Source organism: Puntigrus tetrazona, chromosome 23 (genome assembly GCF_018831695.1).
Source record: "Puntigrus tetrazona isolate hp1 chromosome 23, ASM1883169v1, whole genome shotgun sequence".
Classification (NCBI taxonomy): Eukaryota; Metazoa; Chordata; class Actinopteri; order Cypriniformes; family Cyprinidae; genus Puntigrus; species Puntigrus tetrazona.
This window is the reverse complement of record NC_056721.1, coordinates 8015741-8086404: the sequence shown is the minus strand read 5'-3', so window position 1 is coordinate 8086404 and position 70664 is coordinate 8015741. Positions and strand designations below refer to the sequence as shown.

General features: G+C 37.7%; 1 long non-coding RNA gene across 1 annotated transcript; it reads right to left on the bottom strand.

Moving 5' to 3' along the window:
• Positions 1-10084: 10084 nt before the first annotated feature.
• On the bottom strand, positions 10085-32068 carry LOC122328539. Its single transcript, XR_006247805.1, has 2 exons — positions 31342-32068; positions 10085-10687 (listed from the first exon to the last, which is right to left on the bottom strand). It is a non-coding gene; the product is annotated as an uncharacterized LOC122328539 (long non-coding RNA).
• Positions 32069-70664: the final 38596 nt, after the last annotated feature.

Here is a 70664-nt window from a genome sequence, read left to right as displayed (position 1 = left end):
TGCATTTGACTTAATTTCCTTTTTTAACCTCTTTTCTGTTTTTGACATTCAGTCTGAAGTAAATCAAATAATGTATTTTGCCAATCGATTTACTTATTTTTTGATGCTATTTTGTCTATGACGTCTATTTTGTCTTCTTAGCACCTTCAGGTGCAAAAAGGTTTCACTTAAAACATTACACACATCAGCTGTTCTGTACTTGGCGTTGAAATTATGCTACTGTTTAGTGAATTCTTCACTATCGCTGCACAAAGCAGCCTGTAGTCATCTCTCTGTTTTCCAGTAATTCACAAAATATTGACAATTGTTTTTGATTCAGAAGAGTGTAACTGGCACAGAAGAAATGCTCACACTGCTTCCTCTGCTCCGCTTTCAGTCCCTCAGTCCCGCTCCGCAGGCCTTACTACTGTATGCCTAGCTAGAGAATGAATTGGAAAACCTGCTCAACTTGTTCTAGTCGACTCTTTTGCCTTTGAGAAGTAGATTGGATTTACTTCCCAGGCAAAAGCAGCCCAGTGGAGCAATCCTTTTCAAACGACACAGCTGATGCGGCATTCCTCTACTTTATAGCAAAACGTGGCCTTTTTTGTGAAATACTAAACATTTTGTTAAATAAACATGAATGTATTTACATGTTTTAACTGTATTCATAATGTGTTTGCAGCAGTGTCCAAATGAAATATTAATTCTTTCTTTCTCTTTAGTTTTTCTTGTCCCCAGGCTGAACTGATAGGCAGATGGCTACTGTCTCTTCACGATTAGCTTCTGAGATGGATGAGTGGAAGTGGCTTCTTTCAGACATGGTGCAGGGGCAGAATAGGGTAAGATATTGCTTAAGTTGCCCTAAAGGCAAAATTAAGTATCTTAAGCCACAATAAAATAGCACAATCAATGTAGTTACTTGTGGGGTTAAGAATTGATCATACGATTCATGCAAATTTGCCAAATCTTTAAAATGGGTACATTTTTTCAAGAGAGTTGGTTGAATAAATAAAACCAGATTCTACCCACTGTGGAAACAAATAGGCATAAAATGTTTGAAAATAACATTTCCAAATTCATAATTAAATTGTCATTCAAATTTCATTTGATATGCGTAATTAAAAAAACTTTTTGTGTGAAGACAAGAAGGTACAACTTCTTTTAGGGTCATCGGATGCCCTTTGTCATAAGTTGATACAATTCTTTAGGGCCTTCATGAAAAGTCTATAACATACTTTGGTTAAAATTTCTCAATGGTAGTGTAAAAAAACATGTTTTTACTTACCATATCAAAATCATCTCTGTTTCCATCAAGCCATTGTAGTCCATGTTGCTTTAAATGCTAATGAGCTCTGCTGACCCCGCCCCTCTGTAAACTTCAGCTGTGAAACTGGCTAACTAGCACATTATTAGCAAAGGTGATTTGCAAAGATTCATAAAAACCATTATACTCCTTCTGTGATTGAAGCCGGATCACAAATGATTCGTGTGCACTTAGACACGTTTAGGCAGATCGTAATTGTCACGCTTTTCTTCAAGATGATAGTAATGATAATCCTCTGCATCTTCAGCAGCTTAATCTGCGATTTGTATAGTCTTCCTCTGTCGAAAAAATGAAAAAGTCGAAAAAGATGAAAGACTGATGACAGCTCACTCAGGGAGGTCTAAGGTAAGATGTTCTTGTCAATCAACTATCGTGGGAGGGACCTGTGTAAACTATGTCATTCTAACAGAAATCAGAACAGCCTGATTTGAGAAAGGAGATTTTAATATAGGGATTAAAAAAACACTGGATTTTTATCATTATAGGATGACTCTGTACACACCCTTCCAAAATATCTATTGACGCATCTAACCCTGCTCAATCGGTGACAACCTACTACCTTTGTACTGTTTATGTGCACACACTATATTTGAGAATAATGCATCAGTATCATTAGATCCATGTTATAAGCAGAGCCTCTGCATTATCGAGCGCACATAATATATTACATTTGATGCTGAGATCTTTCGCGATTGAAATTGATGAGATTCAGAATTGTTCTGGCTGACTGATGGAGTGGAACTACTGTGGGTGAATGAGTGTGGACAAGCTGAAGTCATAAACCTCTGTGTGAACCACATCATTAAGTGTGGTTTTACAATGGATTCGAACTCAATTGATGTCTGTTGGAGAGACCGAGAGAGTGACGGTAAAAATAAATCATGATGTTATGTCACACAAACCTTAAAAACCTAAATACAATCACAGTACAAGAAAAAGAGACAACATATCAATGCAAACCGCCTGTTTGTGTGTACCCCCTGTCAGCGGGTTTGTGTCTGAAGAGGATGAGCTGGGACCAGAGCGGTATCGGTGATGCAGTGTGTGGAATGGGAAACAGGGAGAGTAATGGGAAGAATTTCTCCAATTTGGCTCCCTATTGATTTCTCCTTCTCTCCTTCCCCTGTCCTCACACCATCGCGTGGAAGGAAAACCACTAACATACAAGACGCCTCCTGGTTATGGGTGTATGTTGACAAGAACCGAAGGGAAGAGACAAAGAGGCCGCGAAGAAGCTGTAAAACAGCCTGACGTGAGCATTAAGGTAATTTATCGTGTTAATTGTCTCAAAAAGAAAAGGTTCAATCATATTGTCTCAGCTGTGAGGTAACCGAGGCCCGCTCCTTGATGGAAGAAAGAAGAGCTTCTTAAAGATCCCTAGTCAGCAGTCTTGTGGTAAAACCGCTAAAATAGCAGGCCAGTTCAAAATCTTGATTAATTTATCATTAGATTAGTGGACGTGATGCGCTTTGGGTGACAAAGTTTAAACACACAATGTGACCTGCTGCGGGTTTGAATCCCTGCCCAGGTCTGGAGAAACTCAATTGGTAATTTTCAGAGTGGGTGAGCCGATCACGGCTAATAAAATCAGCAGTTCTCAAAGCCATTACACTGAAGAATCTGAAGGAAAAAGTGCGGACCCCTTGATCTGGATGTTTCTTCAAGGTAATGATCAGGATTAAGGAAAGAAGGTACAGTATATGGCTGCTTTCATCACTTTTGTTTTTAGTTTGCACTTGTAAGCCTGGGAGTGCCAAGTCTGCTGTCACTGGTGTGTAGTAATATATGGATAATAATTAGAAGTTGCTCAAGGAAATTGGAAGTGAAGGATGAACTGTCAGTTTAAATTTCTTTTATAGCCGTAGGTTGCAATCTATGAGGGGATTAAACATGTTGGTTTTACTTGACTTGAACTTAATTCTTACACACGATCCTTATCTCTAACCTGATAGTCCAAGGTTTCTCATCCTTAGAATTTAGTTCAGACTTGAATTAAAAGCACCCGAGTCAACTAATAAAGGGCTTTAGGTTTACTTCAAAATTACAACCATGTATGTTGGGGTCCAGGAAAGTGGTTGTTCTCAGGAATGAGGAAGCCTGCTATAGAAAGTGCTTGTTTTACAGAGAGAGAAAACATCAAATCTGCTTCATGTCAACTGAAGTCAATGGTAGTGTTGAAGAGTATTTTAAAGGTTTTTAATGGGAATGGGAAAATTCCTGTGTTTTGTTGCAAAATATTACACTTTTGGAAATCAAATGATGACAACATCAACAACATGGTAGCCAACATAATGTTCTTTTTGTTTCAAGCAATACAAATGCCAAGTTAATCTTTTATTGAAGAAATGTATAACATTTTGTATATATTGTTCTGTTATATGCTTTCTATGTAACAAAATGCATAATTTAAAACATACATATATTTTTTAGATATTATGATATATGTTTGTGTATTTCTTATATATATTCTTATCTTATTTCTTTGAAACGTACTATTTGAGAATAATGAGTGGCGCTATAAACAGTATCTGCACTATGACCTTTCAAAGCAAAAAGTGATATGCTATTCACACAAAGATTAAACAGTAATATACTAAATGTCTAAGCAGTGGTAGAGAGAATAAAAATTAATTTTGAGGGGACAGGTGTTAAAAACAGCATTTGCTCACTCTATGTTGTTTGTCCAAAGCACATAACTTAAGAATTGTTTACAACCTCTTATTTTTCTATATACTGTGTGTGTGTTGAGCAAGACTCATAATTCTCCTGGGCAGGTGTAAGAGACTGCTTCATTCTGCATAACTGATATATTTCTACGCTGTTGAAATAGTTTATATGTGTGTGTGTGTGTGCATTGACGTCTTTGTATGGCCTCTGTAGTCTTTTATTTCACTGTCCTTGCTAAATGGGCCTCGGATCATGTGTGTAAGGTCTGTTTCACTTTGAATGCACGGACAGCAGTAAGAGAAGCAGCTCTATTCTTTATACACATACTCTTTCTATAGCCACTATGTATACACAGATAGTTGTGTATGGAAAGTGCCGACTATTGAGATTCAGAGTCAGATTTAAAAAGTGTGTGTTTGCTGTCAGTGTCAGAGAGCAGCTGGTGTGTGAAGGAGGACGGAGACAGAGAGGATAGGCAGCATTAGGGGAGTGGAGCGGCAGAATTTAGTGCTTGGTTACTTCACCAGCTCCCTCTCTCTGCTCCTTGCTCCTTTAGGGTCCGGTTCTCTGACTCAGAGAGGGAGTGAGAGCAGTGATGAATACAGCTTTTTTTTTTTTTTTTACATTGCCCAACCTCCGTAATGCAGTGCTGTGTAACTGCAGTTTAGAAAGCTTAACCATGCACCTCCAACACCTTCAGGAAATTTACCATGCTAAGGCAAATCAGAAACTCCCAGCTGGACTAAATCTACAAGATTATTCTCTAGCAGAAGTGTACAGGTTTTTTTAAGTCTTATGCTGAATTTATTTTATCATCTGTATTACAATTAAAATGATTGTTTTCTATGTGTACTTTATTCATTTGCTGGCAAAGCTGAATTTTCTGCATCTTTACTCCAGTCCTCAGTGTCACACGATGCTTCAAAATCATAAATAATTTTGATGCTCAAAAACAAAGTAAATTTTTTGCTAAAATATTTTTGTGGAAACTAGTGATTTTTTTTTCAGGATTCAGTATATTAAATATGTAATATTATTATTATTTGTTACATTTTTTGCTCGAAGTGACATCTAAATGTAAAACTTGTTTTCCTTTTAATCATTTGCCAAAAGCAGCAACAAAAGTAGTGACAGACGCTGTGTGCGTGTGTGTTTGTTTGTGTGCGTGTGTGATATGTAATATATATTTCTCCTGTCTCTCTCTCACTCACACACACACACACACATACACAAAAAGTGTCCCAAACGTTTTGTTGTATTCTAAACTGTATTTTTTTATTTGCATTATTTTGTTATTCCTACGAATATATCATTTTGCTTTGCTTAAAATGCGTGCTTGTGCTGTATTACATCCAACTTCAAAACTAAATTCCTGCAGATTCTTTCGATTAATTTCTCTCAGTCTCTATCAGTCTTTTTTTTTTAATTCTCATTCTCTGTATCTTTTCTCAGTATTTTCGTTTGGATGCAGCAGAGTTCACTGTGTGTCCCTGCCAATGTCACTGTTCAGTTCTTTAGCTTTCTCTCTCTTCCCCTCTCTCTCTGTCCCACTTGGTCCCAAGGGATGCTTTGTCGGTGGCGGTCGGCTGAAGGACGTAACGTAGTGTTCTGCTCTCTCTCTCCCTCTCCTGGAGTCTGGAGGAGCTGTGTGTGTGTGTGTGTGTGTGTGTGAGACACATGATTCTCTGCTCTGTCAGGACCAGCTGTAGATGTACAACTCGATGATTACATTAGACATAGTCAAGAGGGTTTGTTTTCAGCTGTGTGTGTAGTTGTGATGTGACAGGCAGTAAACACAGGCTCAGCAGCATGTTTGTGTGTGTGCGCGCGCATGTTATAAAGATGTCAGCATTTGAAGAGCCTTGTGATGTCAGGTGCTGTATGTTGTCTCAAAGTTGCACGGAAGTTTGGTGTTGACCTCAATAGTAAGGTTGAATTTTTATTAGGGGGAAAAAAGAGTATTGTTTTTTTTTTTTTAAACACAGGACAGAACACAAAGGAGTGTGGAAGGAGAGAACTATATGGGGGGAAATTAATTACTGCTTAATATTTTTATAGAAACCATGACGGAGTCTTTGAATAGAAAGATCAAAATAACAGCATTTATTCGAAATGCGAAAAATCGTACAAATCACAAACTTGAATAAATTGTGTTTATCCAAAAGAAAGTAGTTCCAAACTTTTTTAGGCCTTCTGAGACTTCTGAGTTACATAAGCTGTGTACAGCCTCCCCTAAATCTCCTCATTTATTTTCACATTACGCTAATGCCTAATTAATTAATATGGACTCCAATTACCATTCAATTACACTAGCATGCAAAAAAGCGTATGTGATGTACTAAATTACACTGCAGCATCATGCCCGCCACACTGAGAGGCTAACAGAGGTTAATCACCGTAATAGAATTGACTCAAGGAAACGTTAATGATGGCAGTTAAAGCAGGGAAAAGAGTAAGTTATTTTTGTATTTTACGTCTGTGGGTTTCAAACACTCTTTTTGTAAGATTTGCATACTAGTAGGCTTTCTTTTGCTAGCATTTAGATGAAATCCCAGCAGGGACTGTGTACTTGAAGTCCTGGCACTGGGACAGTTAACAGTCTCATGGGTACAGTACTTAACCTCAAATAACTGCAGGGTAAAGGAAGAGTCTATAAACCTCTGTAGCACTTGTAAATGTTTGTTTATAGTTTGAGACGCTCGGATTCGTGGAAATCAGAAAGAGACTGTCATGAAGTTCATTAACTATATTTGCATTCACACCATTGGTTCATCATTATAAAATGTGAATGACACTAAAACATTATATCTATCGATCATGTGAACAGGCTTTAAGATGGTAAGAACAAGTGTATGCATATTTATATATTTATATATATTGCACAAAATAGGTATTTCTAGATTTATAGGTTATTTAATTTAATAAATCGAAGAGTTTCACACTCGTGGTCTCAAGCTTTGGACCCCTCTAAGAACTACTGAGTAATGTGGTAGAACTGATGTATTATTTCAATAAACCTCCTCCTACATGACTCTCCATGTATCTACAGTAATGCTGTACATTTTCTGCCGAACAGCAAGAAAACCTGAACTTTGCAGAAATCAGGAAGTTCCCATCCTGAAGTGACATGGAGTTATGAAAGCACTAGGTTCTTACCTTCAAATATCAGAGGACCCAATGCAATCAAACTGCCCATGCTGTTGTGATGATGACTGGAGCATTTGGCCGTTGCCACCTCAGCAGCTTTGCCCCATTTCATTGACCGAGCTCAAAGTTCTTTTCCCCTCATGTTTCCCAGAAGACCCAGCGATGTGATGGCGAATCGGAAAAGTGATTTTGATTGAATAGGAAACACAGCCGAAGATATTTGATCCCTGAGCTAAATGCAAACGTTTATCGGCACCGTCCACTGCTTTGTGAGTCCCAAAAGCATTCATTTCCACTTCTTTTTTTGTTTTTTGTTTGTTTGCACGGTATCCATTTCTAGAGAAATATCTATTCATATGATGTGTGCTTATCTTATTAGATTTTCAAAAGACTTTGTGTTTGTGGGTAAAACAGATGGTAAAGAATGATTTTCTTTTTGTGGTTTTGCTTACAGAGCATCAATGTTGTTCTCTCCCTAATGTTCGTCCGTTCAGCTTGTTAATTGATTTTCTAATGACTTAATTTTTAGGAATAATGTGATTTCTTGCAAAGCTCTTGCTTTCAAAGCAAACAAACAAACAAACAAAAAACAGTGTGCAAAAATGGTATGCATTTGCAGGCAGCTAAACATACAATAGAGTAAAGAATATGTATAGGGAGACATTGTCTGTCTGTGTGTGTAAGAAAGAGAGAAATAGAAGAAACAGGACATATATGGGCTGCCACGGACAGAAGATCTTCTGACAACATTGACTTCATTGATTTCTGTTGCTCTGGTATGCCAGTGCAGCAGTTGATCTGGTCTCTAGCAGGCCTGTTTTTATGACAGTGGAAGCACTGTTTTTTAACTTCGAGCTGTGGGGAGACTTCTAGATAATTGAGTTCTTACATCAGATCCTGCTGACAGTTACATTTTTCGATGAAGATATGTTGCAGCTATTTTATTTTGACAGATACATAGTAAAGAAATGACTGGGGAGAGAAAGGAAGCTGGATCAGACGTGTCAAAGTAAAGCTTAATCAAAAGCATTTAAGCTGTATTGTAATGTTAATGTTGATTTACCCACAAAACATTTAGGCTGTGTTGAAAATGAAGCCAGTTGTTTTAATCAAGCAAACGTGATGCTTAATATTTTTTATAATTTTATCACATAGAATCGCCATGGCATGCATGCAGCTATACACAGAAAAGCTATTTTTGCTTTTTTGTGTTTCTTTGGTGTGTCATGCTATAGCCTACTTTTTAAACTGTGTATGTTAATGTACGGACTGGCCAAGTTTACTGCGATTGCAAGTATCCCACTATTTGTGGCTAATTAAAATAATGACACAAATGCTGTCGATTCAGCTGGCACTAAACCCGAACATTCCTTTATTAGGCATTAAACATTTGTATTTTTACAAACAACCGGTCGTGAAATAGGCAATATGCGAGATGGAGAAAATCTGAGACACCAGAGGGACAGTAAAAGTGTATGTGTGCACGATTGCTCCCATGGTTCACTGGGCCGTGCTGTAATGCAGGTGATGAATGTGTTCAAACATCAGTACGGTGTAAGTAACGAGGCCGGACTCTTCAGTCTGCCATGTTGACGTTTTTGTTTTTCTCCACCATGTCCCGTTCCACCCTTCCCTCCCTCTCAATCTCAATATTAAAATGTCTGCTATTGTTTTATGTCGTTTGGCACTGTGCTCCCGGCTTCTTCAATGTCACCCGCTTCATAAATCCATGTTCTGCAAAGAGCAGCCTTATCATATTATATTATGGCCGAGTTGTTGTGTTTGTGAGCGTGTGTAAGTGTGGTGTCTGGTTGCATGCTGAGGTTAAAGAGAGCCATTCTGATATTTATAGCTACAACCTTAATCATGCAAATAATGAAAAATATGCTGTGCAATGAGAGGATTTTTTTATTGGCTAAAAGAGTATAAATTTGTTATGGCTGTGTGTGCATGCATACAAATACATTTTCACCTGTTGCAGATAGAATGCGTTAAGTCAAATACATTTTGGACAAGGGTATGTTTGTGACTTCTTGTCATTGTTGTGCCCATCGTGGCATTTAAAATGCAATTGCAGTCTTATTTGTTTGAATAGGTTGATAGTGTACATAACTGTGTACATACAATGCAGTTTTTACATAGACTTTAAATCTTGTTTGGTGGTATTAGTGGTTCAGAAATGCTTAGTTAAAGCTGTACTTACAACACGTCTTTATAAGTGAGTTCATTTTCATTTGACTGCACACAGTTATTCTGTATTAACTCTCTTTTATTGTGCCATTTAAAATAAATAAATAAATGAAAAATATATGGGAAAGGAATATTTAAAATCTCAGACCATCCATCAAGGGATCTCGTCCAGCCTCTGACAGGCTGTGATTGTTAACACAATTTCATAGACCATGATAGTGTGTTATACAATGATTTGATACCAGTGAGGATCACATGACTTCAGTTGCACTTATTCTACAAGGCCATAATACTATGCAGACAACAGAAAGACATTTTCATGTTTGTAAATCTTGTAATAAATAAATGCTACTCATGGCGTGAGATGAAAAAATGGCCAAAACATTCATTAAAAATATATATATATATATATATATATATAGATATATATATATATAGATACACACCGACAATTAAAATACTGCAGATGGTATTGTAACATTGACAAATAATACACACTTTACCTTTTAAAGGTGATTTTTTTATGCAACACTAGCAGAACTAAATCAAATTGCAGTCTGTTTGTTTATGTAACAATCATATTTTCCACCTCTGAATCGACTTTGCTGTTGTTTTTTTGACCATGAGTGTGAAAAATAATATTAACCAATAGCATCATAGTGTAGTGTGTTTCAGTCCAATCAAATCCCAATGGATAAAATCACGTCCCCGCCCTACATTATTTCCAGCTGAATAGTCTGTTTCACTTCAAAGCAAAACCACTTCAGCAGTTTATGAACTTCAGGATGAGCGTTTATTGATCAGCCATGTGCATTAAGAATCACGACAAGTGTAGAAGGAAAAGAGAGAGAAAAGGAACGACTGTTTTACTTATTCAACAGCTTGACACGCACCTACTCCCTCATCTTCTACACCCCCACCCTCCCCTCACTCTTTCAGCAGAGAGACAAGAAATCAATGGGCAGCCATAAAGAGCCCAGAGCCCTCTTTCCAATGATAGTGATTTGGCTTGAATACATAATCAACAATTATAGCTCATAAATAATAAGTGACATGGCATATATACTACTCACCTAGGCTTTAAGAGGACAAAGAGTGTTTAATCATGATATTAGTGCTTAAAGGAACATGCATTCAACAGCCGGTCCTGCACTGTGAACTTCACGCACAATCAAATATTGTGCTTTTGAACGCCTCCCTTTCTTCATCACAGCTCTACGGGGTGATCAATGCACAGCTACAGCTGGTTGAAGGGGACCAAATCCATAAAACAGTTGATTTGGTTCCATTTTACCAGCTTTAGCAAAGCATTTTAGGATGAGACTTCTGTGTGTGCCAGAATCCCAAACTCAGGAAAGGAGAAGGACATTGTAGAACCTGTAGAAAAAGAACAGTACAGTTTAAAAAAAATGTATTGCAAATTCTTAATGTTTTAAGAGCACCAACACAGATTTGTACTCCAGAAAAAGAATAGGGCAGATGGGTCAAACACACATGCAGGATGTGGAGGTGTCTAACATGAATGCAAAATGAATGCAAAAATAGCTATTTTAATTAGTGTATTAGAGAGATATTTGAATCATTTATTCGGTGCAGAAACAGCAGGATATAGCTCTTTAATTGGTATATGGCTCTATCTTAAAGCTGTTTGTACGGTATGTGCTTTGGTGCAGAATACGGCACTTGGGCGTATACACAAATCTGCACTTTTCAGCTGAAACTGGATCTGTGGGTGACATAGCTGTCCCAGAGCAATGCAGTTTACTCTCCTCATAGAGCCACACACGGCGGTTACAATATGGGTGCAAAGAAAAGCTTTGTGGATTTTAAAATGAATAAATATAGACATATGGTGTCTGGAGTGCGAGTTCCAGATCGTGGAAACATTCCCATTCTGGAGCTTTACATCTAAATACTGTCCTATCACAACAAAAGGAAAAAAAACTGCAGTAATAAATCTTAAAGTAATACAGTTAGCTTTAAAATTTACATGACTTCAGTTGCACTTATTCTATATGGCTATGATACTGTGCAGACGGCAGAAAGAAATTTTCATGTATGTAAAACTTGATGTTACATTATAGGAAAAAAGTACAGTGGTGCTTATAATGTAAGATCCATTAAAAACATATATCAACCCACAAAGTAGTCGTTACATGCTTGTATAATAATATTTAAATAATGCATATATATAAAAAAAAAAATAAATAATATATATATATATATATATATATATATATATAGAGAGAGAGAGAGAGAGAGAGAAAGTTATTTTATATACAGTGAAAAATATATTCTAGTGAGTAAAATTTGTATCTTAAATCGCTTGTTTTATGACCTTGTTGTTTATTAAAGCAGCAGGAAGTGATTCTAAAACTTTTAGTTCAAAAGTTAATTTTCTGTCTTTAACTTGCATTAGCGTCATGCGAAAATAGATCAGACTGTATTTTCTCTTACTATCCTTACACTGTTTAAATTGCCAGCTGTAACAGGGGTTTTAGTCTAATCCGGCCCGGGACCTAGAATGAGTTTGACACCACAGCTTTAGAGACTCTATTACAGCCAGTATCAGTTTAGACAACAAAAGCAAACAAGAATTAATGCCGTCAGGATCAGGATAACGGTGTTTTGCGATTGTAGAAAGGGCAGGATTCGAACTGAAGAGGTTGGAGAGGAAATCAGCAGTGACCACAGATGACAGAGGAAAGCATGTAAATGATGACTGCAGACAATCTTGAGAAAATGAATTCATCACAGGTCTGTCAATATGGCTAATGAAGCCAGAAGACAACACACTGCTAGAATTAACTCCCATTTACCCCCCCCACTTTCCACTCTTTCTTTGTCTCGCTTTGTCTTTTTTATGTCTCATTCTCCCTCGTTGCCTTTTAAGCTCTCTCTGTCTGTTTTCTCATTCTGTCTGAAGTCTGCTTTTACAAGGCAGCTCTTTACAGTTTAGGCCAACTCATTGTGTTCGGTTCTTTATGTTTTGTCCTTCAGGCTCCTTTCCTGGATCTTTAAATTAGCATGAGCTAATAATTTCGCCATTAGGGAAGTTGGCTGCCATTCTTCCTAGATTGCCTGAAGGAAAAAAAAAGCATGTATTCATAGTGTAAGTGTGTGTATGATCTGGCTCAAGGAAAATGTGGCATTATATTTTTATGATGGGCTATTTGTTAAATCATTCCCGCATCCACTTCGCTTTTGTTTTATACCTCAGAGCAACCCACATACCCATCTCCTCCCTCCCCTCTCTTTCGCTCTTCCTCCACTTCTCTGCAATTCATATTTGAGGACGAGTGACGTATATAAGGTCAGGATGGTCACATGCATATACAGAGGACTTTAGCTGCTTAATTATTTCCCACAGTATTGTAATCGCAATTAGAATCCGCAATAATGTTTTGTGTGCTATTTTTAGTCAAAAGTATTATAAACACTTTTATAGTGTACACCATCTGCACCTAACTATAGAATAAAATTTTTGCTGTCGGTATGGGTTTAAAAAATAGGCCTTGTTGGGACACAGTGTAAGGAAAGAGAGCGACTAGAAAACGGGAAGTAGAACACGGAGTATATACATGACCCTATTGCAAATTTACTGCATAATTGGTATTAAAACTTTGTGTGTAATAGCAAACGTTTGACCTCCTGTATTATGCTGTATCTGAATTCTACATTTGCAAAATACCAGCAAAAAAAATTTTTATATATAAAACATGAAATAAATATATAAAACAATGTCCACTGAGTTAATTTCGGTTGTATCTGTGGATCAGTGCACACAGAGGACAGGGTAAAAGACTATTAGGAAAGAGAAAGAGAGTGCTGAATCAAGATATGTTTCGTCACAGATCCATACACTCAGCACCTTAAATACCTTGATAATCACAATAATAATAAAACATATTCATCATAAAACCATGTATAATAAGTTAGTCTTCCAAACCATGTCGATACACATTGATAAGCCTATAATTACAGCTTTATAGACACATTTACACAACAATCATCCTCTGCTTAATGCACTGTATGCTTTTTTTTAAATCGATAGATTTTGTCCTGTAAGACTTGTTTTTGCTTTTATGCTAACCGAGTTACAAGTTGTGGATCAGATTTAAAGACAGATTTTCTGCATTTATTCTACGAGTATATGTTCCACATATTCGTTTTATTAATAGGGCAGCTGAAAGTGTGTGCATACATGGTATTACATTGTGTTACAAAAAAAAAAACCTGTCAGTTTTTATGACTTTCTCTCTCTTTCCTCCCCTCCTCTTTTCTCTCACTCTCTCCATATCTGGACAAAAGTGCTTCTAGTTGCACACGTAAGTGAAAAAAACCAAAACCAAGTGGTCCTTTGTGTCCTTTTTTACAGAATACAAAAAAAGAAGATATTTTGAAGAATGGTTACCAAACCAAAACCGTTTTAGATGGCCATTGACTTCCACTACGGACAAAAAACTTTCTTAAAATACCTTCCTTGATGTTTTACAGAATAAAAACAACCATATACAGGTTTGTAATGACATGAAAGTCAATGAGAAACCCTTTGAAACGACTTACCATATCTATATCATTGCATCGTTACCAACCTCTTTCATTTGACAGGTGCCAGCGAAGCTAGTTTTTGACAGATATTCACAATAAGGAGGTATTCCGGGTTAATTTGTAGAGGTTTCTTACTCAGGAAGACTCACAAAAAAAGGCAGAGAAAGTTTACTGCACAGTCCACCCTGTGCGAAACTGCCTAGAGTGATCTGAAAAGACAGCAGCAGAGGATTTGTGGTAATGGAGTTGTTTAGGAGACCTGACCCCATCAGATACACACGCCGTGGATGCCACAGCAGAGCCTCTGTGGACACTTTAATTAGCTAGCCTACTAATTGAGTTAATTCACTTTGCAGCAGTGCTCTGAACTGACCGGTGTTTGGCTGTGAACTTTTAACAAGGACCTTTAGCGGTTTGTGTTCATTTTTTTTTCTCTATACATGAACTCTCTGAAAAGAGATGAATCATGCTAGCGCAACTAGCGACCCCAGTGCTGGTGGTTTGGGCCTGGCTTTGCGCAAAGGCCTGGGGCTAGAGTTTTGGAGGTGCCCTCGGATAAGGCAGAGGATGTGGGAAGACGTGCTGAGCGTGCTGCAGTGTGTTTGCAGTGCTGGCTTCTCTCCTTGCCTCTGCATTCGGACGTGAGCGCTAGCGTAGGCCCTTACTCAGCACTATTTCTAGCCCTGATTGGCTGATCCAGGCAGCAGACCGCTACAAATACAGTAGACAGTAGTCAGCTTTTTGACTCTCCTCTACCGGAACAAAGTGTCAGAATTTGGGTTGATTCACCGTTCATTAAACGTTTAATTGGGTTTTGGTTTTGAAGCTGTTTTCTGTTGTATATTGTGGTCTGTGGGCCTATTTAATCACGCAGGGTCTTTTTTCTCACGTTGATTGTTTTGTTTGGACGTTTTTCTGTTTATATCAGCATAGCGACAGTAAATAATAGGAACAGTGGATGAAAAAAGGAAAAATAAATCAAAATAGATCAATAAAAATAGAAACAAATACAGTATAGCCATGAAAGTACAGTACAATAGCCTTTCAACCTTTCCATGCTAAATTCTGGATTCACAACTTATATAACAAAGATAAATAAGAAAAGGGTCTCATAACTGAAATTAAGTGATTTGTCCTTAAATACTGTACAAAAAAGCTTGGTTAGCTTGGGTAGCTTGGCTAAACTGTCATCCTTTAACATTCTGGGAAGCAAAACTTGTTAGGTGGAAGTATACTGTATTATTATTATTATTATTATTATTTATTTTTTTTACTAAAAATAAAATCACTTTTTACTATAAACGATCAAAAGTGTCAGATTAAAACTCACGTAAGAGCACCACCACTTAATATGCCCTGACAGTTTCTTCTAATTAAACACTGTTTTATCCTGTTTTGAGTACTCTGAGATTACTGGCATCTTTGTTTTGCAAATCTTTGATTTAATTTCAGAATGATGTAATCCCCAAAGCGGTTTTATTTCTTAACCTTTTAATCTATCGGGAACACCTTTTAAGGAAATCAATAGCAATTTAGATTTGTTTTCTAATTATTTATTTAATTCCTTTTCACTTATGCTTCTCTAGATGTTGGATCAGTGGGAATCGTCCAGATCATTTGCTCTTTCTCTGTTACTGTAGGGGGTCTAAAATTCTTATTACCTTTGGGCCCCTGTAATCTGGTTTAATAGAGGCTTTTACTCCAGGGTGTAACATTTTCATCTAATTGCAGCATCTAAATTGTGGCTGCGTGGAAGTTTTTATCCACTCTAATTTGAAGCACTGTTATTTTTTCACACTCTCTCTCTTTTATCACATCGTCTGTCCATTTTTCACCAAGAGGAGCACTGGATGTGGAATAGAGCAGCACTGAAATCTTTGTTTCTGCAGGAGAAGCAGCAGCTAAAGCAACGCTACGCACGCTGTTATTGAATGGTCTTCACCACACTGAAGGTCTTCGGAAAGTCACTTGTACTCAAGGAGCTTCTCATGTCCTTATGACCTTCATTATATCTTAGAGTTCTGACTCAAGAATCGGAGAAAATAAATTGGATGCGAGAGAGTTGAAACAGGGAAACAGTATATACGTTGTGTTGAGAATTTAACAAGCAAATTTAACAAGTAAATATTATTAAATACTGTAATATTTAAAGAATACAAAAAAAAACTGATCAAGATGCACCATGCTATAAAAGTAGAGAGTGTGTTTTGGGAAATGTTTGACTTATGACGTGACATCAATTTATGGCGCATCTTAAGAATGCCAAAGATTCAGTTAATAGCAAATAATATACTTCCCTGTCTTACAGAATATGAAAAGCTGTTCTAATATGCAGTATTCATTAAAAGTATACTGTCTATCCTGTGAGGTCACGGGAGATCGTCATATTCATGGTTGTCTTGGTCCTGGAGGGTCATTATTCTGCAGAATTTAACTCCAATCCTAATTAAACAGCTAATCAAGGTCTCCAGTATTGCTAGAACCTTCCAGACTGGTGTTTTGGGACTGGTTACAACTAAATTCTGCCAGACATTGGTCTTCCAGGAGCAAGACTGGGCACCTCTGATGTATGTCATGGAAGAGTAATGCAGTTCAAGTCATAGGTTACATGACAGTGCCAGCATGCTGATGCAATATCTCTGTATTGTATTCATACTACACATATACTCAAGTTCGGTAAAGATGCTCTGATATGTCATTTCAGACATGTGCTTTACCACCTCCCCCGAGTTCTGCTCTTTTACTCTCAGCTTACATTCTCCTTAAGGATCTCACGAGACTAAGGAGGACTACAGAAGACCACATAGTTTTTTCCCAATTAAACACTTTCTAAAGTAAGAATCTTAATGCTGCCTGCAACCAACTAGCATGATGAATAATGCGTAACAGCTGTGATGAAAATTAACTCATGGCTATTAAACAAAAAAAATGTGCTAGAAATGGAAATATGGTGTAATAGTTTGGGGTCTATAAGATTTTAGTTAAAAGGCTGTATTTATTTAATACACATTAAAAATATTAGTTTTCATTATTTTTTTTAAAAATAATGTATTCCTGTGATGTTAAAGCTGAATTTCCAGCATCATAACTCCATTCTTTAGTGTCACGTGATCCGTCAGAAATCCCTTTAATGTTGCTGATTTGCTTCTCAACAGGCATTTCTTATCATTTTTATATACAACTGTAGTGTATGTCAACACTGAGAATGTTTCATTGCATGTCAGGCCCTGGCTCCTTACACAGACACAGCTTATAAGCAGTGTGGAAACGGCAAAAGAGCTTTAGATACACACACTCACTCACAATAAAAAGTTCACCAGTGAAGGACAGAAGAATAAAAAGGTGAAGAAAAGAAAAAAATGGAGAGGAAGTGAAGTGGAAAAGTGATCTGGCTGAAACGATTTGTAGTGTAGCGCAGCTGTGTGGTGTCTTTTCTCTCTCTCCCTCAGTGTTCACGGAGAAAAACCTGGTGTTAGAGAGACTGTTTAAATGTGTGTCCACCTGAAACTAGACCAGGGGCAGACCGAAGGCTCTCTATATTGAACGGATGAGGGCTAAGCTCGACACACACTAAGAGCTGAGGTCATATGTTGTGAGAGTTTGTGAATGCTGTCTGAAATCACATGGAAGGATATGCTCATTCATGAAACACTTATTTACGCTATAAGTAATATTCATATGTATGGGTTCAATTGGTTTATAAATATTCTAAAAATCATGTTAAATCTTCATTGCTTTTAAAAAGTGTCATAATATTTGTTTAGCATTTTTTAAGAATTCTGAAACTTTATTTATTGCTTAGTTCAAATGACAATGTTTCTGTTTTCCGTTAAAAGGTGTGTTTTGTTTTATTTTATTTATTTAATACAAAATATTTTATTTTGACGTACTGTGTGTGTGCTAATTCATACACAGGCTCTTATTATTAAAGCTCTATTTTCATCTCTAATGTAGATGCAGTGAGGTCGGTCTAATGTCACAGCAGTATGAAGCGAATCTCTGCAATGCATATGATGAATATATAGATCAGCACTGAGAACTCTTTTGAGGTCTCTCTATACTGAAACTTCTTTAGGATCATCTTACCCTTCTTTCCCCAATGTCCTTCCTTATTATCCTGCGTTCTATCACTCAATCTCCTCATTTCTGTCTCTCTCAGTAATGTTCTCAGCACTTGGCTAACACCCTGCGTGCCGGTGCTGGAATGTTAACTAGGTTCTTCCTGACGCTGCACCTCTGAAATATATGTGCACTTAAAGGACTGTGTGATCACGGACGCTCCTTATAAATGTGAGTATGGCCTGCTCACCTGTACTTAAACTTCCATGTTGTTCCAGTTAGCTACGCTTGGTAACCATAGACGTGAGATGTTGTTGTGTTTGTGCTAACTTCACTTGTTAAAAATGGCACCATGACAATTCATTACGGACTTTAAGGTATTTAGTAAGTCTTAAACTTAGAGGTGCTTAAAAGGTTCTTCACAGTGATAACATAGAACCATTTTTGGTTCCACAAAGAACCATTCAGTCAAAGGTTCTTGAAAGACTGTTCTTTTTCTTACACTTTTATAGTATGAAGAACCAAAAAAGAACAAAAAATATTCTGTGTTATTCTGTGACATCACGAAGCACCATTATTTTTAATGCTTACATTATATATTGTAATAGACATGCTTTAAGGGAGACGGGAAGTAATTGTAATTGTAGAGTGATGAAACTTGGTGTGTTTTTTTTTTTTTTTTTTTTTGAGTAAAAGATTTGTGATTGTTTAATTTTGTGAAAATATTTTGTTATACTCATTTAATAATCTGACTTATCGACACAATATATGCATTTATGTAAACATAAACACTCCTTTATATATATATACACATCTATACATATCTTATTTTATAAATTTTTTATTTTTATAAATATATTACACACACATTGTCACTACTTATGTTGCTGCTTTTTGTTTTTTGGCAAATTATAAAGGCAACTCAAGCTTTGCATTTAGTAGCCATTTTAAGTATAATTTGAAATTGCATATACTGTGTAATGATTTTTGCTACGTTGCATAATATACTGAATCCTGGAAATGTTTGTTTCCATAAATTTATATAATATAAATTCCTGATGATATAAATGATATAAATTCCTGAAAGCCTGAATAATTTAACTAGTACCATATTAAGCATAAAGTATTATATCAATAAAGTGAATAATATCAATAAGGTAGCGGATAGTTATCAGAATATGTGCAAATATTTGATTAGGATACCGTTGGCTAATATAGGAAAAAAGAATGATACAGTTGTCACCAGTCTCCTCTACATTTACGAATGTTCTCATTTCTTTATTCCACAAATGTTTTTTTTTTCTCCCCACATTATGTTTACTTTTTATTCAAACCATAAATATTTCCTCTGTCCCTGCTGGTAGAGCGAACAATATAGAATGTGTTTTTATGGTGGCCAGTGTTGCTGAATGTGCGTTGAACTCTCAGGTAGTGAATTTGACTCTGCAGGAGCGGGGGCCCTGGGAGAGGAAAGATAGACCACTGCAGGAGATTTTTTACTATTCTCACACACCCACCACTCTCAAATGGTGTGACGTCCGGGCGCCGTTTCTGATATTAATATGCCAATTACGTAGTTATTACAATTTAGTAACACTGTAGTTACTGTTTGTAATGAATTTGCTGAAATTGCAGTGACTGTGTAATACGAACTTATTTCAATTAAGAGGAAGATGCCTCGGGCTGAGGGTGAGCCACATTGCTGCATGCAGTCTGCAGCACTGAACGACTCCTGTTTCATATCAGAAGGAGCGAGGGGAAAAAAAAAAAAAGTACAGGAATTAATGTTTTCCTCGTCGCCGATGGAATGAAGCTTTGCGTCGGAGCGCCCTTGTTCTTTTAATTACTTCCTCCTGGTTTACAGCTCCAGTGAATTTTAATTATCCAACATGCTAATTTTTGGGAAGAACATCCATTCGGTATCAGGGCGTTTTGGGAGAGCACTTGGAGGAATACAACGCATGTTCGTCTCTGGATGATTTTGCTGCTGTAGCTGGTTTTAGGAAATGTTGAGCCCTTCCGACAACTCCGGAGTGATGGGAAAAAGTAATTATGACGTCATAGACGACAAACTTCCCACCGAGAAAATGCCCTCAGCTCAGCTAAAAGAACAATTACAGCCCGTAATAATATGTCCATCTGCGATACTCATCTATGCTGTGATATTCTATAGTTCTATAGTTCTATTCTATATTTGCAGGACTTTACAGCGTGTCTCTCTCTTTCCTTCTCTGTTTTTCTGCAGTGGGAGCGCGTTCTAGATAAGGCTGACTGTTATTGGGGTTTAAATGCTAGCAGATGTCGCTTTAATTGATTGAAACAAATTACCAACGCATTGATCCTCGGTTCGAGTGTTCCGTGAGAGTGGCACTGAAGCGAGGTGGGTGTGTGCGTGCGTTTGTGTGTGTGTGTGTGTGTGTGTGGGCCTGGGTGTTGCACCGCACAGGAATTTTTCCGGTTCGTGGAGACGCAGCGATTTGCGTACGCTGACACAGGACATAAGCACGTGAAAAATATTTCAAAGCTTGATTTGTTCTCTATAGGTTAATTCAACCTTTTGTTCATTCATAGTCAGTTGCAGCTGAATAACGGCATACGTAATTGGTTAAATAGTTTTAAATTGCTGCTTGTGGAAATATTCATTGAGGCCTTTCACTGCTTGCTTTGTTCCAAAAAGTCTGTGAGCTGCCTCTGTAGGAAATATTTTTAAAGAGCATATAGTAGCCTGAGGAAATTAGGGAGTCTGGGATTTCATTATACTACATTATAATTGTTTATTTATAATTTATGAAAAGAACTGAAAAAATTATTTGGAACATTTAAAAAAAGGCTGTTTACCCTAAATGTTCATTTATTGTTTTTTTTTATTTAATTTTATTTATTTATAAATATTACTTGCATTATTAAAATAACATATACATTTTCATTTTAATTAACTTAAGTCTTCAGTGTCACATGATCCTTCAGAAATCATTGTAATATGCTGATTTGCTGCAAAAGTATCCAAGTCGCACTGCTTAATATATTTGTGGAACCCCCCCAGAACAGAAATATTTTGTAGCTGTCTTTTGTAAATGCCACTTTTGTCATTTTTGATCAGTTGAATTCCTTTGTGAATAAACTAAAGCACTTTGCATAATAAATCATGTACTGATATCAATTTTAAGCTGATATATTGATATATATATAATTTGTACTGCACTATTTGAACTATGTATAAGTCCTTTTCTGAGTACTCAGGATCAGTCACTCAGGAGGTTGAATTCTAGTTTCACGAGGAAACAGGCAGCAAGGCAGCTCTCTAGGTTTTCAAACAGAAGGCATTGACACACTGACACACACAGTTTGATTGACAGCTTGATGAGCCCCCAGCGGTAGCCCAGGACAAGGAGCTTGGCTAAAGGGACAGAATATTTGGATCAAACACTGATCTCATCCTGACACACTCTCTTGAGACCAGACCTTTGTCCCCAGCTCCACCTCTTGGAATACAAAATGCTTTACAGACAGAGAAATCATCTTTAAGGCGTCAACACATATGCTCTTTTTATAATTAAATTGCGCTTCAGTTTAAGTTTTTCAGAGTAAGGATTAATAAATGCAGCGTGAATAAGAAGTGCAGATTTATTAGATCTTTTCTAGTTTCTAACTTCATAAATTGACAACACGCACTCAAACAAGGATGGATGGACTGGGGGGAAAGCAATCACCATCATTTAGGCCTCATATCTAAGCCTGCAGAGTTTCCTCATCTGCTATTGGGAAGGTACTATTTATTTATTTATCTTATGTGTGCACATTAGTATCTAAAAGGTAAAAACATGTAGTTTTTGAAAAGGTACCACTACAGTGACAGCTTTTGCACCTTTTTTCTGAGAGTGCAGAGTGCATCATAAAGCAGGTGCAAACTAATGCATCCTGATTTATTGAAAAGTGACAAGTAATGGGCTTAAATATTTTCGTGTGAACACATGTTTGCTGTTTGCTTACGTAATGAAAAAGAATAATCTAATACTTTTATTTAGCAATAATTCATTAAATTAGCCAAAAGTGAGACCAAAGATGTGTATAAAAATATAGGTAGCACTTTTTTTTCTTCAGTCCTGTTACTCATAATATGTACTTGCATAGGTACACTGTAAATATATGTAAGTGCATGTACTGTAAAATAAATGTTAAATATATATAAGAAGCATTGTTCTCTACACTGATTTAAAAAAGCAAAAAAGGTTTCTTGAGCAGCAAGTTTTTTCTTACCATGTGACACTAAAGGGTAATGAAAAATTCAGCTTTGTGTTGCAGGAATAAATTACATTTTATAATATATTCAAATATAAAATTGTTATTTGAAATGGCAATAATATTTCAAAATATTATTATTATTATTTATACTTCTTTTGATTCATGTATTTCATAATCAAATGCAGCTGATAAGATACTTTTTTAAAAACAAAAAAATCTGTTAAGACTTTACTTAAGGGTCTCTTAACTTTATAAATTAGCTTATTAGCGTATTACTACAATATTAGTAATTATTGCATATTACTAGAATTTACTAGTAGTGATTAAGCACGTAATAATGCCATATTCTACATGACCTTTTTTACATTGCTAATCCTACAGAATACCTCAACTTAACAACTACCTCACTAACTATTAATAAGCATATCTATTGACGAAAAAGTTGTAGTTAATAGTGAGTAAGCGTTCCCTATTCTAAAGTGTTACCAAAAATCTTAATCACATGAAATCTTACCAAATCCAAACATTTGCATGCTACAGCATATATGGGTTACAGAGATTGCATCAGAACTGCTGTGAAATACAGTTGCATGTGTAATATTGTAATATAGGTTGTGATGTTCCTGTCCCAGTACGCCCCTGCCCTCAGGTGTCCATCAGAGCCTCTGAAAGGCACAAAAACGTCACATCCTGCACCACAGTTTCCTTTCATTTACGTGTCAGTTCTGAGCCCAACCCTTCAGCACGCTTGTGTTAGGAAGACTAATAATGTCATGCTCTGTAACCTGCCTCCTTATTGCCGGTCTTGATAAACTGTCCTTGATTTATCTGCCTCCTCACAGTCACACCCGCATCACTTCCAGACTGCGCTGCACTTAATCACCGCTGTCGACCTGACACCATCAGCCAACATATTTTTCATAATCTCGCAAATCAGACACCGATTTATGATTTTACAAATCCCAAAACCTCCCCGGAAATATTTCTTTTTATCTCAACCATTATTGCCTCCCCGCTTGGCACACGTGACAAGCGAATCATTCTCAGAAATTACTTTATCTTATAGTGAGATTACCCATGTACAGGATGTGATTTACCACGTTACACTCAAGCCAATTTGCGTATGTTTTTCTAGTGGGATTTACTGCTTGTAGATCTACTGTTATGTCATTAAACGCTACTCTATTTATTCGGTGACTTGATTTCTTTTGGCATCTCTGAAGTTATTTTAGGTCAGTTCTGTAGCTCAGTGGTGAGCATGCTCTGGCTGTTCCTCAAGTCTCTCTTGTACTACATTTAATAAAAATATAAATAATTAAATATATATATATATACAATCTATTTTCTACTTCCATTTGCATGTATGGGATACACATATACACTACCGTGTTTGAGGTCTGTGAGATTTTTTAATTTTTTTTTGTTTTAAAAAGTCTATTATTACCAAGAGTGCGTTTATTTGATTTAAAATCGGTACTAGTGTAAAATATTTTTTACATTTAAAATGATATTTAAAAAAATATATATTACGCATTTTAATGTAATTCATATCTGTGATGGCGCATGAATTTCTTATTATGATCAGTTTCACATAAGGTGGGCTGCTTCATACTTTTGTGGAAACTTTACAACTTTCTTTTCAGAACCTTTAATAGATCAGCGCTTATTTGAAATATGTATGTGAAATATAATTTTTTATAACATCATAAATGCCTTTTATTGGCACTGTAGATCGATTCCATTGTCCTTCCATGCTGAGCAAAAGTGTACATTTCATTAAAAAAAAAACACTCCAAACTTTTAAAGATGTTTTAAGGAGTCTTAGATGAATAGAAATAAGAGAACAGCATAATTTTAATCAATTTATTGTGTAAATTTTATGAATTTCGTAAAAAAAAAATGTATCAATGTATAAGAAAAACTATCCTGTAATTATTCAGCTTTTTTCCTGTTCTTTCCACATTTTTGAGTTCAAGGAATATTTCCCTTAATAACTCATAAACTGCCGCATCTACAATGTCCTAACATTGAGTTTATTTCTTCTAAATTTGATCTTAATTTTATTTTAACATGCGATGAATGATCAGACATTTTGTCATTCACTTGCCTCTCTATTTTTGTGCCGGGTGTCCCCGCGGCCCATCGATCCCAAGCCACACTCTTCATAACAGTACATTAAACATCTAATATCCTCCTATTGGCCGTGATTGTATTACAAGCGTAGGCCGACAAATAGCTTGTTGGAAACCTGGTTTGTACAGCACACGCTGGGTTTGTCCTCTATTTAAACTGGGACTAGTAAGTGTGGGGGGATTCTAGTGGGCCCCTTGGCCCCTACAGTCCCCTCAGTGCTGGGCTTTGGCTGTCTCAGCTCACTGGCTCAGTCAGCATTGTTGCATATTTAATGTCCTGATGAACGCTTCCACCTGCTGACACAGGAAAAGTGACAGAACAATACACCTCCCAGCCCCCTCCATCCCTCCGTCCAGCAGCTTCACAGCCCTCTCTCTCTCCACCTCGTATACATGCTATTTTACATTCGCACGCTTGTCCCACCAATCTCCTCCTGTGATTCGCTCATCTACGTACGTAGCGTTCATTCTCGGTCACTCGTTCTCTCTTTCCAGTCATCCCATGGGAGGCTTATCCCACTTTCATCATTTTTTTTTTTCTCCTTCCCTCAATAGGATTTTTTTGCTGTACTTTCTCTTACACTTACCCACTGAAGACCTCAAACGACGAATGCATAGCAGCCATTATAAGTTTTTAAAGATGTTCCACCCACTTTTTCTCCAATATCTCATTCATAAACGCTGGTCGGATCGAAACAGGCCCTGCTCAGCTCGGTGCTGGTGTAGCCTGCGCATCCTCTGATGTGATTGTGGGTCTCAGTGGACGCGCTTTACCGGGTTCTGACCACCTCTGACCATCACACAGCTTCCCGTAACACAGTCCACAGACATCAAGACTCTGGTCTGCTCTGCTGCTGAAGGCTAAGTGAATATTCCCCAGCAGCGCTTACACACACACACACACACACACACACACTTGATACAAAAGCAGGACAGCTGGGCCTGTCTATCCAAAAGTTCATCTATGTACTTAGTCCCTCTGTGAGTACAGAGACTCTGTGGAGATGAAATATATACATTTATTAATGAAGCGTCAAGACTGCCAGAAGCTAAGAGGACAAAACGGTTGGTAAAGCGCATCCATTTTAAGTGGAGGTGCTTGAGTTGCCCGTATAGTTCACGTCTGTTTTATTTTATTCCACAACGCAAAAACAAAAAAATTAAAATAAATATAATATATATAAAAAATTAAAATAAATATATATATATATATATATAGGTCATATTATTATTTTCTTTTTAATGAATAATCATGATAGATTTAAGTATAGATTTTTATTTTAATTACTGTACTTTTATTTTATTTCTTTTTAATTAATAATTTTAACCAATTTATTTCATACATTTATTTTATTTATTCTTTCTGCTCTGCCTTTTGTTTGCCCACAATTTTCTGTAGATGTACATTTTTAAAACACAAAAATTACACTGTAGCTTTTAATTACCAGATTTAAACTATACACTTCTTTTTTTAATTTCTTTTTTTTTTTACTTTGCGTAATTTACTCTAGTAAAATAACCACCCATTACCGCAATACGCAACTGCGTTTTGGCCATTTTCTTGAGTATCGCAACGTTACATCTCTTTAAAACAATAAAACGCAAAAAAAAAAAAAAATCCTTTCCAGCTAATTTAGAGGATAAATAGCACGAGATAGCAGTGGCCAGCGTGTTCCCAGTGATTAGCAGAGGTCATTATAACCAGCTGTCAAAACTGAGATGTTCACGTTCAGCAAGAAATCACAGACATAAACGTCCGGCAATCAAAGCAACTGGACTTTCTTATAAATAATTTTGAAGACTCTTCACCCCAGCGGCTTCATCAGGATCACTCTGATGCTATGTGAAAGCTCTATCTCTCTTTCTCTCTTCTTCACTGTCTCTGTTCCTCCCCGATTTTATTCATTAGTAAGCATTTGTTCACTGCACCATCTGAACTGCTGTCTATGTGTTTTCGACATGAGGCGACCACTGTTTGATTACTCCATAGAAACCCAAGCGCTCCTGCCACCATTGCGTCACGTCACCCTGTACATAACCAAATTTAACAATAACATACACTCACTATTAGGCCAAGAGTTGTCTTTCGTAACTGCATATCAGACCAATTTCAAATTGCGTTCTACACCCATCCGCTTAAACAAAAATCTACCATTCAAACCTATCGTAAAACCACCAGTCCTTCAGAATGTGTGTGTTTCTCAGCCCCGTTTTTTCTCTCACCTGGGATACATACTTCTTTACATTCCATAGCTGCTCTTGTTCATATGGGCATATAAAGAAGTATGTCTACCAAGCAGGATATATGGGCACATGGACAAAAGTATATCATTCAACCCTAATAATCCACAAATATCAGCATCTACGGGCCAATCCACAACCGAACAGCACACAGATCCATGCACAGATGCGTCCTTCGCACTTTTAAAACTTTACATCCGATTTGCGTACAAATGTCACAAGACGGCACAGTTCATTTTCACGCCATACAACGGAGTAGTGTATTTTTAAATCTTTTTTTTTTGGCAGTTATATCCCGGAAATCGCACGGTCTTGTGACTTTACAGGTCAGGTCGCTAACGTTGAGGGTTTTTACACGTCATTTCACTTCAATAAGCCAGCCGAAGTCCGTAAAAATAACATCAGGAGGTGCTCTCTCTCCGTTTTTTGACACTCCAGGAAGGCAAAATACGAATCTCAGTTGTGATAGATTCATACAATTTTTCTTCTTTCCTCTTCACCCTGCGAAAACTGCATTGCTGTACACACACCCACACACGCGCACGCACACACCCACACCAGGCAGCATGTGCTAGTTTTACTGGAAGAGCAGTTTTTCACTTAGTCTACGCAGAGCGCAGCCACACACGATTCACCTTGACTGTCAGCCCGAGAGGTACAGCTGCAGCGAGAGGAGAGAAAGAGAGAGAGAGAGAGATAGAGAGAGATTCGGTGCTTACCTAGTGGGTAGCTGTCAGGTAGAGTCCCCCTGCTTCAGATGGGCCAATGCACCACAAGGAAGAATAAAACAATAAAGGGCAAACAGGAAGAAGTGCTCTAGCTTTTCCTCTCAGTGTCCCAGGTGCTGCCTCTGCAGTCTCTCTCTCTCTCTCTTTCTCTCTCTCTCTCTTTCTCTGTTCTGCTATCTGAGTCTATACCTCACATTCTCTCATTCTATCTTACACTCTTTCAGTTCCCTCCCCCCTTCTCTGCCCCATCTCTCTCTCTCTCTCTCTCTCTCACTCTCTCTCTGTCTCTCTCTTCACATGCGTGTAGTGAGAAAGTTTAGGTGTAGCGGAGGGCTGCTGTGCACCCTGATCTTCTGATGTCTGGAAATGAATGGGGAATAAACGTGCCTGACCTGCCCTCTCTACATCTATCCTGTCCAGCTCCCTCTCCCTCTCTTTCTCTCTCTCTCTCTCTCACTCTCATCATCTATAATGCACAGCCTATAGAGCCAGTACACTCCTCCTCCTCCTAATTCACTCACTACCTTTACCCCTCCCTCTCTCTCGGTCTCTCTGACCCCTGACACATGCAAGCACGCACTGTCTCTTACCCTTTTACCATCTCTCTCTCTCCAGTCACTTACAGTATAAAGTGCTTTATTGGCATGGCAAATACAAATGTACCTTTGTGGTACTTAGGTGATTGGGTGTAAAGAAAATATAAAAATAGTGTGCGGTGACGTACATTATTATAAAAATGTGCAAACAATTATACCTTTAAACATACCATAACATCATTTTGACAGAAATGTACAACAGCTACCACTGAAAGATATGTGCTACACTTTTACACAACAGTGTAATTTAGTTATAAATAATAAAAGACAAATATGTGGTGAAATTTAAAAACCGTTCTTTTCTCAAACAGTGGCTCTAAGCTATGACAAGTGTGTAAATTGCAGGTTACTTTTTTGACTTTTTTATTTATGCACGAAGGGATGCATTTAAAATATCTCAAAAAATGATTTAATTATGCTATGAGAACTAAAAGAATATCTCAAAAATCCTTTGGGTGCAGTATACCCTCATTAGAGATGCTATGTGAATGAATGCAGAAGGTGGCTAAACTGGACAAAAATGGCCAAAACTGAATTAATAATTCATCTTAATTTAATCATCTTAATTTTATGTTAATTTAATATTTTTAAACATTTCTCATTAATTTTTTACGTTATTTATCAATCAAAAATTGTTGTTCAATGGATAGTCTGTATAATTATAATTAGCTTAATCAGCAAACTGTAGAAACCAATTGCATGTTCATTTGGATATCTAGATATCTAACATGGTATTTAGATATCTAAGTGTGTGTGTGTGTGTGTGTGTGTGTGTGTGTGTGTGTGTGTGTGTGTGTTTTACACAGCTATCATTTAAGAAATAAATTGTCCTTAGAAGTGAATTAAATTTTTGGGTATTCTTGAACGTCCATCCATTTAATAAGTTTTCATTTTCGTTTTTCATTGGCCTATAGGCAATCATTTTTCGCTTTATATGAAACAAAATAAGTGTGTGGCATGTCCTTATAGAGGTGTGTGTGTTAAGAGCTTCTTTCACCTGAAAATCCCCTCTGCTCTCCTTCCTGCTCTGATCAATACCAATTTATAAGCAAATGCTGCTCAGCTGACTCGCTCTTTTAATGAATTAGACCATCGCTGATGTCACTCCTCTAATGAAGCCCTTCTCAAGAGTGTTAAGCAAATCTGTCGAGGGTTAGTTTGCATATGCCTGAGTGTGTTAGAGAGGAAAAGGGTACCAGTCCATCCTGTGTAAAAATAAGATAATTATGAGGAAAGGAGCGGGACTGCAGAAATATATGGCTGCAGTTGTACTCAATGAGTGCGCTGTGTGTGTGCGTGTGTGTGTGTGTGTGTGTGAGAGAGAGAGAGATAGTGTGAATGATATGTGACTGATAATTACAGCAGAGGGCAGTCAGAGGAGGAACAGACCGCGTCTCTGATCCAATGCCACCATGTGGTTTATAACCATACGGCTGAATCCTTTACAGAACGAGTGTTAATTACTTTTGATCATAGATAAGCAAAAGTGAAATTTATGAGTAGTTATTATAAAAAAGCTAGAGGGATTGTGGGTGAGTGATCCGATACTATCTTAAACACACTAGCCTACATGCTGCGTGCGCTGTAGATGAGAATTCAAAGGCGCTCGGCGAGTCATAGCGCGCATACAGAGCAGGACATATTTATGCATGTGATCAGAGCAGCCTCTCCCATCACACTCCACATGTCCCACAATCCAACACTGTCTGTCTAATGTTCACACATAGTCATCTCAGTGCGACCACAATATGCTGCTTGAACACTGACAGTACATTTGTTCTGTGATTGGATTGAGACGCATTTTCACATGCAAATGTTTAGTTCAATTCAGTTTAGACTGTTTAAAATACCGTTTTTAACAGGAGGAACAGAAGAAATCAACAAAGTCTTGCTAATGCACTTTAAATTTGGGTAAAACAATATAATTTTAGAGCATAATTTGTTCTTATCCATTACATATACTTTAGTGCGGTTTAGCCTGATTAAAATTATTCTGTTAAAAGCACTTTAACAGGAGCAACAGAACAAATACTGTCTCACAAATAAGTCACAGTCTTCCAGTGCACTTAGACTGTTATGATTTAGCAAAGGGAACTGCATTTTGTCATTTAAGAGCATTTGTTTTTATCCATTTATGAAGAGTTTAGTGTGGTTAAAAAGATTGTGACTTTAGTAAAATCTAGCTTTTTCATTTTATAATGTACAATTTAGTTCAAAGTTAATGCGAAGTAGTATAGACTATAGAGCATTCGCTCTTTTTGCATTCAATACATTTAATCAAAAATACAATGAATTAGTCAATTTAACCTTGAATTTAAAAAAAAAATAAAACTAATAAAAGGAGGAAAAAATGTAGGCAAACAAATGTGATTTAGTGTGTTTGTTTGAATTGTGTGTGTGAATATTAAACAACAATTAAGTTCAGTTTAGATTGTTAGAAAAACTGTGATTTTAAAATTAGGCACCAGTCTTGGTAATGCACTTAAATAATTACAGTTTAGTAACAAGAAAAAAAAAACTAATTTTGTTTAGAAATTCATTTTCTGTTCGCGTGCATTAACGGCGCATTGCCAGAGGCAGTGATCGGTCGCTAACGGCTAATAGCTAAGTAAATTGTGGCTCTTCTTTCTGCATCAGCACTGTCCTCCTGAGTAATTAAACTAAAAGTCCTCATCATAAATCAAACCCACTCCTCCCGCTTTCACCCACCTCTCTCACCATCCCTTCCTTATAGGATATCAGTCTGTGGTTTGTGTAAATCGACCCCTATGACCCTACGCTGATACACAGAGTCATGGCCATCTCCTCATACAAGTCGTTCCCCTAGTAGCTCAAAGCCATAGATAGCAGCATTACCGGGAAATAGGCTCGCACGCCAATCAACGCACATACACAGAAGCAGGTGTACCATTCCTGCGTCTAGCTGAACATCCAGAGCTTCACAAAGCTCCAACCACCAGCAACAGCTGCTGCCATCCTTATGTCACCTGATCCATCCCAGCTCCTGTCCGTCCACATTTAAACATGACTGACAGCCCAGGGGCTAATGCCTGTCCTCGAGCCATCAAAGTAAAATTAGAAAAAGAAAAGTAAGCATCTCCCTGGCCCACCTCAGGGCTAAATATCAACGTCAGGGGCCAACAGTGGCTGAAGCGCTAAAGTCTCTAGAAAGAAATTTAACATGTAAAAATCAGTTTACAGTTAAAGTCATAACGAAGAGCGTATTTGCTTAAGTCTGAGCTCTCAGCGTGATGCAGTGTGGAATTGCTAGCTTTGCATGCTAACACTGCTGCTAAAACTACTTTGACAGGAGCCGGATGGCTGCACATGCTGTCTATGATTGTTCCCCTTTTATCCTCACGCACGCGCTGATACGTCAACAGAAAAGCAAAGACCCGGACAGGCTGAAATGTGGTAAAACACACTTACAGTACGTGCATGTATATGTAATTACTCGCAAACACACACACACAAATACTCACCAGGGAGAAGCAGCTTGTTTGTGGATCCAAGAGGCAGGGGGAGCGTCCGTTCCCAAGCAGCTGATTCAGCGTTTGAGAATTTGAGGATGAGAGGAAAGAGAGAAAGAGAGAAGGGGGGGTGGACAGATGAGAAAGAGATGGGGATGAAAAGAAATGCAGAGCGTTGGCGTCAATACTGGAGTGTTCTCGGCGCAAACGGAAAAGCGAATTATCAAAAATATTGGACGAAATTGACCAGGTCAGATAAAATGGTCCCAAGACCTACGGTAACACCTCCCCACCTGTCCTGAGAGAGCGAACAAGCTACGTATAGAGCTACACCCCAATAAAAACACGAGTAGGAGAAAGTATGGACAGTATGCTGACAGCACTAAATGAGAGACAGGAGCTCAGAGAGAGAGACGGAAAAAGAGTGAGACAGACGGAGCAAGAGAAAGTCGATATGAGGTAAAGAGCGAAGAGATGAGGCTGTCTTAGTTTTTTCCCGTTCTTCTCATTTGTCCTCACTGTGTATTCCATCCTGCCTGACAGTTCTGTCCATACTTTGTCCAATAAACGTCCTTGTCCTATCACACGAGAGACGGCAGCCATTAAGGGCAAAAATGACGTCACCGATCCGCGTCCATGTCACCGAAAACAACAAACGTTAGCTTAAAAAATACTTAAATGTCATAATGTTGACTTCAAACATGTTTTATGCCGAACGTTTGGACGGGACAAGCGGGGAGTGTGCAGAGGGGCTGGTCGGAGGAGCCTCCCACTGCTCCAAAGCTTTTATACTCCGAGGGTCAAGGCAAAGAGGAGCCCCCCTGGCCCTGCACCCACTCCCCTACTCTGCCTGGCCTTATTTAGTGAAGCAGGGCAAAAAATAGCCCTTCAAGTGCAGCTGGCTTGCACTGATCTGCAAGGGGCGTGGCCAGTGTGGGTGGGGCTTGCACTTGGGGAGGAGCTAATTGTCAAATGGGAATTACATCGCTTCTTCTGTCACTTGAACACCTCCTTACCTTGTATTATTTTCTTTCCATCCCCGTCCCCCAAAAAACTCTTCTAATATAATTCAGTCCCCACCCTGTCCTTTCCGTCAGCACACCTTAAATCCCTTTCGCCGTCTGCCTACACCTCCAGACTTTCAGCTCGGCCTCTGGAAGTATTTTTAGGCAAGCCAAATAAAGAGGTGCGCTTAGTTTCCTGCCTTGCCTTGCCCTGCCCTGCACCACCCAGTAGATTGGTGGCTCTGTGCGCTCTGCTATCTATGGTCAGAGCCACTGAGACTGAAGAGAGAGTCGCAGAGAGTCACTGCTTCTGTTCATCAGACTGATGGAATGGGAGTCTTGTTATTTGTTTGTTACGGAAAGCCAGTCAATTTGAGTCACATAATCCAGTGAGAGTCGTTTCCCCCACTAAATCTTGTTTGTGTGTTTATTAATTTAGTCATTGAATAATTGATTGATGCCTTGTTTAATTGTTTGCACAGTGATTTTTGTAGTCTGTAGCGTGTCCTTTTCTGTAACAGAGCATCGTAGATGTATGTTTGTTTGTAGAGATTTGGTTCCTCCTGAGGTTTCCTCCTCGATTTACCTTAATGTCTTCAGCTCAGTACTTTTAGCCTCTGGATCTGAAATCAAATACTAAGATGGTACTTTTAATGAGGAATGCATTTCACAATGCCTAAATATATATTCGGTCTAGAATGAATGTACAGTATGTAGTATTGATGTAATCCGGATATCCTATATCTGCCATGTCTTGACCTACTAGTCACGTACCAGTCATTCACAAAACTCGCTTCCCGTGGTCTCATAGAATTGTAAAGTATCAGATGCTTTTTGTGAATTCTCTGTGAAAGTATAGGTCATCTAGTGCATTTTACCTGTTGTTGTATGAATACTGTGAATTCAGCCGTTCTGCCTGTACTTTTTCACCTATTGTACTGTAGAAGGGAAGTAGCAATAGTTGAAATTTCCAAGCAAGTGTGTTGAGGTTGGTTGGAGCTACAATCTGCAGGACACTGGCCCTGCAGGAACTGGGTTAGACACCCCTGTTTAGGTCTTAGGCTCACAGTGGACTTTGTTCTGACATGCTCACTTATGCAAAAAATAAAATGATACCAGACAAACAAGGCAAGCACTTGTAGTAATGTTACCAATGTTTTGCCAGGAAGACAAAAGATAAGTTGGAAATTTGTTGGCTGCTCATTTTTAACAGCAAACTTCCATAGTGCAGTCGCAAAATTAAGGAAATTAATGAGGTGGTTATGTTGCATATTACATTGCACCACTAATATCGGCATTTTGCTTCTCTTATAACCATTGTCATGTGCTCTTAGTTCTAGATCTGCTGTTATACTGCAGAACTTCGGCTCAACATTTCTGAAACTCAAGCTGACAGTCCATCGTTGGCCAGTCTCGTTCTGTTGTTGAGCGTCTCAACTATGGCTTTTTTGATTGAGCATGTTGAATTGGCTATGGAGGCTCTTGGTGTGAGATATTACTATAATTCAATATTTAGCTTGATTAACCTTGAGAAGAAAATTTGGAAGTGATGAACAATAACTATGACGTCAAGATTACAAAAACTCTCATATAATTAGGTAGAATGTAAAAATGTTAAGCCATGCTATGTTCTAGTATCCCTTTTTAAATAACGAATACAGACTACTACCATCTGCTGGTATAGAAAGTCATTTCTTCTCACTGGCGAAGAACCTATTTGTCTGTTAGCTGTAGTCTTCGCATCTGGGCAAAAAAGTTATTCTTTTCTCACAGTCTGCATTTTGTCTCCACTGTTTTTTTTGACATTACTTTGGTGGGCCTGAGGGAGTTAACTTTTTCACTATACCAAGGGAACAATTTGTATTGCAAAAACCACCTATACTATACATACTATATACATTTTAACTGAACTGTTTATACAGATGTGACTGACAAGAGAGAAAAAGAGCAAAGGAAAGAGAAATATAAATGGAGCCAATAAAAGGGAAGGATCCTTTCAAAACTGAGGGGGACAGCAGGAGGAGGTAAAGAAAAGAAAATTATTGATTTCCACCTTAAAAAGGCAATCTTCACACAAGTGCACTTGGGAAAACAGACAGTGTGTGAGCTACTATCTGTGTCTCTTAGTGTGTGAAGGTATTTGAGCTTGTTATGAAAGAGCTGGTGATAACATGCTGCCTTACACCGTTCCCAGTGGACAGTTTCCTATATCTATCTATCTATCTATCTATCTATCTATCTATCTATCTATCTATCTATCTATCTATCTATCTATCTATCTATCTATCTATCTATCGATCTATCTATCTATCGATCTATCTATCTATCTATCTAGCTGTAATGTTTTGTTCGTTTGTTCATTCATTATTTTATCTGCATAGCTTTTTGCTGTTTTTGTTGTAAAGTTCCTCAGAACGTCTTTTTTCATGTAAAGGATGAAATATAAAGACAATTAGTCCACTTTCAGCTACTTTCTGGAGCATTTCTATTGGATTTGCTGTTAATTAAAATACAAAGCCATTTGTTCTTTGTCATTAATTAATTCATTTTTTTTGCACATTTGTTTGTTGTCTTTTACCCTACGTTTTTTACTGCCTTTCTATCTCTCGCTCATTTGTCTGTTCTATCCACCCATGTGTAGCATGACTCAGACCTAGAGTAACATCTAATAATACCATACAACATAAAGTGAGAGAAAGAGTGACAGAAAGAGAGAGAGATGGAAGGGGTATCAATGCCAGTATCTATTCTTACTCTTATTATTACACGCATGCCTCCTCTGTTCCTAGGGTCTGTAATCACTCATCTTAAATTACAACACCAAGTGCCATTAAAGGTGTACACAAGTTTATTTCCCTGATTCTATTCTTCGGTGAGTCTTTAAATGCTCTCAATCTTCCAGTGTCTTAAATAGTGGTAGACTAGTGGTTAAAGCTCTGGGCTAGAAATGCAAATATCCTAGGTTCGATCCCAGGTGGGAGTGACTCATGATTTGGAGCGTTACCAAAGGATTGTTGTCGCGGTTATGCCCTTGAGCGAGGCGTTCAATCCTGGTTTGCTCTGGGGTGACTGTCTATGTAATTAGTGTCCTGTTAGTCACATTGAATAAAAGGCTTGGCTAAATGAGTAACCAAATCAGCAGCTCAGAAATTTGGATATATTCTGTGCATGTTATTTTTCACACTGTGAATTTCCATAATAATAATGAAGTTCATCAAAGTTTTGCTCACGGCTCTCAGTATTTGTTCTTTGTGCTCTGTGGAAAAGATATTATTGAAAAACACTGCGGTACAGTTAACATTCAAATGCTAGAGTTTGAGAAAACTTAGCCGTGGCGTAAGATTAGGTGACAGTTTTGCAAATTGGGACCATTATACAACACAAGATTAATGAAGTAGAAAAGTCTGTGTCGTATTTTAGCATATACCCAAAGATCAGATAATGCTTCAGCGATTATAATGGGCAACAAATTGCATATAAGATACACTTGAAACACCTTTCAACTTGTGAGAACCCTAACATTGACTGTTGCTATATAGTATGTTATGTGTAGTCTTTATTTTTGCAAATGAGACCGTCAGTGTCAATATTACTTTGTTGTTTTTGTTGTTTATATTGTATAGTCTTTTTTTATTGTTGATGCGTAAAGTTTCTTGAGCATTTCTTGAGCATTTCTTTAACTTAGTGTTAATAAATGTAATATTTTCATCCACAAATGGTCCACAAATTAATAAGAAATAACTTTTTTACTATCTGTACTTTTCATTAAGTAATTTTTTTTTTCACTATATTCAGATACAGTATGAACTTTACAGAAACACTGTGACTGTGATCACAAATTGTAAATCTAATTATATGGAGCGTCCCTTTTTCTCTCCATGCTTCTCTTTGACATGCTCGTGTTTTAGCTTGCTGTATGTGAATACAAGCTCAGGTTGTGTGTGTATGTGTACATGGCTGCACGGTGCGTGTGTGTGTGTCTTTTGAACAGGTGACTCTGAAGGAGAGTGTGAAGGTGAGACATGCTAAAAGCTTAAGAGCCGCAGCTTCTTGGTGTGAGAGAGACAAACTACAGAGACTGAAGCAAACACAAAGTGTTTTTCAACATGCTTGAGTGTGTGTGTGGAGCACGTTTGCGTGTTTCTGCACAGGGTGCAGTTAACTTTCCCAGGGGAATGTCACTTTAGTGACTGTGTGTAATGGTCTAAGAGATGAATGCTCTCTCTGCATTACAGTGCGGATACACACATTCAGTCTTTCTCAAACACATACACACATACACTTCTGGACTAATCTGAGAGAGAGGGTTTGTGTGTTTTTTTTGCAGCAATGATTTCATACACAGGTTGTCACTTTCATTACTGGTCAGTGCCAAAAATATTTGGAACAAACTCTGTGTTGATTTTAAGGCTCTATATGGGATTTATTCATTTACAAACGCTTGCAGTCAAAATTATTCAACCGCCTTGACCTGCAAGACATTTTGCTGCTTGGTTATAAAAATTTAACCAAGGTATCAGCAATCTGTTATACAAAGTTTAATAATACACATTTGGGTATATTAGGTTAAGCTGAGTATTGGGGTTCTAAAAGAAGCTAATGAAAAAAAAATCTACTTGGTTTTAAATATTCATGTACAAATTATTCAATCCCCAAAACTCCAATAAGCCTCTACTAGTTTTTAAGAGCCTTCTTCTGGAATCTTGGTGCATTCCTCGCTTTAAAAAGCCTTTTTGTTTTCATCTTGCTACTGCTTTCCTCAAACATCATCAAACATTTTTAATCCGATTTAAGTCTGGAGACTGAACAGGCCACTCAAGAACATTCTACGACCGAACCCTGAACCAGTCATAAGTGAATTTGATATGTACTTTGGGGTGATTATCCTGCTAGAAACTAAATTGATCATCAGCTTTACTCTGTGATTCAAAATCATCGCAGTCTTTGTCAAAATGGCTCAATACTTTAAATATTCCATGATGTCCTTCATAAAGTCAAGACGTCTTCTTCCAGAAACAGCAGAGCACCCCCATAATAAGTCTGGTCTACCTCCATGTAAACCATGACTTTCTTGCATGAGACATACCATTGATCTATGTTAATTTAAGTTGTTTGGTCAGTTATCCAGAACTCCTCCAAAAGTCTATCTAAATGAATGTTAGCAACTTCAAGTCAACTTTCCGCAAGGTTTCCTGATATGAAAGCCATGCTTTTTTGTTTTTTTTTGTGTGTGTCCTCTCCTCCTCGTTTGATCAGGTCATCTTGCGGCTTTGGCGGCAAATCAGGATTTTTATCAGTTGCTATGATCGAACATTTTATTCCCCTTGATTATACTGTGCTATTTCTTCGGTGTCCTCAAAGATTTTCTGGTACAACACATTTTAACCTTATGCATAAGGCTCAAGAAACTTTTAGCTGATTCTTGCCATAGACCTTCTAATAACATAATTTCAGTTCTATTTGGTTTTGTAAGAGCTCTTTGACTACTTAATGTAAGCACATGCATGTGCTAAATGTATGTGTATGTAACAGAAAATTAAGTATTGTTGTGGTTTCATTTTTAATATGCCACTAAACCATTATAGATGACATTTTAAACAATTCTGGATCTTTAGAAAAGCTTACATTTAAATAAGCATATAATTCTGATATTCTGAAGTGTATATTCGTAAGATTTCAAAAGTCTGTACGTTTCCAAATAAAAAAATAAAATATAAAAAAAAACATTGGTTGGGTGAAAGAGCTTGATTGATATTGTCATTTTCATAGATTAAAAAGCTGTTATTTAAACAGGTCATGTTATAAGCTGTATTTGTTCAATCAATGTTATTGATCTCATAAATATGTAAATAAGATCATTAGTTAGGGTTTACAAATGTACAGTGTGTTGCTTCACTTCCTACATGTTGATTTTTATCCCCCACAAAATGGTGTTTTAAGCAGGATTTAATGAAATGAAAACCTATAGATTTACATGTAAACAACAGTTGGAAAGTTTAGGATCAATAAGAATTTTTTTAAATATTTTTATAGGAATTATGCTCACCAATCTTGTTCATTTGATTTTTAAAAAAATACAATACAATATAAATACAATACAATATAAATGTAAAAATTCCATCAGAAATAATTCCAATGCTATTATTTGGCTTCTTCTTATGTTTAATGCATCTTGCAGCAAAACAACAAAAGATTTGAATATTAGTGTATTAATTTAGCAGACACTTCAATGCAATAATTTGTCACAGGATATTCTGTTTAGTCTGTGCGTATGTACTTGTATAACATGTTAATTATTATTTTATTTTATTATCAATTTTTACTCTAAAAATATTCATCCTACATTACAAAAATGTCCAATCAAATGCTCTGTGAAAAATGTAGTATGAGACCAGTGCATAGTAAAGCATGTTGCTCCCATTTCAAGCTTCCTGTTTAATAGTAAATAAAGGGGAAAAATTGTGCTTGTCATTTGATTTCCTTAGAGTCTACGATAACTGATTTCAAATGACAGGAACAATTCTAGTGAGAGAATATGCTGTCATTTGTATTGTGCAACAAAAAGGGCTGCTTTTTTTTTTTTTTTTTTTTGCAAAACTGTAATTAAAGAATCCACCAGACTCCTGTCAGAGTGTGTGATCCTGAGGAAACAGCTGGTGACTGTGTAGCAGAAACAGGTCGGTACAGTAGAGGTTAAATAGCCTACAGCCGCTCTGTGAGTCTCACTGCCCTTTAGTGAGGTTTGGGCAGGTGCCTTTCCAAACTGGGCATGATCCAGGACCGGAGGACAAGGCTGAGCAAGGAATTACCACTGAGAACACACTCTGCACAAGACTGCTGCTGTGGGCTGATACTGGACCTGTGTGTGTGTGTGTGCGTGCGCGCGTGTGTGTGACTGACATTTCACTCTGGGTTATTCCCAAAGTCATTTTTCCTTCATGTTGTTCCAAACTTTTGCATTTCTTTCTTTTGCTGAACACAAGACATGCATATTGTCCCGTTATATTGTATATTGCATATACAGATATATTGTATCTGTATATTGTTTGTATTATTGTGTATATTGCATATTGTCTGTTTCTGTGCCACAGTAAGAAGGTCGGGGAAGATCAAACTCAGACAAGGTTTATACATGTTCTCATATAAAATGAACTGAAAAGTTCAACAGTCTTTATTTATATATTTATTTTAATTATTATTTGTGATCTTGGACAACAAAACCTTAAGTCTATTTGTAGCAATAGCCAACAATATATATACAATATATATTTCAAAACTTAATTTTTCCTATGCTAACAAACCATACATCAATGGAAGGTTTATTTATTCATCTTTTGAAATTGAGATGTATAAATCTTAATTTCAGAAAATGTATCACTGGTTTTATGGTTCACGTTCACATATGTTATGTCTATTTTCTTCTATTTTACCGTCTCTTTGAATAATTAAAATTTTTGAATAATGTTTAAAACCATCCATAAATGTCCTCACTGTCACTTTTATATCACTTTTTTCCTTTGCTCTAGTAAAAACAAAAGTGTGAAATGTAGAAACCCGAATGCCCAAGATGAATCACTAACCCAGGGTAAAGTCTGACCGGTGTGAAACATGAAGCGAGATAACTCAGGACCTTAGTGTGAAAGCCCTGAAGTCATGTAATATCAGGCGTGATGAGGACCGTACTGATAGGCTGTAAAAATGTCCGTTTCAAGAACGCACGCTATGTTTGCTCCTGTGATAATATTTACCATTCCTTTGTTGATCAAGCAGTAAATTGCCGTAGCGAGGTGGCGCGCCGCAATCACATAGCCGTACATTCACAAATTCCCGTCACAAACTGCTTTCTGATCAGTGCCACAAATCTCAGCTCAAAGCATTTCGGTGGACAAAAATGTCACCCTGACACACGGAGGTGATAATCATATGAAATAGTGAAGAAAAGAGACCGAAATGAAAAAGTACATCTCTCTTACCGCAATCTCTTTCCGGTTGCAAATCGAATCAATAAGGCTATGCTGTTTTGTAACAATATTTCATTTCTCTCTCTCTCTCTCTCTCTCTTTTTTTTGTGAGGGGTGTCTGGACTCTCGCAGTGTATTTGAGATATGGAGAATAGCACAGTGTAATGTGTCAGACCTGAATCAATAAAGACGGCTAAATATAGTCCTGGCTTCTGTAACAGAGCAAAAAAATAGATTTTTCTATGAATGTCTATTCAAAGTACACAACGGGAATTGTGAGGTACAGTAAACTGTTTATAAGGCGAAAATGTGGGTGTCGTCTGATATTTGAGCATGCATATGTCAGATGTGACAGATGATGGTTTGCGGGTGTATAAATCAAAGTGCAGTAAATGACAGTAACAGGAGTGTGTGTGTGTGTGTGTGTGTGAAGGGAAACAGCTGCTGTAATGCAGAGGACGGCATCTCTCAGGCTATCACTGGGGCTCTCTGGTTTCTGTGGGACAGCACTTGTCTGTATCAGCCAAAGCCCCTCATACGTCCAGTTCTCCATTCATCCCACCAATCATAAACCGCCAGGCCTCCTTCTAACTCTCAAACCATATCTACACTAAATTGTGCGCTTCACGTAGGACAATAGATGACGTCCCAACACATTCCAAAATAGTTTAACTGAACGGATAAACGTACTTTTCCTTGAATCTTTACCCAGGAAATACAGCCTGAATATGAAAAATAATTGACATAAACTGACAGTCTGTGTAAAGATTTTATAGCCTCAGAACACAAAATTAGTTTGTCAACCTGTATGTAATGGCACTTTTATGGCAGTTAGAAACTATTTTACAACTATTTTGACAAATTGGTGATGAATTTGAAGGGATTTTGTGCTTTATCACTTTTATGTTTTTATAAGAAGCTGTAGGTGCATTAAAACTGATCCTGACTCGACTCTTTTAGAGTCAGAAGTCACTGATTTGAGTCATAATTTTAAAGATAGAAATATTTTTGTTACAAAAACCCATTGATCTGCTTTGGAAGACATGTGTTAACCCTCTGAGGTGTGTAGGTTAGTTTCACAATGGATATACTGTGTATATATATATATATATATATATATATATATATATATATATATATATATATATATATATATATATATATATATATATACATTTTATGGAGCTTCAAAATAATGACCGCTATCCACCAGCATTATGAAGCTTGGAAGGATGCGTTCATCTGAAAGAAGAAAGTTTTAAACACCTGGGATGGTTTGAGGGTGAGTAAATAATGAGGTAATTTCCATTTTTGGGTGAACTGTTCTTTTAAGGGGTTAAAGTTTTTTTCCCAGAAATTATATGTTTTGTAAATCCAATTGCATGAATTCATAAAAATCTGCAACTGTATCAGATCACATTAGTATTTAATACAGTCTTGGGTATGTCCAGCCAAATAGATTGTCAAACAGGATGTTGGCATCTTCTTTATTTGGCTACTGTAAAGTGATAAATGACTTTGTAGCAAATGTTATTTGATGCTTGGCCTTAAGCATCAACAATATAAAAGATTTTCTCCTTTTCAAAAGTTGGTAAGCTTACACTCAAATTCATGGCTTAGTGACTTTTTTTAGAACCTGCATAAATCTGTTTATCATCAAAATTGTACAAAATAAATAACAATATTCTGTTAGTTAATGTATAAGATTACATCAAATTGGATTAATTGATGATAAATGTAAAAATCTGGAGGTTATTTATTTAAAACACATCCTGTTTATTAGTATTCGAGAAACCTGTTTTAGAATAAAAATATGTGTCATATTTAGTAGAGGTTTTTTTTTTTTACATTTATTTACTAGTTCGGTTAAAACCATGAAATCCAAACAGATGTACATTTTAAACACAATTCAAATGAACAGATCTGACAAATGTAGTACCTGTAGTATGTGCATACTTTTCACAGTTATATCATTGTTTTTATTATTATTATTCAGAATTTGATTGGTGACACGTCAGTAAAAAACTTGGACACAAGTAAACATGCCTTATTGTATTTGATCACAATATAAACAATAATTTGGGAACACATCCAAATCATTCGTTTATTGTTTTAGGCAATGAAAAGATGCTATCGAAATTTTATAAATCCTGATAAAATCCTTTTATTATATACTGGACATAGATTGTTTTGTTTTTCATACGGAGGAGCAATAAAGCCATTTTGCACCGGTCATGTCAGACCGAGTTGTTATTTTTCTTACTTTTCTTGGTTTGGAGATGTTCTCGCTCCCTGGCCAATTTCTGACTTGCCAGTGGTGGAAACATTGGAGATTGGACGTTGACTCCAGCACCTGCACCCTCTACACGCTGCATTCGCTGATGCACCAGCCATTTTTGGTACACATGCGTGAGAGCTTGTGTGTGCGTTTAGGGATTTTGGGTCTATTTGTTTTGATCAAGCCATAATTCAGTGTGACAGCCAGGGCTTCTTGTTTCCCAAAGGTTTGAGCAGACTCCCGTTCCCTGTGTAACTCAACACACACACAGCACTTACTGCTGTATTTGACGATGAGGTGTTGTCTCCCTTGCATTTTTTGGCGGATTCCCATAAAAAGGAGAAGATTGGGCAAAACCTTAACATTTTATGAAGAAACTGTCAGTGGTGTTTGGGCAAAAAATGAAAAATAAAACATTCAATTAAGTTAAATATATAAACTAAAACAAAGTATAATAATTATTGACTTATCACACTATTGATATGTTAATGCCCTTCTATAATATTTGTAACAGGTGCGGAAATAGGCATAAACGTATCAAACAGGTAATAAAATTCAACTAACATGTCTAAATTAAAATAAGCTTCGAATGGAAAATAAGCCGGTTTTTATTCAAAATAAATTAAAGCTGGGCCTTCACATCTTCTGCCTTTTTAATGTAATAAAAATTATCAAAATAGCCATAATGTCAGTTTGTTACAAAGATATTAAATATATTTGCTTCTATATTATTATTTTTGCTACTTCTGAAGCATTGCAAAAGTATTATTTAATGAGGCTTTTGATAGTAAAAGTGCGAACATAAATATAGATCATTCTGCCTTTCTGAGATATATTTTACACTTTCGAAAAAATCACTGAGGCAAGTGATATCAATCCTGTTCTTGGAGCACTACCTTACATAATTATTAAATGAAAATAAATACGGCCAAGTACTAGAACTACTACTATAAAAAATAATAATATAATGAATGGGGGAAAAAAAAATTAAATATTAAATAAACATTACTTCATATCTTGCCATACATTCCTAATACACAGAAAACAGTCAGTAGAAGGTAGAAAGGTTGGAGTGGAGTGATTACAGCATCTTTTTCGCTCCAATCCGTTCTCATCCTCTGCTGGAAACTAATAGTACAGTGACTCTGTGACCCCCAGTGATTTAATCGCTGTGATTGTGAACGCACCTTTACAGTTTAACAGCAGCGAGCAACAGACAGGTGAGAGCAGGGCACAGCGTCTGTCTGTGTGTACTTTACACTGTGTGTGTGTGTGTGTGTGTGTGTCATCTCTGCGCATTCAGTATGGTAGGAGCAGAGAGATTGAGAAAGGAGGAGGGAGGGTGATAAAAGAAAAATGAATAAAAGTGGAGCGCTAATCCTATGATGAATCTGTGTGTGTTTTTGCCGTGGCAGCTTTGATTTATCACCAACATTTTATTCAAGGTCCCGAAATTAGTGAGACACAGCACAAGATAGAAACTACAGACAAAGTAGTGAAAAAAATAGCAGAAAAGAGAGAGGAAACGGAAAAAAGGGGACGCAGCAGTTGCTGATATTCAGCAAATGTAATGTGTATTTCATTATTTTTATATATATATATATTTCCATTTTATTTCTGTTCTTTAATCTCAGGTGTCTTGGTATTCCAATATGATTAATGATACAGGGTAGCGGTGAGAGCTCTGCTGTGAGAAGGGAATGGGCCGCAAGAATATTGCTGGAATGATGCTCTCTGTGACACTTCCCGCAGATCACAGCCTCTGTAGGTCTGAGAAAATAAGCACAAGTTTTCTGAAAGATCGGGCTGAGACTGCAGACAGCTAAAGAGAGAGGGAAGTATGAGAACAAGCTTTAAAATGTCCAATGATGTCCGTATCAGGAGAGTTTATATGCTGTAGTCTGGGCATGTCAGAGACAGTGTACAGTGTTACATATGGAGGAAAGACTCAAGTGGGAGTGTGTGTGTGTGTGTGTGTGTGTGTGTGTGTGTGTGTGTGTGTGTGTGTGTGTGTGTGTGTCTCGGCCCTGTGGCTCTTTCCTAGAGCTGCAGAACAAAGAATGGTTAGATTTCCCCGGTGACAAGTTTTTTGGAGGGTCTTACAGAAATTCTCTCTACTACTCTTCTTTAAGCAGCTTCTTCTTTTGACAGCTTTATGCTTCTGATTAAAAGACTTTTTAGTTTTGTGTTTGAGTGCTATTGTGAATGTGTCAGATACTTTGTTAATATACAACAAACATCTCAAGGTTATCTTTCAGAAATCAAGACATATTTCCGGTTCCGGCGCGTGGTTTTGTGTTTGAGCTCCGTAGTTTTGACTACTAATCTTCGGTTTTTTTCGTGATACATAAACACTATAACCGATTTATTCTTTCTCTGACCAAGAGTAAACATACTTGCTTTATCTCTTACATCGAATCGCTTCCAAAAGTTGTATATTTGACAGTTTTTTTCCATTTTCAAGATCACCTGCTTCTAGCTTGTAGCCCGTTAGCACCACTAGCGCGGCTATCACAACACAGCGCACATCACAACACAGGGTTTACTAAATCCACAACCTAACCTCTGTCGTCTTTAATAATGTCGACTGCTTGTCTACCTTTGAGTGCAGGGGAGGACTCACTCGAGCTGCACTTGCTGGTGTCGGAGCTGGAGGCTATGGAGAAGCAGATCGGCGTTCTCCAGCTGAAGCAGGCCCAGCTCAGGAAGCGGATAGCTTTGCTTGAAACTTCCCGCTCTGAGGCCCGTGCTTCCAAGGTTAGGTCGGCGCGCGACACTAACACCTCCCCATCACCTCGACTCCGTGTGCTTCTCTGTCCAGGCTCACTGCAACCAGGTCCCGGGCCGCTCGGGTGTCGTTCACCCGATGCCGGGCACCGGATCCTCCTGGTTGCAGCGCGACGACCGCGAGCCCGAGCCCGAGCCAGAGCCTCCCCTCCGCCTGCCTTCGAGATCTCGGCACGCAGAACCGCTTCGCCACCCTCTGCGAGAAGGATCCTGAGGCTGTCATCATCGGTGACTCCATCGTCCGACACGTCCGCGCCACCGCGTTAAGTATAAGGTTCGAAACACACTGTTTTCCAGGCGCTCGTGTTAAGGATGTCTCTGCACAGGTGCCGGAGATCGTGACCGAGCTCACCGGCGCTGTGGTCGTGCATGCGGGGGTGAACGACATCCGGCAGCGGCAGTCTGAGGTTCTGAAGAGGGACGTGAGGAGCCTGGTGGAGGGAATCCGCAGCGCCGCGCCGAGAGCGCAGATCATCATGTCGGACCGCTTCCCACGCTCCGTCATGGAATAGAAAGGTTCAGTAGACTTTTTGGTTTCAATGAATGGCTGTCTTCATATTGTAAAGAACAGAAGCTGCTCTTTGTTGATAATTGGGATTCTTTCTGGAAGCGCCCTAGGTTCTTCCGTGCGGATGGTCTGCATCCCAACCGTGCCGGAGCAAAGCGTCTCTCGGACAACATCTCCACCGCGCTACACTCCATTTGACTAGTAAGTAACGAATCACACAACAGCAGCTTTGACAATATGACATGTAATGTAAATGTTAGACCCGAGAGTAAGATTACCCACATAGAAACTGTGTCTGTCCCGCGAAAAATCAGATATATCAGGAAATCCCGCACAGGCCTTAGAAATAACCTAGTCACGATCAAAACAACAGTTAAAACCGGTAAACAGAAACAATATTTAAAGTTTGGTCTCCTAAACATCCGATCACTGGCGCGAAATCTCTCATAGTACATGAACTAATTACAGACAAAAGTTTTGACGCGCGCTCTGCCTGACTGAAACATGGCTGAAACCTAACGATTACATCAGTTTAAATGAGTCGACTCCATCAGGTACTTATATAAGCACGAGCCCCGCCGGTCAGGTCGAGGTGGAGGTGTTGGAGCTATATATCGTCAGGAGCTAAATGTTACTCAGAGAACTGGAATTAGCTATAACTCTTTTGAACTGCTTGATCTTAATGTTACGCTTATGGATGCTACAAAGAAATCTCTGTTATCTCTTTCTCTTATCTCTGTGTATAGACCACCAGGACCTTATGTAGATTTTCTTAAGGAATTTGCTGATTTTATTTCAGACTTAATAATTAATAAAGACAGAGCACTTATTATCGGTGATTTCAACATTCATGTTGACGACCCAAATAATACAGTAGGAGCTACTTTCACAAATTTATTAACATCTTTTGGGCTAAAGCAAAATGTAATCGGCCCAACTCACTGCTGTAAGCATACATTAGATTTAATTATTTCGCATGGCATCGATGTTTTAGACCTAGATATCTTACCTCTAAGTGACGATATCACTGATCACTTCCTCATATCCTATAAACTTTCTGTAAGTGAGATTAACCGAGCCGCACCTCGTTACCAACTGGGTAGAACCATTATCCCAACCACTGTAGATAAATTCACAAATAACCTACCAGATCTATCCGACCTGCTCCGCAAACCTGAGAAAGCAGATGATCTTGAGCAAATGACCAGCAGTATGTGCAGTATCTTCACTCGCACATTAGATACTGTCGCTCCCATCAAGTTAAAACAGATTAGAGAGAATAAAAGTGTACCATGGTACAATAGTCATACACACTCTCTAAAAACAGCTACTCGTTCACTAGAACGTAAGTGGAGAAAGACTAAGCTAGAGGTTTTTAGAATTGCCTACAAGGACATTATGTGCATTTATAGACAGTCACTAAAAGCAGCCAGAGCCGAGCACCTCCGTAAACTCATTGAAAGCAACCAAAACAATCCGAGATTTTTATTTAGCACAGTGGCTAGATTAACAAATGATCGGTCAGCAACAGAACGCTGCACACCCTCTCAGTTAAGTAGCAATGACTTCATACAATTCTTCACTAATAAAATAGATAATATCAGACTTAAAATAACAGAAAATCAACCCTTAACTTTGTCCTATAGTCCAGCCTCACTCAGTACCCAGCAAATTCAGTTACAGTGTTTTGCAACCATAGGACAGGAAGAGTTCAATAAACTAATCACTAAGTCTAAATCTGCCACATGTGTATTAGATCCTATTCCAACTAAATTTCTGAAAGATATATTACCAGCAGCTGGTGAACCTCTTCTAAATATTATTAACTCCTCCCTATCATTAGGTCACGTTCCCAACCCATTCAAATTAGCAATTATTAAGCCTATGATTGAAAAAACACAACTTGATCCTAATGAACTATCTAACTACAGACCGATATCAAATCTCCCATTTATATCAAAAATATTCGAAAAAGTTGTGTCAGCGCAGCTATGCTCCTTCTTAAAGATGAATGATGTCTATGAGGAGTTTCAGTCAGGTTTTAGACCGCACCATAGCACAGAAACCGCATTAGTTAAAATCACTAATGACCTGCTCTTATCCTCCGACCGAGGCTGCGTCTCGCTACTCGTTTTATTGGATCTCACTGCTGCTTTTGACACTATAGATCATAATATTCTCCTGGAGCGTTTAAACACCGCTGGTGTACAGGGACAGGCTTTAAAGTGGTTTAAATCATACCTATCAGACCGTTATCAATTTGTAGATATAAACGGAGACCGCTCTACTACAATGCCCGTAAAGTGTGGTGTGCCTCAAGGATCAGTTCTAGGCCCCTTACTGTTCTCTATATACATGCTGCCCCTGGGAACATTATTAGGAAGCACAGGGTTAATTTCACTGTTATGCAGATGACACACAGCTATACATTTCATCTAAGCCTGATAAGTTATCAGAAATGTCCAAATTAACAGAGTGTGTTAAAGACATAAAAGACTGGATGACTAGAAATTTTCTTCTATTAAACTCTAATAAAACAGAGGTGCTCCTTATCGGACCAAATTCATGTTTGCAGCAAATTTCTGAGCTCAAACTACAATTAGATGGATGTGATATAAACGTTACTCGACAGTTAAAGACTTGGGTGTGATATTGGACAGCAACCTGTCCTTCGAACACCATATCACTCATGTTACAAAATCTGCCTACTTTCATCTTAGAAATATTGCTAAACTCAGACACATGCTCTCTCTCTCAGATGCAGAAAAGCTAGTTCATGCATTCATGACATCTAGACTGGATTACTGTAATGCCCTGCTCGCTGGTTGTCCAGCATCTTCAATAAACAAGCTTCAGTTAGTGCAGAACGCAGCCGCTCGAGTTCTTACCAGGACAAGGAAATATGATCACATAACCCCAGTTTTATCCTCCCTGCACTGGCTGCCTGTTCATTTCGGATTGATTACAAAGTACTGTTACTGACCTACAAGGCTCTAAACGGTTTAGCCCCCATTTATCTGACCAGCCTTCTGTCTCGCTACAACCCGTCACGCTCTCTAAGATCTCAAAACTCAGGGCTCCTGGTAGTTCCTCGTATAGCAAAGTCTACTAAAGGTGGTCGAGCGTTTTCACATTTGGCACCTAAACTTTGGAATAACCTTCCTGCTAATGTTCGGGGATCAGACACACTCTCTCAGTTTAAGTCTAGGCTAAAGACATATCTTTTAGCAAAGCATACTCGTAAAGATTAACAGAAACCTATGCTACAGTACATCGTGATTCCCAATAGTATGAATGGCCGCTACTCTAATTATCCTTTTGTCTCCACCTCGGGATGTACATCCCGAGGCATCTAGTTACCGAGCCTCTCCAGTGGACCCAGTGAGGAGATGACCTTCCTGCGATGACGTCGAGGAAAACTCAACCTTCTGTCTGGACTAAATCTATCTTGGACTTTCTACATTGTAATTCATCCAGCTGTTTTGTAACGCATCCTGTTGTGTGGTGACTTGCTTATGTCTGTGGAACGATTTGCTTTTGTCTTGTAATAATTTGCTTTTGTGAAGCTGCTTTGGAACAATAGCCATTGTAAAAAGCGCTATACAAATAAACTTGAATTGAATTGAATTGAATTTTCTCAATTTCATAATACAGAAGAGGTTTTGAAGCCTTAGAGGTCGGTTGCGTCAACCACACACACACAAGATACATCGCCTACACTACTGAAAGAAGCCTCTTATGCTCACCAAGGCCGTATTTTAATTGATTAAGAATACAGCAAAAATGGAAATAGTTGTTTTAAATGCTTAAAAATATTTCGTGAATGTGATACTCTCCAAAATGGCGCTATAAGGTGACACCATAGACTGTAAAAAAAACATGGACGTCATGTATCCGTGACGTCACCCGTAGCTTTCTGAAGTGCGGTTTTGAAGCTCAAAGTGGGCGGAGCCAGCCGTTGCCATCTTAGCATCCTGTCACCACGCCTCACTCACTGATAATTAAAAATGGGCATCCATTTGGTTGCTGGTTGATGAAACCACGCCCACTTAGCACGACGGTTGCCACGCCCTTAATGCAGAACTTTAAGGCATAATTTAATTTAAAAAGATGAGTTATAAAACAATTTGCAGTTGTCATGAAGAAAAAAATGCTGTATAGACCGAAACCACTTTTTGTAGCAGACTGTAAACATATTTTTGTCTGCTCTAAAGTCGGCTATTTTAACATGGGAAGTCTATGGGACTGACTTCTTTTTTGTCGCCAGCCTCTAGTGGCCAGTCGATGAATTGCAGTTTTAGGTGGTTTCACGAGAGAGATCGGGAAGTTGCCGCTTGGGTGACACTGAGACATGTTGCTGAATAAAGTTATTTTTCTTTTCTTTGCACAGAAGCATAAGTCATAAAATACACAATTCTGCTTCATACAGTGGAATTGCAGCGATGCAACGCTGCAAACGGCAGGATCGAGGGAATGCTTGCTGCTTGACAAGTCGTATTTCGGTTATGAACATTAACAAATTAGATCAAATGATTGTGTGCTCAACTCGTTATTTTGTAGCAGATGTAGATTTAACAGTTCATTTAACTTCCTCTAATATGCTTTAATATGTGTTTCTGTTTGGCCAGACTCACAGTTAGTAGTACACAACGCCGTTACGCCATTTCTAATAAAGCTAAACAAAAACCTTGTAGGTTACCTCATGAAGGAGACTGCCTGAATTTGTCAGAATGCTAAAGTCCTGATCACTAAATCACCTAAAGGCTGGCTAGTTGTTAATATAGCTCTACTATGTGTTTGACACGGTTTGTCCAATCAGAGTTTAGCATCACACATATATTTATTCCAATTGTCAGTTTACAGTGTCGCCTCTCATTCTGAATTATTTCTGAAGCAAAAGGTCACCCAAAAATGAAAATTTACTCATTAAAACCTCAGGCTGTGTAGATGAGTTCTCTCCACAAGAACAGACAAAAGAAACAAACTCATCTACATCTTGGCCTGAGGGTGAGCATTTTCAGCTCATTTTCATTTGTGGATGAACTATTCCTTTGAAGATGAAACAAATATATACACTTTTTGCAGTTGCTCAGGCATACACACTCACTCCGCAGTCTAAAACTGGGATTCCCAAATGTTTTTCATCAGCTCGAACCCATTTTGTCCCTCTGATTTATTTATTCTGGAAGAGATTTTGTTAATATTCAGTAGTTTACCAACGCATTCGCAAATCCAGAGTTATTGGCGACGTGACGTGCAGGTAAACAAATAAAATATGTACACTTTTTATCTAGTGTCTTTGATTTTTTTCATTATTCGTATTTTGCTTTTGCTTTATTGAACTATTAACGTTTCATCACCCGACGAACCTCCTGCAGTTCTCTCACCAAACACAGAATGGAAAACCCTGTTTTAAAATATTGATAGTATTGCTCAGATGTAGTTAAACAAATGCGCACGCGCTCAAATACATAACAGAACCGAACAGGAAGAACACATTGGCCCCGGCACTACAGTTATTAACCTAAAATGATGTTCTACTAACAACCTAAAGCAGAGGAGTACTGGCCAGCCTGTAGTTTCCATCATGCATTAAACATCAGCTAGTGTGCTGAAACACATTATAGCCTGAGCGGTGTGTAATCACTCTCTCACACAGAATAAGCCCTGACTAAAGGAAATATAAACAAGTCTACTGCACTTAAATCTGGGAGACAGAATGCTAATCAGTCTTCATTTTTTTAATGCCAGTTTTTTTTCAGAACCGTTCAAAGATCTGTTTCCTGTTCTGAAATTCAGACTAACGCATGTTTTAAGTGAAGTGCGTCATACTTTAGTATCGATTGAGTAAAATAAATAATAATAACTGTAATAATACATTTAACCCTTAAAAGCCTGGCACGTCTACGTGCGTAAACAATTTTAAAATATAAATGTAAAATATATTTAACATTTAAAGTAAATGTAAAGATTTTTGTAAAATAATAATATTTTGTCATTTTTGTAAAATGTGTGTACTATTTCCATGTGGGCTCAGGAATTTTGATAATGGTTCCTGGAAATGAGGGCTTCTGGAGAGAAAGAGTGATTTGTTTATATATTTTCCCGCGGGGTGCAAGATACAAGATGTACTCGTTTTTTTTTTCCGCTTCACTTGTTACACTTTGTTCATCTGGACTAGCTGACTACACATTTAGCAATTTCATCCATAGCTGCATGCGGGAAGACCTGAACATAAAGAAGAGAGTTGTCAATAAATGCAATTATGCAGCTACTGCCATCTAGATAATCGTATTTGGACGCCTCTAATCCTCTTGCTGCCCCTCAGTCTTTTTTCTCTCTATTTTCTTCTTATGTCCTTAAACTGGTCATGGGTGTTTCTTCAACTATGGCAATTTTATGTCCCAGGGCTTGTGAGCAGAATGCTTTTTTTCCCATGCTTTAAAATTAAACTGTAAATTGGCTAATTAGGTCAATATTGATATTATTTTATTTAATTGTGTGTAAAAAATGACAGATGACAAATGTGCACTAGAACATTACCGTGTGTTGGTGTGGGTTATAGTAAAATTATTATGTTTATAGTTATTGTTATTGGCTTGAATGAGCCTTTACTTTATATGCTGTATACCTGTTCGTGGTGGGACATTGTCAGAAGACCGTATTAAATAGACTAACAAGAGTGCGAAAAGACTGCAGGGCAAAAAAATGCAGAAACGCTGCTCATTAATCTTCTTCATTTTATCTTATGCACACGTGCACGCTCTTCTCTGCCCCTTCCCTTTCTTAACACACACACACAGAAACTGAGATCTGTCAGAAGTGTAACTGTAGCTCTGTCACCCTGTGCTTGTCGCGGCCGTATGGCAACTATTTTCTGCATGGCCTCTAACAGTTGAGCCTGTCACATTTCATTGCTGCCACTATGCTGATCCTCCTGAACACACGTAGTCTCTCACACACACACACACACACACACACACACTAACTCACTCACCCCCTTTTCTTTACTCTGTCTTTCTGGTCAATCTGCCATTGCTTGTACTGTTTGCAAACTGAGCTCAAGGTCACCACTCTTAGATCACCGAGAACACTTTCCTCTGCTGTGTCCCTGTCTCTCGCTTTCACTCTAAATTCAATTCAATTCAGTTCAATTCAATATGTGCTTTATTGGCATGACAATTGTTACAATGCATTGCCAAGGCATAGTTTACATTGAATACAGAACAGATTTAATCCGGTTAATCCAGAATCCAGTTTTATGAATAAATAAATGAATATATGCATGTGTATATATAATTCAATTAAATAGAACAAATAAATTCTATGAATTCTAGATTTCTATAAGCAATGTAAAATTTTGTGTGGTCTCTTAAAATGTTTGGATGCTAAATCTGTATTTATTTATTTTATTATTTCATATGTTTAAGAATACTAGTAATTAAAATGAGGAAAGAACTCAAAACTCTTATAAATTTTCAGTTTCATAATTTTTAAGGTCTTGCTGACGATTCATTATTTAATAATTTGATAATCACATTTTAGATGAGTATTTTTTTATTTTACTGGCCAAATTACCTTGTCATAATTACTATTGTTAAATCATTTTAAAAGAAGTTCATAGAGACTTTATTTATTTTATGAAAAAGTATGTAAAGATTATATGTATTTTAAAATGTGATTTGTTAAAATAGAAAAATGAACATTTGACTTTTAATATTTTTGGTTATAGATTCCCAAAACACACCACAAAAGACAATGTGAATATTATTCCACCTGTTGCATTAAATATTAGTAAATATACATGTCCATAACCTGCCGTGCAGTGTACGTAGCAAAAAGAGAGGAAGTTCATTCTGAACACATTCTTTAAATGCAGTCGTTCGAACACTTCAGTTCGGGCTTCCAAATACAACCAGCAACATTAAACCTAACTCAAAGTGACGTCTGTAGTGTTTTTGGGAAAGTATCACATAAAATACACACTTCATTCTTAATGAACCAATCTGATCAATAAAAATCACCATTTGTTTTTATCAAGGCTCCTGAACAAAGTATTAGCACTAGTTCTTCTTTCACAGAAGCAATTGTTTAGTATTTTTCTTTTATTCTACACCATTAAACACATTCCTCTTTCACTGCGAGACATTTATACTCTATAATATTACACATTTAATTACAGTTAATCCTTTTTTACTTGACTGAGAAAGAAAGGATTCCAATTCATTACGCAGGATTAGACGTGTCTAAGAGATGTGGGGCTTTCTCTAGTGTGGTCAATGAGTGTGCGTGCGTGTGTGTGTGTGTGTGTGTGTGTGTGTGTGGAGAGAGAGGCTGGGCTAGTGGTGCGTTTAAAGTCATTATGTGATTCAACTTTGTTTAAAACAGGAAAAGTCTGCTTTTCATATTTCATGCTCATTGGTCCGTTTTTGATTGACTTTTATTCTTATGCGAATCTCTAAATAGGAGAAGAATATATATAAACAAGATTTTTAGTGAGACATGAAATACATCCCAAAAGAAACGAACACGAGGCAGTAAAACTCTTGACACCTTTTATTCCTTTTTTACTCAAATTTACAGTTTCAGTAAATAAAGCATCATTTTCACACGGTTACTTGAAGGATATCATGTTATGACTTTAAAACAATATTAATATGCTGGGATGTTTGAAAACGAATGCTTTTGAACGTTAGCATCACACGTAACCAGTATCATATTTATAGGTTTTCATAGATGGCAGGTTCGGTAAGCTCACGGAGTACACCGATATACAGCAAGGAGCTTCGGTTCAAATCAAGTAGTTACTAATCTGCATTAAAATGGAGTTGAAACGGCACGGTTGCATGAAAAATGTATCAGTTTTGCATTTGTTAACACTATTGGGTAGGTTTAGGGTTGTGTAGGGCATATTTCAAACATGATACTCTCACGGTTCCATTAGCTTTTAGAAACAGGCCCCAGATGTTTGAATTCTGAACCGTTGCCATACAAACCTATTTCAAAGCAATAAAACTGCGTCAGGGTTCACGTATTGATCCTGTGTTTTAGCGCCATTCAGTGGCCATTTCTCTTTTGAAACTGGGGCAAAATGTGCAGTAAGGCACGTAAAAACAGTGCTTCACAAAAAAAAGTGCACAGAGGTACATATTTTTATGACACCAGGATGCATTTTCATGAGTAATTTCAAACATTTAGACCCCTCTGAATTTTCTAAATCAGCACCAGTCATTTCTTTTGTTCCCAATATTTTCCCTTGTGACCTGTGAATAGTCACAGTCAAACGTCTAAGAATATTGGCTGGCAGCTTATAAACCAGAGGCAGCCATAAACTAGAAAGAAACTGATCTTCTCAGTTGCTATTCTATACTGGATGAAAAGCATCTGCTGAACTGACTCAAGAAAAACAACATTAGCTACCAAAAAGGCTAATTAAAATATACTTATTGCATGAGATTGTAACTGCAAGATTACAACAGCAAGCGTAGAAGGTCCTTCAGAAGATCTGAGCTGAAAAAGTAAAACCGTGTAACATCATACGAACCTCCACAAACCTTTTTTTGGCAACCCAATTATATCTTGCATTGTTCTTCAGTTTTATCTTTTTTTTTGGTTAACCTTTGGCCCAAAACAAAAAGCGTGAGGGCTGTAAAATATGAGAAGGGGGAGGGGAAATACAGTCTGGAGGATGCGATGAGAAAGAGCCAAGCCAAATCGATGGCTTATGAATATTCTTATCAGTATCCTGAGCTGAAGAAAACTGCTAATGCCAGATGATACTACACAGAAGAGGAAGAGTGCCCATCTTAGTATTACAATTGTAAAACTCTAGAGGCCTCTAAAAATGCTAAATCTCTATAAGAAGGAAGGATTGTTAAATTTGAATTTACTTCCCGCTCAAAGATTACCCAGCTGTGGAAATTGCGAAAGAATGGATGTACTGTAGTAGAATAGTATTAGAGCGCTTTCTCCGAGAAGGACTACAGGGCAGGGGAGGTGTTTTATAGACTATGATTGGGGAGGGATTACACAGAAACACAATCCAATATTAAGAGGAGACAGACAGCTCCATATCAGCCACTCTCCCTATATCTGTCGTCTCCATAACCGGATCAGACCTACCCAGGCCCCTTCCTCCTAGAAAGAGAGAAAGCATACGTAATAATGCAGAGGGAAGAAAAAGGACTTCATTTATACAGTTCCTATGGTCTGCATATATTACTGACTGTGTTGATGTAGTGTTGATATAGTTAATCAGTACACTAAAAATATGTATTAGAAAATAAAATATATGAATATGTTCACAAATAAAAAACTGAACAATTTGTTTTATAATAAAGAATCAATTCATCAATCAATCAATTATTGGTTCTCAAATAAGGTCCCGTAGCTCACTAGCAAACCTTCGAAGTGGTCACGTGATAAAGAAATAAAAAGTGGATTCCGTTGCAAATTACAAAAGACAAAAAAAAAGAGTTATGGTATAGTCTCTATAACTGTAAGAGCAGTGATCTAGATATATATGGTATCGTTTTAAAAGCTTAGAAACTTTCTTTTAACAAAAATCACATTTGCATTTATGTTACATAAAATAACCTAATAAGGTCTGAATTTGCCCCCCCACAAACACGCCCCTCTGCTTGTGAAGATTGACTTAATATTAATATTCGTATCGCTTAAACTTACCAAACATAGATGAGTCATATATCAAATGAAAAAATTTCATTGATCAGACACATGACAGAGTGTAATTATCAAAATATCATGACAATTTAAACTATTTCTGGAAGAAAAAAAAATTTATGTCACATTCTTGCTCCGATTGCTACTTCTTTGTACTAGAAGTAGTCATAAACTTTATATCAGCTTGTTGTCTTTAAAATGAGACGATGCCTAGTTTTCTGTGAGATTGCACGGTGAAGCTACAATGCAAATGTCCTGCCAGACAAGACAGAGCAGGTTACTTTTGAAACAAAGTCTATGCTTTCAATTTTTATATTTTTCCGTGGTTATTTAATGCGGTTTGACAGATCGCTGTAGTGCCTCAGCTCAAGCGGCATGTGAACCAATCATCTCCTCCTCTTTACTAGCTATAGCTAAAAGTGAACATGAATGAACATCAGAAAGTATCTTGTTTCAGCCGCAGAAAGACATCAATACAAACCATTTTTCAGGTTAAGTCCACTAAAGTTAATCTCTTTTTCCTGGTTTGTTTGTCGAACAAAAAATGGTAGATTTGACTATGATTGGTCAGATTGCCTATCAATCAAAAATGAATAAGGTGGTTAATTAAACAAGTCAACACTTCCACTTTCTGCTAATTAAAAATGTTTGAAAACAAACAACTTTGTAATAATTTAAGAAATATATAAATAACGTTTCAAAATGGCTAAAAAGCTAGTGACAAATGCCTCTTTAAACTAATTATATGTCCTTTTCATAGACTTTTTCATTTGGTCAGTTATGTAAAATTCAGGTAGTCATTTGAATATTTAACTTAACATCATAAAATGTATTGCTTTGCATTTTTGGAACGGATTACCAATATAATTTTAAAAAGTCTGAATTAATTGTGTAATCATTCTTTTAGGTAAAATGTAAAACGCATGTGCATTTATTGCACTATACGCTGTTATATAACCCCAGCATTAAAAATAAAAAAATGCATAAATAAAAAAATCAATGCAAGTAATACAATTAAAAAAAAATTTCTGCTATAGTTTACTTCCAAATTCCAAACCCAGTTATTACCAAAGGTTATAATCGAGCAGTTCTTTTCAGTGATGCAAGTGGTACAGAAATATCCCACTTCAGTGTTCAAGGGTGTATTGCAACTGGGCACAGATTTTCAATGGGCGAAATGTGGACACTTATAAAAATGTGCATCACTATGTGACGTAGGTGTCTACCCGTGGTCACATGTGAAGGACAGGTTGCTCCACTGCTGTCTCCATCTCATTAGTAATGGCCTGGGCTTCCTCAGTATTATCTCTCTCTCTCTCTCTTTCTCCACAGCACCCATCCTCATCCCCGTCCTCAGGAACTCATCTCCTTATCACTACAAAAATGTATATAAAAACGGAGAGAATCATCTATCAGAAAGCACCTATTCCTCCTCCTATTTGTTCTCACCGTCTCTATCACTCTGCCCTTGCTACCACCTCTTTATATCTTTTCTTGCTCTGCGCTGACTTCTCATTTTATCGTTTACTGCATATTCGGGGTATAAAGGAAGCGAGTCTCTTACTCGGTGTGTTTCACACTCAGGGGAGCAGCTGTGGTTTGATCTATCCTTTTGCCCTTTGCTCAATACAGTGAGACTTTTCTAAATCTCTCTCTCTTGATCTGTCAAAGGGATCTCCTTGACTTTTATGTGTGCCAGTGGAACCCTCCTGGCTCAGAGCTTAGCTTACTCAGCGATATGCATCCCTCTGTCTTTCTCTGTCATGCCGCCGCTCATGACACTTTCCCATGATGCGGCGAGACAGGACAGACAGTCAGCATGCCTCGACGTCTCTATCACATGCTCACCGCTACTCTACTGAATGAAAATGAGCGAGAACAGAGAAGGTCTTGACCTTTAACCTAACTCGGCACTTATCAATTTTGCATATCGTGTGTGTGGACTAATGATTCACCTTAGAAGCTCTTTCCAAACACAGGAGATTGTACTCGCAAGGCGGCCTGCGCTCTTAGAACTCATCCAGTCAAATGAGTTGAAATTAAATTATAAGAAATTTAATTTTAGACTTATCCTATAGAAGTCCATTTCCGCCACTGAATAAAAAATAAACAATGTTATTATGACTTTTTAATCTCACAATTCTGATGTTTTTTAATAAGAATTGTTGGATGTAAACTCGCAATTGTGAGTTATAAAGTTTACTTTTGAAAGGAAAAAAATATGTTCTTAGAAATACCACTTTATATCTCACAATTCTGAAAAAAAAATCACAATAACCTTTTTTTTTCTTTCTTTTCGGTGGCAGCATCAGGCTTTGCTACTGTCCTAATAAAATAACTTATCTTTTTTTTTTTTTCAAACTCTTGAGAAAAATACATTTTAGATGCAGCTCCCATTTCACCTCTAGATTGACACTAGAGAGAAGATAGTCCACTTCATGAAAAGAAAATTAGGCTCTCCAATTTTCATTTGAAAATCTATTTGAATATGATTCCCTGCATAACTCCATTGATTTTTAAAATCTTTTAATATGGAGTGTTATTGTGCTCATAAAGCAGAGGAGCAGTGTTGTTCTTGTTTTGATTATTTCTCTAATGTGTATTGACAGGGCGAATGCATTGAGTTTGTGTGGATTTCCTGTACCGCATCCAACCGCAAGACACCAAGAGTGACGCTCCATTAGAGGAAGTGACAGGATGTCACTGTCTATCTCTTCTTATTTTCGCCATCACTTTTAAACCCCTCCCTCAAGTCACCGTCACCAACACTTTAAAGGTAACAAATGGACTTGAAATGCATTTGACCCTGTAATGACACGGTTGAGGAAATGAAAAATGATCCGTTGACACAGACACTATTGAGATATTGCGACCTTGATATTTTATCCATGGGGTGTAATTGCCAAACTCCATTCTGTGTCCATAATGCCAGTCAGTCCAGGAGACTTAGATCAGAGTGTTTTTACAGTGATTAATAACTGTGTTGCTAGGTTGATCTCAATGGTAGTTGCACAGCTGGTGAATGTAGCAGTAGTCCTACAAGCAGGGCTGCAAGATTCATTAAAAATGATTAGCAGATCACAAAGACTGTAATTTAATTGTCTGTGTGCTTCAGAGTAAGGCATGGCACGGTGTTCTTTTACACACGAGCGGCTCACGATCCAGTGTTTTCAGTTTCTAAAAGCAGCCTTAGCAGTAAATTGTTCTTGACATGTGCATTCAGGTACCCCGCACGTGCCAACCATCTTCCCACACTTACCACGAGATCCACTTTTAAACTGGCAGTTTTGGGGTGAATTTAAGGGGTTAGTCCACCACCAATTTTTATTTTATTTTTATTTTTTTAAGTCTGTCTTCGTTTGTTCGTCTAATTTGGATAAAAACCAGAAAGCTTGTGACTGTGCCATTGCCTAACAAATTAATAACAGTGTCATGGCCAACCTGGTCTCATAAAAATATGTGCAACACTGTTAACGTTCAAAAGCATCAGTTTTCAAATATCCCAGAATATTAATATTGTTTTGAAGTCATAACGTGATATTCTTCAAGTGACTGTGCGGAAATTACACTCTGTTAATCGAAACTCTGTACATTTGTGTGAAAAGGAATAAAAGGTGTCTGAGATTTACTACTTCTAGTGTTAATGTCTTCTGGAAACTGCAGTGATATGTGTTTTGTCTTATTTCGTGGCTCGCTAAAAAGTGCATGGATCAACTGTAATGTTATGAAGCGATGAGAATACTTTTTGTACCCCAAGAAAGCAAAAACAACAACTTCAACAATTCTTCTCCTCTGTCTCTTCCCGTCACCGTAACATTTAGGAGAGTATCGGCTGAAAACAAACGGTATTCTCTTCCGTGTCAGCCGCAACACATGCATATGCAGTTGTCATTCTAATGAAAACTTAAATACATATAGAAACCATATCATTGTGGCACAGCATATTCATTCAACTGTCATGGTACTAAACGCGCAGGATAATGGGATATCATGGGCAGCAAAGGATACATCTACGCTACCTTCAAAAATCAGATGAAGGTATATCTGTAGACAGGATGTGACAAGATCATTGGATTTGGACAAGCCTTTTTGCCTTTCTACTTCTGTATATGCCTCAGCTTTTTACACAACTATTGTATTAAATTCACCCAACCGAATATATATAATAATAACTAAACTGTCTTCTTATTCTGTAAAAGGAAGTCAGCCACACAGGTGTGAAATAACAGGAAGGGTGACAAAATGAAGGCTGGGTATAACATAAAAGATTTTTGTGGTATATATCGCTTGCAAAACTGATTCAGTCCAAACACACAGATACTTTTGAATGTCTGTCATTAGACAAAGATGTGGTTTGCTCGTGTAACGTAATACTGTAGTTATGACCTGCCCAGCAGGGGCTAACTGCCGGTGCTAACCATAGGGATGTAGCAGGACCTTGACCCCTCTGGAAAATGGAGGAGGATGATGGGAAGGGAGGCGTGGCTTTCCTCATCAATGTCAGAACTGTGATAGTGTTTTAAGTGTCTGTGTTACCATAGTCTTGTAGTGTACTGATTTGTTAGTGTCTCTAGATCCTCAGTTACCTCATGAAGTGAATCTAGACTTTGACATACGTTCACGTGCCCGCATTCAGTGCTATGCAAAGATCAAAGCTCTTTTGTGCTGACTGCTTGTCCCGAGGCACTTCAGTTTTGTTTTTTGAAATGTGGTTTAACACGTCTCTCCCACAGATCGGGCAGGAATGAAATGCTCTTAGATCATCATAACATACCCAGAGTACTACTGTCGAATAATTGCGCTATAACAAATATCCAAAAGCTATAAATACTGCCTATATAACTGTTCATCTTCACAGCCAGCAGCTGCAAAATCAAGTAAAAATACAAATCTCTGCTGCTCCCTGATCGAGGATACTAGGAATCCAGAGATCAATAGTGAGTGTGTGTAATTTTTCATATTCCTCTCTGTGTTTGAATCATGAAAGTGGTTGTTGTGTAATAATTCACTGTCTTAAAAATCTTTTTCTCTTTAGTTATCCTCAATGGTTAAGTTTATACACACTTTATTTATATGCGGTCCAGTCCTCATTATTAACCACTAAGTTTGATTTTTGTCTGAAATTCCTAATTATGCTGCTTATTTGTAGTTAGCAAGGTAGTTGTTAAATTTAGGGTAGGATTAGAGATTCAGAATGCGTTTAATTCAAAGTATGTGCTTTATAAGTACTAATGAACACCCAATGTGTTAATAATAAACATGCTAATACGCAATTAGGTTATAGTGAGCATTGGTCCCTATATTAAAGTGTTAATCTTTTTATACATTGAGTTCTAAAACTGGGGAAAACACATAATTTATAACTATGTTTTCTATGTTTTTAACAACTTTACAGCAGCAGCAGCAGTTGGCTCTTTCGAAAATAACCCTAGATATATTCACTAGAGTATAAAAAAGTGACAAGTAACCCTAGTTACCCCCTTTAGGTGTGTGTTTGTGCACGCTCACAAGTATATATGCGCATATGAGCCATACATACAATCAAATGTGTGTGTGTAAGTAGCAATGGCTGCTCCTCTCTTCCCTTTTCTGGGCTGGTTACACAGGGGGCATCTATTAAAGGAAAGGGCCCTGTCAGCCTATGATTTAGTTCTCGCTCTTCACGCTGCCACAGACCTACAGGATATGGGCCAGGGGGGCGAGCTGAGTTTACTAAACTTTCACAGGGGACCAGAATAGCCCTTCTGTGTGAGCCTATAGAAATAGAGGAGAGTGGGTCTAGTTGCCACACTTTCCCCCCGCTGGACAATCTGTGAATATTTCTGTAGATTCAAATACCGTAAAGTACTTGATTTTGTACATTTACATCGTTACAAAAAATGTCCTAACACTTAGCATGTTATTGGTATGAGCTGTCTGTCGCATTTAAAGAATAATACTGTTACCGGCTAATATTAAAGAATAAAACAATTTATGAAACGGCAGAACTATAAAAGGTGTTTCTGTTCCACTGATATTGCAGAGAAGAGGGAGGACTTTCAAAGCAAAATAGAGACAGTGGAGATAGCGTGTGAGGGAGCGAGGATGATAAAATCATTGTGGAGGTGGCAGGTTACAGGCGGGCTGTGATCAAGGGGGATGATTGCTGTTAAATTGACTCTTCCTCTTCTGCGGGCTGCCGCAGGAAAGTGGCAGGAGTGTGTGGGTGTCCCTCCCGCTCTCTCGTGGGGCCTTCTCTGCTACTGCCCGGTCATTCAGGCTTGAAAAGGACAGCTTGACTGATACCAGACCTTCAGAGACTCTCCTGCACACCAGAATGTTAATGCTCTTCAGCGCTCCACTACAGTGACTAGCACTGAAGGACTGCGTACATCCCCCTAGCCGTGTGAACTGTAGAGGTTTGGCACAGTCACAATAGTCTTTTGGCATCTTTTCATTTTGCAAAACGTTCACCAAAACAGCAATTCTGCATGAGCCTATAGAAATGGCGCTATGTGAGTTTATATCTCTGGCACCCGTTTGTCACCAAGAAACAGGAAAATCACTATTTTTTGCATTTTCAAACAATTGTTGGTATTGTATTTACTATTTTATCTAATGACACCAAATACACGAGTATGTAATTTTATCTTATGCAACTTTGCAGAATCAGAAACCAAGGGATTAACAAAATGTCTTTTTAAGCCAAATTTATTCCCAAAGTGCACTTTAGTTTCGACATGAAAACCCAAAAATGAAAAGTTTGTAACCAGGCTGTTTTGGTCAACATTGACTTCCATAGTAGGAAAGGAAAATACTATGCAAGTCAACGGTGACCCAGAACAGCTTGGTTACAAAGCCTCATGATCTCATTCATTTAGTCCAGCGACACAACAAAGTTCAGAATCTTTCAACTTTATGTAAATGAGCGGTGACTTTCGAGAGCGACAGCCAATAGGAAAGAAGACAGTAGTGTTAGTGTGATCATTCTCCTTCCAGCTGTCAACAAAGACATTACTAGGCATAAATCCAAACCCATAGTCTTTCAAAGTATGCTTCATTTAACAGAGTTCACAAACACAGGCGCTCGACACATGACACTAGACGCTTTCATCTTTATACAGTATGTGCTATTTCTCTCCAGAAGTTATGAGCTCCTTTTTACTCATTTAAATTGAATGTTGAGTACAGTATGTATTTCATTCAGTAGTGTTGGGTCTGAGTTGAGTTTGAGTGGGATACATTTCTAAATCTTAATTTTATGCTATTAATTTTTCTATATTTTATGTAATGCGACACGTATTTGTCTGTAATCTGAATAAATTGTCAAAACCTGTCAACCAGAGTATGTCCGAGTCCACGTTTATTCCAGCCTGATTTCAAGTTCCCTTACTCTACATACAGTGTTCTGATGATAAGACGTTATGCACGGTGTACACAAGTATTCTTTGGCCTTCGCATTGATGAGATTATTCCTTAATGCACACTGCCTTTGAGTACCAAAATCAATATAAGACCTGCTCATTCACCTTCTTCCCCTCATCTTAGAATAAGCATTTTGTTTGCTCACCACATTTGTTCTAAAACGAACATATCTCACCATTCCCGCAGCAGTCCTGAGTCCCCACCCTGATACTGACACGCAGTACTGCACCACAGCACGCTCTCCTGTTCAGCACACTTAATGTCTCTAAATTTATCGCATTCTTTTTATTAGTGGTGCTTGCTAAGGCAAGCGTGACTGTTATTATTGTGCACATTAAGAGTAAGGAATTCGTTTTTTAAACTGCCAACCCCAAATTTTCATACAATGTTTGTTATCTCAAATCATGAAGTTTTTTAGTTTTGAAAATTTTCGAAAGTGATCAGGGTTACAATTTTTAAATCTGTGAATGATAACAGATGCCCTTATTACTATAATTAAAAAACTTCAGCAGCACCCCTCTAACCATCCGTGCTGCATCTTCCATAAACTGCCATAGTAGCTAGCTAGACACTAAACTGTTGTAATTATGTCGACCGTACATCATTCAAGTGGCACTGGTTCAGCAATATTGAACTGTTGTTAATGACGTCATGCAAATGGTGAAGTAAAAGCTTGCAAGTTAATCGCTTTATTATCAGATTATAGACATTTTAATTGTGTTTAACTCGAATTTTTAAAAACTGACAGATTATTTTTGTCATGATGTTTGCTCTACAGACTATAGAGGGCGGAGTCTGTGACACACTGAGTGAGAGAGACCCATAAACACAGAGAGAGTGACAAACAGAAAGGAGAGAAAGAAAGACAAGGAATGAGGACAAATTAGCATTTCACTGCTGTCACTTCTGTTCAAACCTTTCTTAAGTCATTTATCAATGAACGGAGCCTGTAAATAACAGCAGAGAAAACAAGCAATGATCTTTCTCACGCACCAGTAGGAACTGACACAAAGGTCTCTGTTAAAATCCCTGGTGCGCCTTCCACTGAATACAGTCAAAGAGCAACTCCTGCATTGCAGTAAACAGACAGTGGAGAAGATACAGACAGGAGTGATCACACCCACCCGCAAACACACACATATAAGCAGCGCCATATGAAATGTATGGAGCTCTTTCAGTTCTGTCAAACACACTTTTGCAGTGATCTGCTCTCTTTCACAGTGTTATGAACTGCCTTGCTTTTTAGATGAGGTGCGTGGAACGACTGATTTGCGCTAGTCTTATTGTGGCAGTACACCATGTATTACACCAATAGTTATTTAGTTTCTAGAGTTTTAATTAGCAAGCGACAACAATCAGTTCCCAATGAACAAAATATTATAATTAAACAATATAATGATACCCCCCCCCAAAATCTACTGTATGTCACAATAGGTTAAAAAAAGATGATTGCAGTCCTGATCAAATGCATCATACAAATGCACAGCTCACCTAAGTATTGGGTTTAAAAAAATCTAATTCTGTTTTACACCTGTTTACATACAAATTGAATGAACACTTATCAGTATTAAATGCAATATCTTTATAATGATCCAGCTGTCAGCCAACTTATCTGATTTATATTCTCAGTGAGCTTGTTGCAGTGCATTCTGTTTAATTCTTTACGAAAGATGCACAGCTTCAGTTAGGTAAAAATAAAGTCTAATTGGGCAACATAATCAAGTTAGCTTCCTTATTGAACAACATCCGAGACGCTACTATGATCCAGCCTCAGTATGCAGCTCGCTGGGTTTTGAAATACGGCTAATGTGTCGCTAACTTCTGTCAGTTTTACCATGCATTATTACCTCAGAAATAAATAGAGATTTAGAAAGGTTTGTAAACGTGGCTGCTCGCTCGCTAATATCTTTTATTGCCCGTGTGTGTGTCTGTGTGTTTGTGCATTCAGTATCAGTAACTGTGTGAGACTATTACTCATGGTAAAAGAGGCAGGGTGAGAAGTTTAGGGGAGCTGTCAGTAACTTCAACTGTCCTGAAATCGCTTCATTAATCCAAGTGCTTTTCATTCATCTCTCCAGTCGCAGTGCATCTGCCTGAGGACGGGCCTCCGTGTCTGCCACTGCACCAAACCGCTTGAGCGAGCAGAGCCCAAATGATGACACAACTGTGCCAGAAGCTGTTTACTAAAGAAAACATGAATAATGACAGGAACAGTCGAGGAATCGTCCGGAGCGCACGGGAAACGAGCAAGTGGGACAAACTCGTCGAGAAAAGGTAGGGATTGGTGGAGGAGTAAAAGAAAAGCAGGAGTCAGTCACCTGACCTTTCTCCGACTTTGTAAGAAGCAGGTTGTCCCTGAGGATTGGCCTCATCACCCTTTTGACTACGCCAGGATCCGCATCTCCCACAATCCTTTGGCTCTCCTCTGGTGGTGTCTTTCTTTAGCCCCGTTTTTTGGATGTTGGCAGGCAAGTTTTCTTTCGTTGGCATCGCAACACTGCAGCAGCGTGCCAGTTGTTTACGCCTCTTTGTCTTTCAGTTACGCTGTGTTCCTCCTTCGCTTCCTCCTCTAGACACTGATGATGAACTGCTACAACTACTTGCACTACACTGGCACCCTCCCTCTTTCCACTGTCTCTCCTCTTTTTCTCTTTGACATGAACTCCTGCGTGTTTTAAATCATTTCACTGCATTCTCACTTGGATCCATCTCTAGGTTTTTGGCAGGAGACACTTGCAGAAATCATAGTTAATGCTCTTAACATCAACCGATTATCGGGCTAATAATTGAATTAGTCGTCATCCTAAGAGCTCCAATGGGCCCTGAGGTTAATTATATTTTGGATGCATTCGAATCTAGTTTCCAGGACTTAATGTGAAAAAAGCCTCTGAAGATTTAGAGAGAGTCAGAAAGGAAAAATCAATAGCGATTTTCAGTTTGGAACTGGCAAAAAAAGGCAGGATTTGCAATTAATTTAAAAAAACATTAGATATGCTCGAAAATTCTTATAAGTGTGAAAGTAAAGTATTTGTTTTAGGTTTTATCACATTGCACGCAACCCTAGTTTGTTGTTTAAATCAAATCAGTAGGAATGAATGTGTCAAAATGTGACTCGTTTGCTCAGTCAACATTCAATACATAGTGAATGACATTTCCACACTTGTGTGTGATATTATATACCCATTGCATCTCCAAAACTGGAGAAAAAAATCTCTTTTTGACTGGTTAGATTGAAAGCCGCTTCCAAACCTTAAATTCAAATTGAATTTCAAAGCGCATATGGAATTGGTTTGGATTGTTCCTTTTTATAAAATAAACTAAATATCTCTAATACAAAGAAAAATATTTTCACTCACTGTCTAACCATATTCATAGAAAAGTCTGAATGTTATCTGAGTTTAGTAGTATTTAAAATTTTGCTAAAAATAAGCAACCTGAATAAATTCTGGCTCTCAGTTTCAATCCAGAGGCCAGTGTGGTGCCAGAACTTGTACTACTGGGGCCTGGGGTCCATTGTCTGTTTTCTTGCCTTTCTCTTTTTTAGTCATTTTTTACAACTACACCCTCCTGCCAGTGTTTGGTCCTGGAGCATGACATGAAATGAGATGTGCTGAAGAAAATGAGTTTGATGTGACTTGCTGATGAGCAGCAGCTTTGCTTGTTGTGTGTGTGTGTGTGTGTGTGTGTGTCTTGCACGGATGCCCACAGTATCCCACTGGGAACAATGAAAATGCCATTTTATGTAAGTTTCCTGTTCAAGCAGGATGCGGAATACTGATAGATGTTTTTTAATGTGGAAGCAGTTGTCCATGAGGAGACTCTGAGCTATATAATGAGGTGGGAATCTCTCTCCGCAGGGGGAAACTCTGTTTAATAGAGCTCACAGGCCTGTGACATCATCGGCAAGCAAATCTAAAGCATAAGAGTGGGTCATTTCATTTGTTTGAAATTACAGATAAATTTAGTTGACCCTGAAACAACATTGGGATTAGCCAGTCAGATTTGAAAAAACAGTTTACAGTTTTTGTGGCGTTTAGGCTTACTTGATCAAAAATGCACTGAACATTAATATTGTGAAGGATTATTACACTTTAATAATAAAGTTTAATATTACACTTTAATATTACTTTTTTACTTATTCCTGTGATCATAAAGCTACATTTTCAGATCCTTCCAGATCACTTAAATATGCTGATACGGTTCTCACATAATAATTCTTATCCATGTTCAAAACAATTGTGCTGCTAATTATTTTTCTAAAATCCTTGATATATTTTATTAGGTTTCACTAATGAATATAAAATTCTAAATAACAGCATTTATTTAAAGGAAAGACTTAGAATCATTTTTGACAACACAAAAGTCATTTTTAACCTGTCATGAACGTGCATTTCTCTCACCATGTTTGTTTCAGGTGTGGAGGAAAGCATGAGAATAGAATTTTTTTTTTTTTTTCTGCAAAAAAGCAAAAACGACACTGCTTTGAAAATGTTGCTCGTTAGCTGCTTGATATATAGTTACCCAGTCCCCAACAATGAGCACAGGGAGCTGCTTGGCTTACATGCTCAATACAGTTAATTTTCTACGCAAGGGACAGAGCTGCACTGTCCTGTGAATCTGCTATAGAGAGGGAGTGCTGTCAGAGTCAATGTGCAGGAGTTTACTTTGTGGCCTATAGTAGCACCCGCTGTACTGTAGCTAACAGAAATAGTCTGTTAAACTGAAAATATAGTCACTCTCAAGAAATCAAAGATGTAGATGACTTTATTTCTCTTCAGAGCAGACTTGGGGAAATTTAGCATTGCGTCACTTGCTCAGCAGTGAATGAGTAAATGGGTGCCATCAGAATGAGAGTTCAAACAGCAAACAAAAACATCACAATAATCCACAAGTAATCCGCAGGACTCCATTGCTGATCATCTTGTGAAGTGTGTGGAAATATGCACAGATCAAGCACCATTTACAAATGAAAACAGTCCAAAGCAAATGTTAGGGTCCAACAGACTGTACTCAGGGAGGCAATATTATGGATTATGGATGCCTGTTGAAACACGTTACCGCTTCACAAGACTGGACTCACATGAATTGCTTCCATTGCAGTCCATCGTGATTCTTGTGTATTAGCTGTTTGGACTCTCATTCTGACGGCACCCATTCACTGCAGAGGATCCGCTGGTGAGCAAAACCAATTATGATGAAAAATACTTAATTTTAAAAACCCAAAAAAAACAGTATTATTTTATATTTTCTGTGATATCTAAATTGAGTTTCAGGTGCTCCCTATAGCCATTTGATCCCTGCTGCATACCTAAAGTGGAGTAACCCAATTAAAGTTGACTGTAGAGATATGTCTGTCTCGCTTTCGTTTTCTTACATCTTCCTAGTAGTTGGCTGTGAAACACTCAAGCATATTATTTTTATTTTTTAAAAGATAGTTAGGGCAGAGGCTCTAGTCATTAAAGCCTCTTCCTCATATTCCACTCTCACTGGGTTCAGCAATATCGATAGCACGCATGCCAAGTAAGTACAAAGGACGGATGGGAAAAAATTCCCTTCGCTTAGAAATGTCATGTGGTCCAAATTTATGAGTCTGGCATATCAGCTCAGCTTTAAAGTTCACACACTGGTGTTTTATAAAGGGCTTTTATGCATGTTCTTCAGTGCTTCGGAGCTGCTCTCTGCCACTTCGGAACTTTAAAAAATTCAATAGGATTTGATGTAGCAGATTTATAATGCATTACCTGATTGTAACCCTGAGCTGTGCAGTGATAACCCGTCTGGCTGGAGCTGGGCTATATTATGCTTCAGCGCAATAGGGTTATGGGATTGTTCAAGAGTATGAGCTGTTGTTGTTTTACGTGTAATAGTGGATCCAGTTTGCTGAATACGACAATGGGAGTGTTTCTGTGGGTTTAAAAAATAACTGGTGTATTTATAACTTTTGGTCCGATCCATTGGGTTTGACTTCCGGGGGTTAAATAAAAGTTAAGTACAATGTTGTAGTGTGGAATTAACAAACAAGGGCTTGCGGTAATATAGTAAAATATATGGATTTTGTAAGTGTGCAGCATGTTTGAAAGGTACGTTGCATGCTAGACTTATATACTAATATAAATGAATTACAATAAACTTGTTTTATATCCATAACGGAATTATTTGGATGAGAAATGACAACCGTTTTTCTTAAACTGTAATATTTCTCGAAGCTGAGAGCCACTAATGTAGATTGTGATGTAGTTTTAAATTCAGCTGTGCACTTTCAGACTTGTGAAGTTGATGCAAGAAGAACCAATAAAGCCTTGTGTAGTTCCTTTTTTTGCTATTTCTTTGGAAAAATATGTTTGTGTTTAGTTATCTGTGCATTTTTGGAGACAGCCTTAAAAGTAAAGATAACCTTTGTTTAGCTTTATGTTTTTAACAGTATTATTATACTGTGCTTAAATTGTATTTTAAAAAAAAAAGTATAATTTTCCTTTTTTCATTATTTAACAAAGCAAGTGCAATTTTTATTTTTCAGTAATGAAAACGGATTTTCTCCATTGCATCCATCAGAAGCCTTAAAACTTGAAACACAAAGAAAATGCAGGTCTCTTTTTCCCAGGAAAAAAGTATTTTTTTGTGTGTTAGTAAAAAAAAAGCATGGCAATTTAGGATGGTACTGGACTGGGTACTTTTTTTCTGTTAAACCACTGCAGTACACTGTGGGTTTT